Source organism: Cannabis sativa, chromosome 9 (genome assembly GCF_029168945.1).
Source record: "Cannabis sativa cultivar Pink pepper isolate KNU-18-1 chromosome 9, ASM2916894v1, whole genome shotgun sequence".
Classification (NCBI taxonomy): domain Eukaryota; kingdom Viridiplantae; phylum Streptophyta; class Magnoliopsida; order Rosales; family Cannabaceae; genus Cannabis; species Cannabis sativa.
The window spans coordinates 23,356,529-23,428,617 of NC_083609.1; the positions used below are offsets into that span (position 1 = coordinate 23,356,529).

Here is a 72,089-nt window from a genome sequence, read left to right on the forward strand (position 1 = left end):
TATTGTAAAAAAAATTTTGGAATCTAAAATTTAAAGTCAAAGACTCAAATTTATACCAAATATAATGAGTAATTCTTTCTTGGACCACCACTACTAATTTTAACTCTAAGTCAGATTTGCCCATACAAGTAGGAGATTTCTAAGAATGAGGATTTATATCATTTTGGGATAGAATTTCGGGAATATAATCATATGCGTCATTAAATTTCTTAAGAGAAAATAGAATGACATGAAACGATTTATAAACCATTCATCCAATGATATGTTATTAAGCTAATTCGAAATGAATAAGCTAAGAGGAATTAGGATAATTTCGTATTTAAATAAGAATCCAACGATGCTCCGATTAGTGAGAGTCAAAGTAATCTTATTTATACAATCTTCTTGTTTCATATTGTAAATACTAGTCTAAGGTGTCATCAATTGATGAACAACTAGATGCTGCATTTACAATGTTTATCTATCGAGATCTAACATTATTATGTTTGTTTAATGGATGACAATCCATTAGGGATTTTTCCCATTAAAACAACAAGGCTAGTTAGACCAACAATGAAGATTCGAAATTAAACTAATAACAGAAAATAACATGGTTCAATATAAATTCATACACAATTCAGAAATTATTAAGCATTTAGCAAATAACAAAGACATGTGAAAATACAAAACAAGCATATCTTAAATAATTTTTAAGGTTTCCAACAAACTGATACAGTGTCCCGGTAGGCGAGAGTCAAAGTATCATTCATTGAATAGAGTTGTCAACTCATCTAAAATGCAAACCATTCTAGCAACCTTTTATTCGATCAAAATAAGAATCCAACGTTGTCCCGGTAGGCGAGAGTCAAGGTTATTCTCATTTTATGAGCTTCCACCATTGTTTCATGTTTTATAAGTTTATCTCTAAGTAGTCACCGTAGGGGAGAGTCTAATAGAGACGAAAACTTACAAAACACTTATAAAATGAGATCTTACGGTGTTAAATGCGTTCAACGAATAACCATCCATAAGGGGGATGAAGTCTAGCGTCTCGAGGTTATATTCAAAACATTTAACTATTGTAAGACCAACAATGGAGATCGAATATCCTAAAAATAATAAAGCTCATTATTTTAAAAAAAATGTATTTTTTTCTAATATTTATTTTAATCAATTTATTTTAAATATATATATTTATTTAATTAAAATTACAAATTTAGAATGAAAAATTCTAAATATAAATTTTAATTTAATATTTATAAATTATACTTAGATGGATATGAAAATAAAATGAATTATTTCCATCTTAATAATAATTTCCAATAAATGTTAAGAAAATTATTCAATTTAAGTTGTTTCAAAATTAATGTAAATTAACTTACAACTCAAATTTAATTTTCTATAAATATATATTGCATTTCGAAAAATTGAAGTATTTAAGAATACAATTTTCGAAATTGCTTGTTAAAATAAAATAAAAATAAATCCTGGGAAAAAATTATTCTAATTTTATGTTGGCTTAAAATTAATTAATAAAATTAATTTATAACAAAAAATATAATTTTCCTATTTAATTAAATATATAAGAAAAATTTCAAATATTTAAGTATCATGATGAAAATCAACTTAAATATTAATTTTTTATTTAATTAAATACACTAGAAAAATACTTCAAGCAAAACAGATAATATCTATCTAGACTTTCATTGACTAATTAATTCATTTTCTAATTAAATATATTTTACTTCATTTATTTTAATTAATCATTAAATGAAAAAATCATTGATTTATGTTGGTCCAAAATTAAAATAAATAATTTACAACTTTAATCTATTCTTCAAATAAAATTCGAAATTTCTGCATTTAAGAAATGCAATTTCGAAATTGTGGAAAAAAGATTAATAAAATAAAATAAAATATATTTTGAAAATTATTCAAATTTAAGTTATATGAAATAAGATTTCAAACTTAAAATAATTTTCAATTTTAATTAAATAACATGAAAATAATAATATTTAAGTATCATGAAGAAAATCAACTTAAATATTTAAATTTTCAATTTAGTTAAATGTATTAAATTCAAGAAATAAATAATTAAGTATAGAGGAGACTTAATTATTAATTCTAGTTTAATACTAGGAAAAATATACTTAACTTAGATTGTACCAAAATTAATTATTAAACCATTAATTACACAATCTATGATATTTTCCTAATTAAATATTAGAAAAAATAACTAGTTTTAGAAATAACTATCTAGAATAATTTCATTTACTAAGTGTTTTTCTAAAATTAATTTTAAAATAGTAAATGAAAAAATAAATTTCATATATTTTAAAAGTTAATTATGTTGCTAATTCAATTTTAATTAGGTTAGACTAATATCATTAACCTAATACAATTATTTAAATAAGGCAAATGAGCCTTTACAATTGGGGTAGTTCATGTGAGGGGGAGCTGGGTTCAGTATGTCGTACCCACTTCTATTGGCCCCTAACTCTCACACAAGGCCCAAAAGAGAGGAATTTAACCTTTAAATAAACAATTGTTATTCATTGAATAAGCCCAAATCTAATTGGGCCTAAATAAATTTACTTATGTCAAAATTTATTTTAGTAACCTAGTCCATTTACTTAGTAAAACTTAAATGGGCTTCCTATATGCATCTAAGCCCAATAGCAAATATATAGGCTCACACAGGTCAAATGATTTGGATGGGCCCTATCATGTTACTAGGTTTACACAGATGAAAGAAATTACAAAATTTACCTGTTACAAATTATTTATAAGATCTATTGACAATTGGACTATGATTAAAATCAGATCATTGGATCTGTCAACAAGTTAATCATAGCAATTTAGATCAAATAAATAATAGGTTTGTAAAGTTTTTTTGAATACATAATAATATAATCAAACAATACAAACAATAATAACTGATCTGGAATATCTGGAAAGTAAGCTAAAATATCTCAATTTAATTTTTTTTTAAAAAAATTAAATTTTAAAATAAATATCTTAACTAGAATTCAAATTTAGGTTGTTAGAGAATATTTAAAAAAATTCAAAATTCAACAAACTCCTAAATTTCTTAAATTCTAACAAAAATATCTAACTAATTTTTCAAATATCAAGTTTATTCAAAATTTAAATTTATTTAAAATTTCTAATAAGATAATATAATATAATATCTTGAATTTTAAATTTAGATATTTTATTATATTCTGAGTCTTATAATTTAATAAATTTAAATATTACATAAATAAACTAATTGAAAAAAAAAAGATATTTTATATGGTTAGAATATTTAAAAAATAATAATAAAATAATAAGTTTGAAAAATTTATGGTTTGAAACCCTAAAATATCTATTCAAACTAAACTAACCAATTTTTCAAATCTTCATGTTATTTTTGCCAATATATAATTTTAATAAAAAAAATGTCTAATAAGATAAAATATTAAACCTAACATATTCCTAATCTTATAATTTTAATTAATAAAATATATTTTGATAATAACAAATTTTAAAAAAATATAATATGGTCACCAAATTTTAAAATTAGTACAAGATTATTTTTAAAAGATAATATTTTAATATCAAAGTAAGATCATTTAAAAAAAATATTTGATCTTATAATTAAAATAAATAAAATAATCTAAAATTTCAAAAATAACCATAAGGCTCCTTTGTGAGAAATCAAATTTTCAAAATTCAAAGGCTACTAATATCAGAAACTAATTTTAATTAATTAAAAATTAATAAAAATTAATTTTATTCTGACAATTAGATTTTTAATTGAAAATTCAGATTCTACACAAAATTCTACCAAAAATTGGCTTTTGTTTCAATGAAAAACAATTTTTGAATCAAAAGTTATGACGAAAATAAGTTTGAGGCACGGGGGTATGCAATATGCATTGCATACCCCTGCAAGCAGCCTCATTTCACCGAGGGACGTGGGCGCGAGCTGCCCTTAAGACAGGGTGCGCGTGTGTGCATTCTAATCCTGATATTTTCGTTCAACTTCAAAAAATCATAACTAATTTATAAAAAATCCAAATTAGATTCTGTAAAAGCCTAAATTTATTAATTTTTTGTCTACTTTCCAGAAAAAATAATTCCAGATCGAAATAAAAAATATTTCAGTAACATATTTTGCGATTTCTAAACTATCATCAAATAAGCACATAAACCACATGAAACCATCCAAATCAACATATAACATCGTTTTAATTCATATTTCATGAAAGTAAATCATTACCATGGCTCTGAGGCCAGTAGTTGGATATATTTTACCAGGATCTAGATTTACTAACAAGTATGTTTCATTAACATCCTAATATGAATTCTAAAACAATGAAATAAACACATATAAAGTTTAGGAAACCTTACATTGGGTGCAGCAGAATATAATGACTCCTTCTGTTCAGATCTCTAGCCCTTGATTCCTTTCTGTAGCAGAGCATCACCAAGATCTGAACCTGGATCTCTTTCTCTCCTTCCTTTGATGCTGATTCTCCTTCTTGTTGGTTAATTTTCCATAGTCTTACACATTATGATTGAGATACCACTTGATGTGTGTGGGCACTCACTCATTCACTCAAGGATTTCGAAATTTAGAGAAGAAAAGAAGAGAGAAGGTGGCAGCTAGAAATTTTTCTCTGAAGGAATGAAATGTATCATCTTTTCCTGAAGCCATCACTACCTATTTATAGGTAACCACCTAGGTTTAAGTTAGAATTATTTGGCATTAAAATAATGAAAAATTAAATGATAAAAGCCTACAATAGTGGCCGGCCTGGGCTTTGGATAATGGGCCTCACTTATGTATTTTTGCTGTTTTATCATTTCTGCATCTCATTTTCTCAAAAATGCCAATTTTCAAATTCAACGATTTAAATGCCAATTCTAATTATTTAACAACTAAAATTAATTATTAAATAATATTGTCATTTAATATATTTATTAATTAGACATATAAAGTCTCTTAATTAATAAATAAACCTAGAATCTCTTTTCTTTACAATTTCGCCCTTGCTTAGTGAAAATTCATAAACTAGACATAGTCTAACTTTAGAATTACAATTGATTAATCAAAATCAATTAACTGAGTCTTACAAGCAGTATGGTCTCAACTAGTATGGGGACCATGGGTCTATATATCCGAGCTTCCAATAAGCAGATCAAGAATTTATATCTTAAATTCACTAACTTATTAATTCTTCGTTGAATCCACGCATAGAACTTAGAATTGCACTCTCAGCATATAGAACGCTCTATATGTTCCACGATATAGATACGTCATTAGTTATCCATTATTATAATCCTAATTTGATCAATGATCCTCTAATAGATGATCTACATTGAATAGGCACTAAGTTACCGTTACACCTTCAATGTATTTTATCCTTAAAACACTTAGCTCCGTATAAATGATATTTCAGCGAAGTGAAATGAGATCTCCACAATTTATCTCTGTTTAGCCAAGCTCGAAGGATATCATCGTTTCACTTCTAAATTCCTATAGAAGTTATAGATTCCATATTTATGTTAGCGCTCCCACTCAATTATACTATCATGTTCCCAAAATGTACGCATCACCCTGACCCAAAAGTAGGCTTAACTAACAAATCAAAGAACATGTATAATACTCTTGAGATTGAACCTAAACATATCAGGATTAAGATCATTTAATCCAGGATCAACGGGTGATATTGAATTGAATAGATATTACGGTAAATTTTAATATATCTAATCAAAGTTCAATATCGGTCTCTTCCGATGTATACTCCATACATCCGATGCTGGTAAACTTTGCTAATATCCTGGAAAGGACATAACACTTATCCAAGGTGTAAGAATACCTATCGTTGATTATCATGTCAGTCTAAATCCAGTGAACTGACAAATCAGGGAATAAACTTTCGAACATATAATTAAGATTATATTCCATTGTTCTGACAACAATATAATCATTAACAAATTCATATGTTCTGGACTTAAATAGAATTCATGCATTATATGTATATAATCATGAAATAAATGATGTGAACCATGCAACATAAAATATTATTTCTGATCTTTATTAATAAGTAAATCTGATTATATTGAAATGAGTTTTATTTAGGGCACAAAACCCAACAGTGGAGATCTTCTAATCGACGAATTTCAATCTAGTCTGCCGTCTTCTCAAATATTGATGTTGGTGATAACTTTGTGAATAAATTTGCAAGATTGACACTTGATTGAATTTTTTGAACACCAATATGCATTTTCTTGAAATGTATAAAGAAGAATATGGTGAAATGTGTTCTAATTCTATCTCCTTCAATGTACCCTCCTTTTAGTTGAGCGATGCAAGTAGTATTATCTTCATAGAGAACTGCTTGTGTTGATACTTCTTTATTGAGTGCAATCCATATGTTTCCCGAATATGTTATGTCAATTATCTCACTCCCACACATTCTCTACTTGCTTCATAAAATGCAAGTATGTTAACATGATTTAGAGTTGCCTCTTTAAAAACCTTGTCAGATAAACCCAGTGGGATAAAATGTGAGCTAAAGAAAAAGAGTGCAATATATATTTCATATTCATAATTGTTTGCAAGTTGCCTCATTAAAAACCTTGCCAAGAAAACCCAGCGAGACAAAACCTGGGCTAAGGGAAAAAGAATGCAACACGAATATGTCTCCCCCTCATGTACATATGATCCACAATCATTTTGGTAATAATATATCTCATAAGATTATTGTTTAAACTTTTAAAATAATCTTTGATCATATGTTTTCTATAACTCTTCCAGAGTATATGTTGACTTCTGAATTATAGATGAGGGGTTCCTACAACATCAATATTTATCCAACTAATTGTATCATTCATGTGTGTACACAACTTTGTTCATACTAAAATTTAAAATTTCAAGTAGATATAAATATAACACATTATTGATAATATAAATTTTCATTTGTGAAAATGATGGTACTCCAAGACCATATATTTGTTCCATCTTGTTGTATGATCTTAATTTCCATATCAAATGATCATATATCTATAATTCTTAATGCATATGAAGTACTTCAGGATTTCTCTACTAATGAACAAACTTTATACATTTAATATTTCTTGATATACAAAAGAAATAAAAGTTTGTTCTTCAATCATTTATAATATATTCAAAAACTCTTCAAGAGTATATCACAACGTATAATTTACAAATTTATGTTGCATAGATAATTATACGTATTTTTCAAATAATAATTTACTTACATGTCTTTATTTCATACAAAGATTTTTGTCATATAGTGCGCGCGACTTTGAATTTATATACTTAAGACATGTATTAAATTCTTCTAGAATTTTTAGATAAGACATATTTCAAATTCTCACTATATTAGGAGCTCCAAATAAATAACCTTTTGTTGCAACATTTATGTGACGCTTATAAATCCTCATAAAATATATTTCAGGCTATAAGCAAATTATGATTATATTTTCTCAATATTTAAGCTTTACTTCAATCAATCTCTTATCTATGCAAACTTTGTACAACAATTCATTATGTACAAATACATATATGCAATTTTCTCATTAGAAATATTTATTTGCACACCCTACAAGTCTTACTTCACTTTATGCGTATAAACTTGTCTGGAGTGCGTCATAAAATTTTGGCCAAAAACAAAATGTATGTCGATGATTCTTGACAAATCTAATACCATGAGTCTTGTTATCTCAAATTAGTTTATTGCATATGCAAACATTCAACATCTATTGTTGACAAAAATTTCATTATATGATAATTTCTTCCCAGATTGACATAGCTTATAGAGATCTTTTTAAATTACAAATTTTTCATATATGTTTATCATTTATAGGTACCTATATAGAACCACTTCAAGGATTCAATTATGATTAAATATGTTATGTCTAACTTCTATTGTGAGTCTCTTCTAGAGTACCGTTTTCATTACAATTATCATTTTTAAATCATCAATACTTTATAACATTAAGGTATCTCTAGATTTAACAACTTCAGGACAAATCAAATGAACATTTATTAATAATTTCTACATTGTTCATTTACGCTTCAGGCATTTTCAACTCAATCTAACTCAACTTTGAATAATATTGATTTGCAGTCGGTATATATCATTTTGAACTATATCTTTTTTATATACTTTGTGCAAGGATCATTTTTTAAAAATTATCATCGATCCCAACTGCTTCTCTCTTCCTGATCAAGAGAATTTTTAAAAATTATGATTTCTAATAATATTAATACACCTGTAGGGATTTTAATATATCACAATGAATCAATATTTGTTTAAACCCATATATACTATATGACATTGAACTTTAAGTTCAATAAACTTCAGGTTCAAGTTCAATACTTATGAACTTAATTTATTTCTAAGAATGAGTCATACGTGTATAATTAGAAATACATAAATTTACAAATTTTGTAAATCCATGATCATATGATCCTATCACATTGATAAGAAATTATGCAATAAAAATCTAACAGTGGCTCAAGAAATATGATTTAAATATTCTCTTCAAAAGTAATTTAATATATATGTTTATTTTCTAGATAAATAAATAAAATCATATATATTAAAATAAATTTTATTAGCAAAATAATTATCAATAAAAATATAACTTTATCTTATAAACAAGTATAAAAGAGAAACTAAATAAGATACTACATATATATTTTTTAAAATGAAAAATATGAAAATATTCTTTCACTTTTTCTATGTGCAAAATATATGCACATTCTTCGTTTGAGCCTTATAAATTAACATTGAGAAGAATCTTCTGGTTCTTTAATAAAATTTAGTCAAATCCCTTGACAATTTATTGCATATGATTAATCATGTCAATATAACTCAATTCATGAACTTTAGGTTCACTATAATTTGTATTTCAATGAAACTTTCAAAAAGTAATGTAAAATCACTACAACATAATCATTACAAGTTTTATTTTTATATACACGAATAAAATAATTATATTATTTTCCATAACATATACTCTTCAGGAGTTACTAATATGTTTATCAAACTTTATATTTTTTCATCATCAATTCAATGATGTGTACATTTGAAAGGTACAAGACGTACTTCATCATACTGTTGTAATGGTCAAATAGATATAACCATAATATAGCATTCATTTTTTCTCGTATCTTTCTAACAAGTCGTCTAATTTATTAATAGACTATTCATCAGTCTAATTATCATGACTTAACATATTATATATTTAAATATACAACCAGTACATATAATAATTTATTTCTTATTATTTTCATAACTAGATAAAAGTTACACATCTAGGTACATACAAATATATTTTACTACTCCAAGTAGCGATTGTATGTAAGACTTCTTCATGAAGCTTTTCAAATCATTTTGTGATTCTTTATCACTTTGATTATATTGGATCACTAACACATATTAGTAAATTATATATTCACTTCTGGGAATATGCAAACTGAATTAAATACTAAACATATATATACATATCTTGTACTAACAATAGTTTGAAACTATTGATTTCAAGAAATAATAAAATATGTATATATTAATTTTCTTCTGGCATTACCAATATATGTAAAATCTATATTCTTTGAAATAAAATTTCATGTCTATTCATTCTCTTCAGGAAATAATATTTAAATATTCTAAATGTACAATAAATTTGTACAATTCATATTCTATTCAATAATCAAATATAGTTTTATATTAATTATAAGTGTGTCCGTACTACAGGTACGTGACTACTATTATTTAATTTCACACATGATATATAGATTTTATGCACTTTGATTGTGTGTGGTATTTCATCTTTTAGTTATTTCCAATTTTTTTTGGAAATATTTGAATAGTAAACAATGACATTCACTTCAGGGAAATTATTATAAATTTTTTTAAAAAAATTATTAATTGTTCATCCATAAAAATATAAGAAATTATTCAGCAATTTCTTTTACAATATTTCAAAGAATATATGAATGCAGTTTTTGAATAATCTTCAAGACGTACGCAAAATTCGATCTTTAATATATGTCACATGCAATAATTTCCAATATAAATATTGCAAGTAATAACAATATAAAATAACATGACTAATATGAACAATCTTTAAAAGTAATTGAATTCATTTCGTATCATTCTCTACAGTGAATGATGAACAATAAATATATGTTTCATGTATTTAAATAATATTAGTCATGTTCATTGTTATTCTTATGATGTTTCAGTGCAATTTTCTTAACATTCTTTTTGAGTTCAAAACCAATATAAAATTGCATCAATAATGATCATTTTTAATGATTCTTTAGTTGTATTCACATAAATACAATCTTTTTTTATAAATATAAAATATTTACTTCAGGAAATATTTGTCAAAATTTATATCGATATTAGATTACTTTTCACTGTCCTCAAAGAATACAAGAACATATACATGAATATATATTCATCTATTTTATTATATTTCAGTCAATTATATGATGAATATTATATTTGCATAATCTTCAGGATATATGCAAGATTTTATTAAGGACGCATAATCTTCAAAATATATGCAATATTTTATCGAGGATACATAATCTTCAGGATATATGTATAATTTTTATATATATTCTCTGTCATATCATAGATAAATAATAAAAGCATACAATATATGTATATATGAATTCAATAATAAACATATAAGAATAAGAACATATAAATATAAATATATAATATATAAATAAAAAAAGTAAAAGCAAAAAAAGGGTTCTTGAAATTATTTCAGTTAGATAAGTATATATATACATATTTAGTGTATCGTGACTTTGAAACAACTCAAGAACTTTAACAAAATATTTACCTTAAAGCTTGGGTAGAGACTCGTGCTGATAACGTGTTATAAAATAATATAAAATAGATGAGAAGAAAGAAGAAGATGATGAAGAGAGAAAGAGAAAGTGAATGAGAATTTCTAAGTTGTTTATTCTAATAGGGTGAATCCTTATTTATACAAAAGTATTGACTAAAGGAATGAGAAACTAAATTAATATGTAATAAAAGAAAATACAATCAAGCATTAATGGTGATAATTAATTTGGTAATTTGAACATCCATAAATAATATTTCATAATAATTTACACCTTTAAATTTTTTAAAGATATCTTATTTTAATAATTTTTATATTATATAAAATTTATATTTTTTGTTGTACTAATTTTTTTAACTTTTTTCTTCTAATTCATATTCTTAAAAAATATACATATCAAACAAAATTAAATTATATTTTAAATATTATGATAAAAAAATTAAAATAAAAAATTATATGAAATTTTCTTAGAAAATATATATATACATGAGTTAGAAAAAATTATAAAAAAAATCAAAATAAGTATTGAAATTAACATAAAATAATGTGAGGAAAAAATTTTAAAAAAAATATTAAGAGTAATTTTTAAAAATTATTAAGTTTATATTTTTTTTTAATAATAGAGATGTATTTATCATTGTATGGGATGCAAAATGAACTCCCCTTTATGCAAGTATTCACCTAGTTCCCCAAATTACCCAAATATCCTCCTATTCTCTCTAAATCTCTCCTCCTTTTTCACTCTCTTTCTTTTTTACACGCACCCTCCCAGCCTCGTCGAGACTCAGTCTGTCGTCGCCCTCCTTCTTGTTGTCAGACCCAACCCCGTTGTCACCCTCTATCCCTCTTTCTCGTGTCAAAACCCAACCCTGTTGTTACCCTCTCTCTCCGTCTCTCCTGTTGAGACCCAGCCCTACTGTCGCCCCCACACTTTGTTTTTTGCATGAATCCACCCCGTTGAGACCCACATCCCAACAGATCGTACCCCCTCTCTCACTCATATGTTTTTAATCTTTTTGTTTCTATATTGCCAATCATTCTCGATGACATTTCGATAGGTTTGCGATTGGATTTCCATAATCTCTATCTTTTTTTGTCTTTATATACAAGTTGATTATTTTTTTTTTCAATGATTTGCGACTATTTTTGTATATGCACTTGTAAAAATTTGACCATTTCTGAAAAATAATCTGTTATTCGTGTTTCTGGTAATGGATATGTGGATTCTAAATATTAGTTTAAAACAAATGACATAAACTGGGCCAAGCCCATGATTCATTGTGCCTTCTAAGAAAATAATAACATAACTCGCCTAGGAAAGGTCCTGTCAAGCCTAGTCAGCATCTAGAAGATCCATCTCCGTATATCTGGAAGAGGTCCTCAACGTGTATCTAGAAGACTATCATAGTTACATGTTTTCTACCAATTCGCACAAGATCAAGAATTACTTTTCTAAGCTTTTGGACAGAGAATAATATCTTGTTAAAAAAGGAAAGTAGATGATTGGAAATCAGGTAATTAATATATCATTAATTACCCATGAATATAGTGTTAGATTTTATGCCCTAAATAAAATACATTTCAATATAATCTTATTTGTTATCAATAGAAGATTAAAAGTAATTTATGTTTACATGTATTATCCATGTTTATAGTTTAATATACAAATTCTGTTAAATTCAGAACATATTGTAATTCACAATTACAGTGATGTCAACCCAGTGGAAGGTAATTGTGATTATAAGCTTCAAAAGTTTATGTCCCATGACTCATTAGGGCACTGGATTTACATTGATGTGATAGTCAACGATAAAATTTACCTACACCTTGGATAAGTATTATGTTTTTTCCAAGACATTGGTAAAGAATGCTAGTATCGGATGTATGGAGTATACATTGGACTGTGACCAATATTGATCTTGGTAAAAATATTATAAGCTTACTGTTCTATCTTTCTAAGTCAATATCACTTAGTTGATCTTAGATCAAAAGATCTTAATCCTGATATGGTTAGGTTCGATCTCAAGAGTTTTATTTATGTTCTTAGAGTTATTCGTTAAAGCTTACCAATTGGTTCAGGCCAAAACATACATCTTGGAAACATGATAGTACAATTGAGTGGGAGCGTAATCATAGATACATAAGTTATAGCTTCTATGTAGACATAGAAGTGAAATAATAATTTCCTTCGAGCTTGGCTTAATAGAGATAAATGGAAGAGCTATTATTTCAGTAATTATATTAGTTTATTGAAATATCATTTATAGGAAGCTAAGTATTTTAAGGATAAAATACATTGATGGGTGGAACGGTTAATTTTTCCCTACGTGATGTAAATCATCTATAAAGGATCTTTGATTATTTGAATTAGAATGATGGATAATTCATAACGTATCTATATCTTGGAACATATAGAGTGTTCTATATAATTAAGAGTGCAATTCTGAATCTATAGTGGCACAAGAAGGAGTTAAGTCAGCTTCTATAAGCCTTATTGCCTGGAATGCAAACTTGAAGAGGATGTTTACTGAGCTTCCGTTGTCCACCAAGACTCTGGAAACTCATTTGTTTGTGATCTGTGCTTTGATTACTAAGGGATAGTTGTGGGGGAGACACACAATTCTGGCATCATCCTCGGTGAAGGTGATAGGCAGATTCATCATCTTGGGGCGTTATGCTGGAGACTGCACCAACACGCATACTTCCCTCTCTTCCACTTATCTTAAGTATCTTTTCTACAAGTTTCTTATGCTTCCTGCAAGATACAGCCCACTGGAGATCGTGGCAACATGTCTGTCCATTGGAGGTGGGGTGAGTCTGGGAGGATATGGGATTCCAGGTCCTGGTTCGAGTAATGCTACCACAACTTGCACTGGTAGAACAGGGAGTGTAGGCAGTGATGTTATAGGAGCTTGAGAACGACTTACCCCCTGCAGAGGATTTATGGCATTTTTCTATCCTAAAATGATCATATGCTCATGGCTGACCCCCTCTCTGAGATAAATCATTGAAATCTAGACCCATTATCCCAAATGTCCCGTTCAAACCAAAGTCTTGGTCTCATCTTTCAAATAAACACACATGTTAGTGGTGTGGCCCTTTTGTCCGTGATACTTGCATTCCTTGTTTAGGTAACGCCTATTCCTTCCTCCGTGCAACATCCGTAGAGGCTTTCTATAGTGGACTATATTGCAGGTCGCTCTGTAAACATTTTCCCATGTGTCGATCAAACTGGTATACTTAGTGTATTTAGGGTCGTACTCCTTCCTTGAATTCTTTAAAGAGTCATTACTGTTATTGCCTTTACCCCCTCTTTTGTTCTGAGTATGGCTCACATTTAATTCTGGAGCCTCTGTCTTCTCCTGCCCGAGAGCTATACTTCACCGATATGTGCTACCATGTACCCAAAAAAATGGGTCTGTGTAGGTGCGAGACCGGATGTAGTGGGTCTGTAAATAGTTGGAGAAAACTAAGTCCCAGGAAGAGTTAAAGTTGGAGCCGGAACTTGAGGTGTAAAGCTAGGTGTAGCTACGGAAGGGTCTAGAGCCAGAGGGACTTCGGAGGCTTGTACGTAAGCGTCCTCAAGGTTGATAATGCCTTAAGTCGTTTTTGCTCTCTTTCTTTGCATTTCTCCCCATAGCAAAGAACCAACATCTAGTCTGGATTGAAGGGCCATCAACTTCATGTTATAACTAACTTTAGTTTTGGCAGTAGCCTCCATCATCCTTTGGATAAAAGCCTACAGGCTTTCGTTGTGTTACTACTTTACATTGGTGAGAGAGCTGACTCCCATGTCCTTATCACGCACACCAATGAACTGTTTGTGGAAGGTTGACTATAAGTCTTCCAAGCTATCAATCGATCCTAGAGCTAGTTGCTTCCACGAGTCTTTTGCGGACTTGGTCAATGTTAGGGAAAAGCACAAACACTTGGCATCATCGCTAACACGTGCCACTTGCATCATTTTATTGTATTTTGGTAAGTGTGCTCGCGGATCTGTCATTCCTTCATACAACTCAATGTGCGACATCTTAAAGTTCTTTGAAAGCAGAGTCTAAAAGGGCCCCGCTCTAATTATTGACTAGCGCTGCTATTTGCTCCTCTAACCTTTTTGTGTCGCTTTTGGGAAGATCATGTCCCCTTATTTTTTCACTTAGTTGGTTTCTGAGATCACCTCCACGTGGCCTCGCTTTTTCACTTTTATACCTTTTTTTCTTGCGTCCAATCGTCGACAAAGGTCTACAGTGGACCAGCTGCCCTCAGAATGCCCATCATTTGTCCTTCCATCCTGGTTAACAGAATCATTAGGGTGGTTCTTCCACCCCTTGGACTTAGGTACCATTGTACTGTGCCCTTTTGGCACGACTTTGCCTCTAGGAGCAAAATGGTGTCTAGGCTCGAAAGCACTAGTGGCCTTCTGCGTCCTCGAAGGCTGGCTGATCAGACTTATGTCTTTCCAAGGAGGTTTAGGAGCAGACTCCTGTGGAGGCTCACTTACCTTGCATTTACCTTTATCCTTGCGAGCATTCAAGGTTTTAGTCTCAGTTTGCCTAAGAGCATGTTCTTTAGCCAATACTTCCACCGAAGGGTCATCGTCAGACTCCGCCAAGTCCTTGAACTTATTTTGGAGACGTTCCATCATTTTCTTCATTTTTTTTCAGTGAGTTATGTTTGTTTTGCTAACTCCATCTGAGTAGCTTCTAGTTCTTTAGTCACTCGAAGCAAGTTTAGATCATGGTCATAGTAGTAACCATCTTTGTAATACATGTCCTTCACATAGCCTTTGCCGTCATCCTTCTCTTCCTTGTCTTTAGGGTTTTAGTCATCATCAATGCCATCATAAAGTTTTTAGCGTCCTCTTTTTGGTTCTCATCATTGACAACAATCTCTTCTCTTACCCCACATGGTTGGAGACTAGAGGCGGGGGAGTCCACCTCCTCCATAACAGTGTCCAGATGAGTTTTCTTGCCTATGTTCTTCCGAATTGCACCATGGTTGAGGTAGTGTGGCGGCTAGCAAACTTCCTTCAGTCCTCAATGAAAGTACCAAAATATTTACCGGGATTTTTAAAAACTAGTAAAATAGAGCTTAGGAAAGAATAAAATAATATAATGGAAAGATAATTTTTATGTGGTTCGGGCGTTAATAATCCCTAGTCCACGAGTCAGTTGTATTGGCCTTACTGCGAGTGTTTGAATAATAAAAATGTTTACAGTATAAACCCTAGCTCTGCACTCCTTTTATTTCTCATGAAGAAGAAGAAAGGTTATAGGAATTTTAGTAGAGGTTTGACTAGTATAAAATTGTTCACCCTTTGTACATAAAAAAATAATGGTATTTATAGGCATACATGTGGGTAAAAGCATACCCTTTACCCACCTAGGCTTTTGTACTCAACACGCTGCAAGGGCTAGTACTACAACATGACGATTGGACCGTTGGTTGGTAGGAACCTTTTCCATTGTGTGGTGTACGACTGTAATGAAGGATTTCATGTAAACGAGGACACGCATCATTCAAAGGTTTCACATTGAAAAGTTGTTGCCTAGACAAGCTGTTGGCAAAAGGAGATTTCATAGGCACGTACGTGCACTACCATGGTCTGACGCAAGATACAAGATCTAATTTGGTGTTAGAAGATAAGTAACCGTCGCTTCAAGCTTTGAATAGGATACTATCAAATATCCTTCGAGATCATTGAGCCAAGTCCTTCCCAGATCATTTTGACTTGTTACTTTTCTGGAATACTTGTAGCTCCGGGTGACTTTGATCCTCCCCAATGGCAGATGGATGGTTATGTTGGGTTTTATGCCCTAAATAAAACTCTATTTCAATGTAATCCAGATTATTCAATATCAATAAAGTAACAGAAGTATTTTTCATTCATTTGTGTATGTTTTGGTTCACTTAATCAATTGTTTGTCTATTTGATTTATAAATTCATCCAAACCCCTTTCACATACTTGATCATGTTTATTGTGTTGTCAACGCAGTGGAAAGTAAACATGACTATGTGAATAAAGGATTCCTAGATTTATCAGAACACTAGGTTTTACTGATATGATAATCTACAAAAGAGTTTACTTGCATTTGGAGAAATGCTATGTTCTTTCCAGAACATTGGTTAAAGTAAAGCTCAGGTTGGATGCATGGAGTATGCATTGGAATGGACCGATATTGAACTTTGAAATAGATTTATAAAACTTACCGTAAATATCTATTCAATTCAATATCACTAAGTTGATCCTAGATCACATGATCGAAATCCTCATATGGTTAGGCTCAATCTCAAGAGTGTTATTCGTGTTCTTTGATTTGTTAGTTAAGCCTACTTTTGGGTCAGGGTGATACGTACATTTTGAAAACACGGCAGTGCGATTGAGTGGGAGCGCTAACATAAATATGGAATCTATAGCTTCTATCTGGCGAATAGTAAGCAAAGGGTGATTTCCTTCGAGCTTAACCAAACGAGATAAATGATGGAGTACTCATTTCACGTAGTTGAAATATCATTTATACAGGGTTAAGTGTTTTAAGGATAAAATACATTGTAGGGTGTTACGGTAATTAAGTCCCTTTACAGTGTAAATCATCCATATAGAGGATCATTGATCACATTAGGATTATAACAATGGATAACTAATGATGTGTCTATATGGTGGAACATATAGAGCATTCTATATACTGAGAGTGCAATTCTAAGTTCTATGCGTGGATTCAACGAAGAATTAATAAGTCAGTGAATTTAAGCAGTAAATTCTAGATCTGCTTATTGGAAGCTCGGATATATAGACCCATGGTCCCCCTACTAGTTGAGATAATATTACTTGTAAGACTCATTTAATTGATTTTAATTAATCAATTATAATTCTCAAGATAGACTGTGTCTATTTGAGAATTTATCACTTATTAAGGGCAAAACAGTAAATAGAGATTTTGAAGGGCATATTTATTAATTAGGAAACTTTAATTAGTTTTATTATTAATAAAATAAATGACAATAAATTATTTGATAATTAATTTTAATTATTAAATAATTAGATTTGACATTTATGTGGTTGAACAATGGAATTGGCAGTTTTTGACAAAACAGGAAACTATCAATGTAGGAAAAGGAAAGTTGGAAAAGTGGCAAGCCTTGTTTCCACAATGCCTAGGCCGGCCACTTAAGCTTCCCTTTTCTCATTGATTTTTCAATTTTAAATGTCAATTAATTCAACCATAGTCCTGGGTGGTCTTCTATAAATAGAAGACAAAGGCTTCAGTTTTGAATACACATTATTCTGACAGAATTTTCTCACTCAAAACTCTCTCTGAGCCGCCACCCTCTCTCTCTCTCTATTTCTTCACTGTTTCGAAATCTATAAGTGTTAGAGTAGTGCCCACACACATCAAGTAATACCTCAATCATACTGAGGAAGGCTGTGTAGAATTCAGAAACAACAAAGAAGGACTATCGGGCTCAGATCTTGATTATACTCTGCGACAGAAAAGAATCAAGGGTTAGAGATCTGAGTGGGAGGAGATATATATTCTGCTGCACCCAATGTAAGATTTCTGATACTTTTATGTGTTTAATTTTCCATCGTTTTAGAAGTTCATATTTAGGTTGTTAAATCTACATACTTGTGAGTAGATCTAAGTTCCTGGTAAAATAACTTCCAACAGATTAGCCCTATATGTACTCATTAACATTGGGGATCCTTGACTGGCTTTTAGGATATAATGGTCTCCTCAGTGTCATTAAGTGGTAAGTATATATTGATCACAGATAGTCCAAGGTGGCACCCTTCTGTGATTGCCACATGGCAAGCATCTGGGAATACAGATAATAAGAAATTAAGAGTTTCTTACCATCGCCAACAACTAGAGTTTCATGACCTTGATAAGGAACAAAAGTTTCTAGATTGTAATTGTCAAAGGTAATGTGATTGGTTGCACTAGTATCAACATACCAAGAGTGATCATCACCAAAATCTTGAATAGTAGTAGAGGAGTAAGCTTGTGGATCATACTCAAATTCCATATCTATAAGATAAGCACAGTTTTGAGAAGCACCAGGTTTAGGGCTACCCAATTTTTATCAAACCTATAATGATACACTGGAGCAGTATGACTCGTGAGCTTACAGACTTGACAAACAACTCTAGGATGTGAGTATCGACCATAGCCTCTACCGTGACTAGTAGTGTAATATCTCAATAAGTCTAATGGTAAATAATTTGGGTTTATATTTATATTATGGGTTAATTAGATAATAGGTGGGATTATGATCCTACTAATTTATTTCAGGATAAAATTTAAATTTTGCTATAGGTGAGTAAATAATCGTAATCTGTTAATTACGGAGATTTATATAGCATGTGTGAATGTAATATGAGCTATATGTGGAATAAAAATATTTTCAGGTTCGGTGACCCTGAAGACTCAATAAGTGGATATATAAGCGTAATTTGTTAATTACAGAGATTTATTTGAAATACATGAACATAATATGAGTTATTTGTGAAATAAAAATATTTTCAAGTTCGGCGACCTTGGAGATCCGATTGGAGGCCAAAAATGTCACAACAGTTTTAGTTAGAATTATTGATGGGATTATTATGATAAATTAATTTTAGAAATACCAAAGTATTTTGGGGTACTCGGAGTTGACCAGATACCCAAAAAATATAAATTTCTTAACAGCTAAGAAATAATAAGATAACTATTAATAATAAAGCTTTTATTATTATTATTATTATTATAATATTATTTTATATATATAAAGTTATCGTATAAAAGTTAATATATATTATATAAGTTACAGTAAACAGAAACGAACGACGACGAACAAAACTCTCGTTCTCTCTCCTTCAATAAAACTTTCTCCCTCTATATCTATTTTCTTTGACTTTCAACCCGAAACCTAGTGATATAAGCTCCGGTAGTTGCAGGATAGCAAATCTTTGAAAAGAGAAAGCTTAAGGTATGGTTTAATTTCGTTTTAAGTTTAAAAACAATTAGTTTCATATAGGGGTTTTGTGAATTAGAATAGTTATTAAGGTTCTGACCTTATAGGATTATTCTCGGGTAGTCATGGGACTAGTTCTGATGTTTACTTGTTGAATTTGAGGTGATTTTGAGTTAGAAATCGAGTTTGGAACTTTTTAAAGCTTAGTCCGAATGTTAATGGCGTTTTTCATTTAAGGCTCAATTTTTATTTCTGTTACACAAGGATGGTAATATTTATGGTATATATGCGCCTTGTAAAGTTTGGAGTGATTTGGATAAGTTTTGGTAGTGTTTCGGTGAGTGCAAAAATTGGGATTTTCGAGTTTTATAGTTTTTAGAAATTCCTAAGAGATCAGAAATCGTATTTTTGTCATAACTTTTGACTCGGATGTCCGTTTTGGACATTCTATATACTATTTCGAAGCTTGAGATGAGCTCTAAAATATGGTGTATGTCTTAGAGCTAAAATATAAGTTTTATTTTAGTGTATTTGCACCGCGGGGTTTGGTAGAAAACCGTAGATTGTCTTATGTGAATATGAAGCAGTGTTTTAGGATAAACACTTATTGGTTTATCGTTGTTGTGACATAGGGCTGAGATCATCGGGGATAGTTCTTCACTTGGGTTGGCCAAAATTGTATGAACCTTGATTAAAGGTAAGAAAAGTATATTGTACTGCATAGTACGTTGTATGTAATACAATTAGTATTATTACGAATTGATTAATATTGAGATATAGTTAATATTGTTATATAATGAAAAGATTGATTGGTTCAGTATTGATAATGTGATATATGAGCCTACCTAATTAGGTGATGCAATTACTCCTGGCGACGTGTAGATACGGCGTCAGTGATATGAAAAATTGCCAGGTAATGGCATAAAATAAAACTGTTGTAGGGTTTTCTCTTGGCGACGTGTAGATACGGGCGTCAATGACATATGATAAGTACCGGGCATAGGTATGAGTTCGTCTGATTAGGCGACTACTCCTTCCTGGCAACGTGTAGATATGACATCAGTGATATGAAAATTGCCAGGTTATGGCATAAAATGAAACCGTTGTAGGGTTTCCTCCTGGCGACGTGTAAATACGGGCATCAATGACATATGATAAGTACTGGGTGTAGGTACGAATTCGTCTGATTAGGTGATTACTCCTAGCGACGTGTAGATACGGCGTCAATGATATGAAAATTGCCAGGTTATGGCATAAAATAAAATCGTTGTAGGGTTTCCTCCTGGCGACGTGTAGATATGGGTGTCAGTGACATATAATAAGTACTGGACGTAGGTACGAGTTTGTTTGATTAGGCGATGCAATATATTGGTGCCAAGTTATGGCACGTGTTCACCTGATTAGGTGATGTAATTGTATGATATATGGGTGTCAGGCTATGGCACGGGCTTGCCTGATTAGGCAATGCAATATAGGATTATCCTATTTAAGCATCGACTTGCCTGATTAGGCAACATGATGTTATGAAGATGGTTACTTTATGAGGTAACATATATTTATATATAATTTATATGATTAAATGAATATGAATTCTATTATTAGCATAATGGTTTCATACTACCAAATATCTGTATACTGATGTTTATTCATGGCAGATGCCAGTAGTAATTTGAATTTCATCTTATAAACAATGTGTGATGGTTTGATTCTTATTGTGTATAAATGACAATATTCGAATAATAAACTATATGATTATTATTATTACTTTTCTTGCTGAGTCCTTGTGACTCACGGGTGCTATGTGGTGCAAGTAAAGGAAAATAAAAACTAGATCAACCATGAGGTAACAGTCTTCTCCAGCAATGTACATATTGACCTCACCGACCTGCGCGTCGAGTTGCCAAGAGTTGTTTTGGGCTGGCTGTATCTACTGTGTACTTTTATTTTGTATTTAAATTGTTGTCATATATATTTTTTTAGCAAAATTTTTTATAACAGGGATCCCCAAAACACACTTTTTATGTCGTTATAATGTTTGTTTTTAGTGTTTTACTTTGGTCAAATTTTTAATATTATCACAGTTTTTAATAATAAATTAATCTATTAAACTAGTTTATAAAATCACACACGTGATATCCTTATAGATTAGGGAGTTACAAGTAGTGTATTGGGCATTGTCATTTGTCCCCATTTTAGAGTTGGTAAAAGGTCTCAAACCACCAGATCAACCATTGCCAAGGGCAAGATTTTCCTGCATTTTGATCGAGAGATCGGCCATGGCATGGTGATGTTCAAGACAACTTTCATGGGATAAAAGTAATGCCTATACTTCCTCAATGGACAGAGCATCACTTCTTGAGGTTATCCCTAGCACAATTGAATCGAATTTTGGACCCAAACCATTAAGAAGCTATAAGATAATGTCTTGATTACTTATTGGGGAACCAGTAAGCATAAGTGATGGCCTGAACTTTGTCAACATATTCGGAGATTGTTAAACCACCTTTCTGAATGTGGGAGAATCGACTTTTGAGTTAAAGACATCGAGCTTTAGTCTGAGAAGCAAAATTTTGTTCAAGAGCCCTCCACATAGTGGATGAAGAGATGAAATTAGCCACTAATGCAAGAATGATGTCAAACATTGAAGATCGTGACCAAGAAAGAAGTAGCTAATCTTCACGACACCACTGAGTATACTTGGGATTAGGTGCGCCATTGACCAAAACCTGAGGAGGAGGTACACCAGTAAACAAAATATCATCAAGATCATGGCCAATCACAGTTGGCATGACTTGAGATTTCTAGAAGAGATAGTTGAGACAATCAAGCTTCGTCATGAGAGAGGAATTAGGCGAGTTGGAGAAAGGATTCCAAGGAGTAACAGCGGTGACAGGGGAAGTCGCCATTGGAGCAGAAGCGGCAGTGGCCATTGGAGTAGGATCAGAGGTCAAAGAAGACATTAAGACGAGTCAATAAACTCCTGATACCATGTAGAATGTGAAAAGGCAGAGCACAACTCAAAAAGACAGGGAAGAAAGAAAAAAGAGTTGCAAAGCTTAACTTTCTATTACATGAATCACTTTATATAGAGTGTTGATATAAAATGAATCAAGAAACTGTTGCAATAAAACTAATAGTAATCACTAACTAACAGTTGACATAATTAACTTTTACAACTAACAGGAAGTACTAGCAGTATGACACTTTAATTTTACAAAAAAATTATTTAATAAAATAATTATTTTTTATTTTATTATTTTAGTTATTTGAAAAACATATTTAATTAAAACTGAATACTTAGTCGTATTTTTTACGGGACACGTTCAACAACACCTCCACAATTGAAAAAAGATTCTTCTTCCCATTATATTCCATTGGTCTATATAATGCCATTGAATTAACGAGAGAAACATATGTTTTCATACAAAAAAAAAAAAACAACAATTTTCATAATAAAAATTCCATCTGCAATATCAATTTTTTGAGGGTGTGTTCGACGGGTTTTTACAGTGCAGTGGGGATCCAATACAATGTACGACTTGACTGTTTTATCTTGAGAATGACTGACAATTTCCGACTGCTTGCACATTTCTAGGCAGTGCTGCAAACGTCTTAAAAAGAGCAACTTAATCCACAACTCAACCCAAAAATTTCATTCAGTAATATCGTTCCTAATTTTTCGTAGAAGTCTGTATAACAAATACTCACTAGCAAGATTTGATCAGTATGCAGCAACTTCAGTTCTCGTTAGATTTTTTATTTTCAATAAATGATTACAGCAACTTTACTAGGAATACTGCTGGTTATCCGAAGTTGGAGCCAACAGTATTGGTCGTAGGAAGAAAAAAGACTTCGATGTAATATAAAATTTTGAGGAAATATAAAATTTTCTCCGAATTCCAACCAAGTCCACTCTCAAAATATTTTCACTTCCAAATAATTCTCAGTATGCTGGGTCCAGTTCTAATAAATATGATGCAGTTCATCTCGTTCAACTGCACATGTATCGTAAGGATTGGTGCTCAATGACTAGAGATGCCTTTGGTTTGATCATCAAATTGAGGCAACTTGTCAAATTTATGACAGTCCACTGATGTAAGTATTCACCAGATAGCAATAGCACTCAATCTTGGATGATCAAGAGAACTGCAGCAACAATTATTTACAAAGATCGATAAGATGACTTCAATCCATCCATTGATGTCTATGTTTGTGATTATGGCACCAGGAGAAATCCCTAGTCTGGAACTAGTTTCTCACCAGTAGTCATTACAAGAGCATATTCCATCTTTGAAATGGTGAAAGCGGTTTGAATCTCTCACCATTATTTCCCTTTGAAGATGATTTGCTGCTAGTTTCATGAAATTATGGCAATCCACGCAAATCCTGATGTTCTTTACAATTCTTATGACACTCCCACGAGCATTTAAATGACCTTCATTTATTACAGAAAACATCAATGCAAGTTTCTCACTATGATGATACAAATGCTCTTCCTTTTGTTCCTCCTCTAAATCATACAAGGCCAAGTTCGTCTCTGGAACATAACCCATTTCCTTTAATTTCCCTATTAGTCTTTCAAGCTTGCTGCATATAATCTCCCTCTCTGGATGACGTTGACCTCCTGAGGCAAACTCATGAACCCGATTCCCGACTTCAACCCAACTTAATCCAGGTTCTTTTCTCACTCGATAGTCCTTCATTTCGTTCCAAACAGCACCTGCTTCATCAAAGTTACCACTGTAGCACTGTATGTTTGACATTTGTACATAGCCTAACGAATTTCTAGGCTCCAATTGCTTTAGCTTAACCGCCGCAAACTTGGCCAACTGAGTATTCCCATACTTCCTACATGATGCAATAAGTGCACTCCAAATCACAGAATCTGGCTCCATTGGCATCTCATCAATAAGTTTCTCAGCCTCATGAATTCGCCCTGCACGCCCGTAAAGGTCAACCATGCAGGCGTAGTGATCAACTTGAGGAACAATGCTATAACTTCTTTGCATACAATCAAACATCTTAATTCCTTCTTCTACCAATCCAGCATGGCTACAAGCAGAAAGAAGAGCAACAAAGGTAGTGGGATCAGGTTTAATGTTTATTTGACAAAAGAGCTGTATGGCCTCTCTAGCTTGTCCATGTAAGGCATAAGCCTTGATCATGGAATTCCAAGAAATTATATCACGGTCTTCAATTTCATCAAACACTTGCTTAGACATGGAAATGGAACCACACCTAGCATAGGCATGGATCAAGGAATTTGCGAGAACTGTGTCACCTTCAAAACTCAGTTTAATAACTTGAGAATGAACTGCTGAGGCATGACGCTCTGTCACAAGACCTGCACAAGCCTTTAAGACAATAGAGTATGTATACCAGTCTGGAACTAGACCTTCTTGAAACAATTGAGAAAACAGAAGTAATGCTTTCTCTGGTTCCCGTTCTGCAAATATTGTTATAATGCTAGTCCATGAAACAATATCCCATACACAACTTGTCTCGAGGAAGAGCTTATAACAGTCTGCAGCCTTCCCTCCGAGATCTGAATAAGCCTTTATTAGAGCAGTAGCCACCTTGACTTCTGATACAAAGCCAGTTTTGACAGTAAGACAGTGCATTTGAAAACAAAATCTGAAAAACATATCGGTGTTGTTGTCGTTGCTTAAAAAAGAAGAAAAAATGCTGAGAAGTGTGGTCCGGTCAAAACTAATTCCCTTGCTATGCATTTGAGTGAAAAGATCCATAGCTCGAGCTCGAAGCCCATGAAACAGAAACACGGAAATCATTGAATTCCACGATATGGTATTTCGATGCTCCATGAACTTAAACACAGTCCAAGCATCGGTTGTTCCATCACATATGCCACTCCTTTTATACATGGTAATAAGAGCATTCCCAACATAAGTACATGCGTCCAAACACATTTTCAAAGCAAGAGCATGGACCTGCAGCCCAAATTGACCATAACCTTCAACACATGAAGTTAGGACACTTGCAAATGCAAACTCATTGGGACGAAATTCTGACAGCATTCTCGTAAAATGCCTACAGCAATTGTCTGTCAGTCCACATTGTGCATACCCAGAGATGAGAGCAGTCCAAGAAATAAGATTTCTCTCAGGCATTTTATCAAACAACTGATGCGCATAATCCAAGTAGCCACATTTACAGTACATGTTAAGAAGGTGGTTTGTAACATAGAGGTTATGCTGGGTGGTGGGGCTGTGGCCAACCATGTAGTGATGCAGTGATACACCTTCTCTGAGGGAACCATGGCGGGCGCATTCATGGAATAAAGAAGCGTAAATTTGATCGCAATGAGTTTCTCCGTTGGCGTAGAAGAGGGAAAGAGCTTGATCAAGACGGCCACAAGTTGCGAGCAGACGGACTCTGTTGAGAAGGCTGTGAGATTCAGGTGTAGTGAGAGATTCAGGTGGAGGAGGAAGATTGGTTGAGCCGAATCTTCTTAAGGAAATAAACCATGAGCAAGTAGCAGGACGTAACATCATACATTCGTAAGTTATGCTGGCTAATAATAAACAAGCAAGCTTCAACAACAGTTCTTTTCAAAATTATTTAAGTTTATTATATCTCTCTAATTAAAATGTTTTTCTTTTCCATCAAAACAAAAATAACAAAAAAAAAATGCAATAAATTGCCCATCTATTTATCTATATCTATATATATAAATAAAGGAAAGCACAAACACGGTGATACGACCGTCTTTATGAACATCTTCACTATTTCTAAGCATTCTAATTTTTTTTTTTTAATGAAAAAATATTATTTTTTATGTATTATATTTATCATCATTTATTGCTAATTTATTATTTAAAAATGAAACTCCCAACATTTTTTTTCCTTTTCATCTTTCTACCTATTGGTCTTTCCCTCTCATAACAACATGGTATTTATTCAATCATAAGAATGTCTTCAATAAGACCCCCATTTTTCATTATTTTCTACAACTATCTCTCTCAATTAAACTCTCATTCTTCTTCTTTATATAGATAAATATATCAATAAGGGAATATGCAACCAAAAATTGAAGAACTATATGAAGAAATACTATTATTTTGTCGCTTGGAAAGCTGAAGTTATAGAGAGGAATTTCCATTGTCCTCTCTGTCCCTCAAAATTGAGTCAACATGTGTCATTCATTTTTAAGGTGATTTCTTTCTATTTTCTCTATTTTAAGTCATTTATTCCCTTTTTAATTTTGTAATTTTGACAGAAGGTTTTTCTGTTTTTTTTTTTGCCTTTAGTTTCCATGATGATTTTCTTGATAATGTGTTGTGGTGAGTGAATTGCTTTACTAATCTTTGTACGTAACATTATATTATTATCATATGTAGTTTGTGGTATGTTCTCTCTTATTTAAACAGTTTGAATAGATATTTTTGTGTATGTTCATTAACTCTGTTATCATTTGTAAGTCTTTGTAAATTTGGATCTTTCTTTCTATAACCTAAAAAAATTAGAAAGCTCCATAGAATATTGTTTAGAGTTTTTGTTTTATGTCCACAATTAAAAGAAGTGGGATGGCAAGGGAAGAACCCATCAATAGATTTTAGAGATTTTCTACAAATACTCTTTTAAGAATACTGTCAAATCGTATTTGGAAATCAAATATTTTTGTATATATAAAATGAGTTTAATAAGGTGTTCACTAATTTATTTAGAATTAGTTTAATAAGGTGTTTTAAGATTTATAGTAATAGCCATAATTTTTTATATTGATAATATTCTATTTATATTATCATTTTAATTAGTAATTTTATACTTTTTACCAACTCATCTAAAACATATCAACTATACAATAACAACAATAGAACACTCATTTACTAAAAAAAAAAAAAGAACAAATAACTTCAAGAAAAAAAAGGCATTTCTCATACAAAAAGATAATATGACAACTTATATGAATTATTCTTCATTTTTTTTCCTCAATTTTTAAAGTTCTATTAATTATTTTGTTATTTCATAATAATGTAGTATTTAATTAAAGTTAGTGTCTTTTCATTCTCATAACTCACAAATAAATAAATAGTGTTACATAAATACATAATGTTATCAATTATCAGAGCGTCTGCCCTCCTGTTGTGCTCTGTGGCAGTTAAGGTCCATTATCTAGTTTTTTTCAGTTTTTTACTCTTCAATATTCAGTTACTCTGTTCTTATCTTTTCTTTTTCCTCTGAATTTCTTTTGCATTCTCTTTCGGTTAACTATGGATCCTTTCATTCACAAAATGAAATCCACCATGACTTTTTCTGACAATGAGAAATCAGTTTTTGCCATTGCTGATGATGGCTCCTGTGAGGGACAACCCCCTGAAGAATTTTCATTATTTGCCAGAGTAATCACGCACAAGAAAGTTTGGCTTACAACTTTCCAACGTCAAATGGCAGAACATTGGGATGGCTAGTTTAAAGTAAACATTAAGGAACACTTCTCAGGTCTCTTTATTCTTTGTTTTGGATGTGAAGGTGATCGATTAAGGGCTCTTGATAAAGAACCTTGGCATTTTCAAAATCATCATATTGTTCTTTATCCTCCTACTGCACTTCAGAATGTCACCCCCGAATCTATGGTTTTTTCTCCTTTTTGGGTACAACCTTATAGGCTTCCTTTTCTAAGTAAGTCAAGATTGTTAGCTAAATCTTTAGGGAATCTTTTGGGTGAATTTTTGACTGTTCATGAGGACTCATTGAATGAAGGTTGGGGTCCGTTTTTACAATTCAAAGTTCGTTTAAATATAACGAAACCTTTGCTCCGTGGTAAGATGATTACATTACCCAAAGTCTGGGATGAATTCTGGGTTCAATTCTGCTATGAACGTCTCCCTGATTATTGTATGGAATGTGGCATTATTGGTCACTTATATCAGAAATGTCCAAAGTTCTTGGAAAATCTTGACGATGGTATTGAACCAGAGTTGGCCTATGGACCTATGATGAATGGATCTGCACTACCATCTTCATCTTATGACCGTTATCGATCTGATTTTTCCAAAGGAAATGCGTGGCCCTTACTCACTCGTCTGGCTAGGAACTCTCTTACTGCTACAATCCCACAGATCCATTCTCGTCCTCCTCCACATCCAATACAGTTACTGACTGGAGAGTCTTCTACTTCTCAAGCAATTCCCTCTGCTACTGCTACTGCTACTGATCATGTCTCCACCACAGCACCATCCTCAAGGGTTCAATCTTTTTTCTCACCGGCTTTACTTGGACAATCTTCTTTGATCTCCTCTGGTTTGGTTCAAACTTCAGCAACACAATCACCTTTCACATCTGGTTTGAAATCTCCGATTATCAATGCTTCTACAACTAATAATTCGGTTGCACATCTCTCGAATGTATACACACCTGATGTTGGCTATTTATTTGCTCCTAATTCAGTGTCCACATTTAATAATCCCATTGCCACTTACCCCTGATGACATCTCCCACTTATCAATCTTATTACCCTGCTCTGACTATGCCATTTTCCACTCCCTTATATTCAACATCCCAACCTATTGTTAATTCCACCACAGGTCTCAACTCTACTTCTCAGTTATGTTTAGATCAGGAAAATATCCACCCAAACTGCCAGTTTAAACGACAACATGACTCTAAATCTTTGAGACAATTTCTTAAGCGATGTCGGGGTAATCATGTTTCTCAAGCTTCTCCTTTGTCAGTTGAAGTGGACTCTCTCCATTCAGTTTCGGATGCTTCTTCAGATTCTGATGAGATCATTGACAATGCAGCGATGATTGCTATGCAATCCCGCTCTTCATCATGAAACTCTTAAGCTGGAATGCACGGGGGTTGGGGAGCCCGAGTGCGTTTCTTCTGTTGGAATTTATTTTACCAGGATCTTAGATCTACTCACAAGTATGTTGATTAACACCCTAAATATGAACTTTCTAAAACGATGAAATAAACACGTATAAAGTTTAGGAAACCTTACATTGGGTGCAGCAAAATATAATGACTCCTTCCGTTCAGATATCTAGCCCTTGATTCCTTTCTGTAGCAGAGCATTATCAATATCTGAACCTGGATCTCTTTCTCTGAATCTTTGATGCTGAAACTCCTTCTTCCTGAAAGTCTTTCTTCACGATCTTCCTCACTATGGTTGAGGTATCACTTGCTGTGTGTGGGCACTACTCTTACACTAAGAATTTCGAAATTCAAGAGGGAAGAAAGAGAGAGGGAGTGGTCAGCCAGATAGGGAGAGAGAAGGCTCAGGTTTTTCTGAATCAGAAGTGTAATTTTCCTGAAGCCTTCACTATCTATTTATAGCATTCCACTAGGGTTAGGTTTGAATTATTTGGCATTAAAATAATGAAAATATCAGTTTAAATTCCCTACAAAAGTGGCCGGCCATGCTTAGTGGATTTGGGCCTCACTTTTTGCAATTTTGCAGTTTTACCTTTTCTGCATCTGATTTTCTCAAAAACGCCAATTTTCAAATTCAATCATTTAAATGTCAATTCTAACTATTTAATAACTATATATAATTATTAAATAATATTGTCATTTATCATATTTATTAATTGAACCATACAAAGTATCATAATTAATAAATATGCCCCTATAAACTCTTTCTTTACAATTTCGCCCTTACTTAGTGAAAAATTCACAAATAGACACAGTCTAACTTGAGAATTATAATTGATTAATCAGAACCAATTATATGAGTCTTACAAGCAATATTATCTCAACTAGTGCGGGGACCATGAGTCTATATAACCGAGCTTCCAATAAGTAGATCAAGAATTTAGCACTAAAATTCACTAACTTATTAATTCTTCGTTGAATCCACGCATAGAACTTAGAATTGCACTCTCAGTATATAGAATGCTCTATATGTTCAACCATATAGATGCATCATTAGTTATCCATTGCTATAATCCTAATGTGATCAATGATCCTCTATATGAATGATCTACACTGTAAAAGGATTAGACTACCGTTACACCCTACAACACATTTTATCCTTAAAACACTTGACCCCGTATAAACGATATTTCAACTTATGTGAAATGAGTACTCCACCATTTATGTTCGTTTGGTCAAGCTCGAAGGAGATCATCCTTTACTTACTATTCGCCACATAAAAGCTATAGATTCCATGTTTTACACACTTTAAAATGATGACACTTAAAAATAATATTGTAGTTAGAAAAAATGATAAAAATAAATATTAAAAAAGGAAAAAATAAACAATTTGGTGTTAAAAAAATGAAAAGGAAAACAAAAGAGAAAAGGAAAAAAAAAAGAAAAAAAGAAAAAAAAAAAGAGGTTAGCAAAAGTGACGCTGACAATGAATTAATAATGCAATACTAAGTGCATTATTTCTTATTCGGTATTACTAACGTTATTTTTAATAATTAAAATTACTTTTGTTATTTTTATAAATAATTATCTAATCATGTATAAATATAAAAAATTCCCTTTAAAATTTTACATCCTTTGTTTGTTTGTATACTCTTTTCATAGAAAGGGAAAGTAAAATTATTCATTTGAGTGATCGACGATTAACAAGGCAACCACACTGTGGTCTTCAGTGACAGGTGAGTGCGATCATTGTGGTCCTCCTCTTCTTCATTCTCTCTTCTTCTGTTATTCTTTTTTCCAAGCCTTACTTCTTTTTTCAATCAGATTCATAAAAGAGGTTAACATCATTTCTGTGCTTTATGTATGCATGTTGACTTCTCCATGATCATTCTTTTCTTTTCAATATCTGTTTTTGAAAGAGTAAAAAGAAAAAAAAAAACTCTGCTTGGTTGGTGATAAACTGATAGGAAAAGGAAAGTAAAAAAAAGAAAACAAAAGTATTTACTGAAATTTGTTTTTAAAAATTATCTTGGGGTCTTAATTAAATTCACTCTTACTATACAATCAATTTCAAATCTGCGAAAACCTATCCAGAGGGCTGAAAAAATTGTTCATCTATATTTAGGAACTGATTAGAGTAGGTTCTCTGGGATTAATCTTTTTACCGTGGTCCGTTTTCATTTTTCACTTTGTGAAATGATTTCGAGGAGAGATAATAAATTTTCGTTTTCATTTTCTTCGCTAAGAAACAGACCTGCAATGTGTCTAATATGTATTGATTTTTTTTTTCTTCTTCTTCTTCCTGATTTGCAGCAAGAAACTATATATGGAGTTTTGGGGTAATGCCTTGAGTTGTTTTCTGTGTTGCCAAGATGAGATTGATGATACTTTCTACATAGATATCAATATTATAAGTAGCATTAAAAATACCTTCAAAAGGGGCTCTCCATCTGATCATGATGGTTCTGTTAGGACTAGCAGTTCTTCTAGTAACAATTACCAAGTAATACATAATTGGGATTATCCTAATGTAGTTCAACAAGAATCTAATCATAATAGATCTTCTTATGCTCAAAATCAAGCTCATGTGGACTTAGAAAGGAGTCAGTTGCAAGCGCTATTGAATAGACATCTATTATCATCATCAACAACATATACTTTTTCTGCTAATCGATCTTCCAGTTCTTCATCTAAACTCCCTCATTCTTCTAGTTATAATCCACCTTCAAGGCCTGCAGCTTCGTCGTCTAAGGTACCATCTTCCTCTGAATCGAATTCTTCATCTACATTTCCTCAATCTTCCACTAAAAATTCATCTTCAAAGCCTACAACTTCTTCCTCTAAGGTTCCATCTTCCTCTGAATCTAATTCATCCCCCCATAAGATCCCTCCAACCTTCAAGCCTTTTCTGTCCCCTACTTCTCCAAGTGTTTCAACAAAACAACTAGGAAAAACAAATTACGTGTTGGAAGAGAACGATTCATTACCGTTGTACATAATTCCTGAGGATATTAAGGATTTGATAAAGAAGGGCATTGTGCCAGAAATCCTTAAGAAGATCCTGTCGCCCACAAGATACAAGGATTACTTTTCTGCTCTTTTATATGCTGAAGACTATTACTATGAGGTAAGAGCAGATAATTTTATCATTAGTTATTCAAGAATCAAGACATACAATGTAATGAGTTATGCTCATAGAAATTTGAAGGTGAATTACTATATGATATTACTTTCGATCTGGCTTCAGAATAGCCTATCACTTTAGTTTGTTTTATTGTTAATTTCAATGAATTTTTTTCTATGAAGTAACATAAAAATAGTATGTTAGCCTCTAGTGTTAATCTGAAGAATATTCAATTTCATGAAAGAGATAATTGGGAAAGAATTTTTTAGAATTTATGTGCTCTAGGAACCATATCAATATGACACCAAAATGAAACTTCGAGCATCACTTAGGCTTAGGCATAGACTGTCCCTATTTGTCATTAATATCAAGTTTTTCAGCGTTAGAATTTTTAACTTTTGCTTTCCTATGACCAGGTGATCCAATAAGTTTATCAATAATGGTGTGATGTGTTCTTGTTTTGTTTGATTCAGAAATGGAACGATTATAAACTGTTGGATGTCACATTAGAGTTGCGTAAAGAAACAATTTCTAAGAACAAGAATATCAATGAAAAAGAGGATAAACAGTTTGTGGCATTCAAGATGGATGCTATCCCTGAGAGACGGCCATTTCTTTTGTCAAGGGATTTGGTTTTTGCACGACCTTCAGGAACCAAAGTCGAGCCCTTTCAAGTATGTTTCTAGACCTTATTATGCCATTTTAACAGAAAATTAACACACTGCTATATATATAAACTAAGCTTAGCTTTGCCTACGCAGTACTTTGATTGATTTGAATTGTTAATACAATTTAACTATTTTGCACAGAAAATGTTAATCTTTATACAAAATGTTTTAGCAAGATTTTGATGATGTTGAAGAATAAATAAGCATGTGAGCAACTGAAGAATAAATGTGTTTGTGTTTGTAACTATTTCATATTACTTTTTATAGAAGTGTGGCTCTATACATATATGTATAGGCTTTCTCCATCAATGACATGAACTTTACAACGTTGTCCAGGGAACAATTTATCGAGTGAAGCATAGCAATACAGTGCTCGTCGAATTCAACGACAACTTCAACAGGCAGTATCACCCAAACAAAAGGTACGACATCAGTTTCTCATTCAACAGAGTCAATCTCAAAAGAGCTCACCAAGCTCTCAATTCCATCTCTGATTCCCTCCTCGAAAACTTTCTCTTCCCCACTTCTCCAACTCGCAAGACCATCACCACTCCACCAAAACCACCTCCCAACCTCGATCAACAAACCGCCACTGCAGTTACCAAAATCTTAGCCGTGCATTGCTCACCGCCTTATCTGATCTCCGGTCCTAGATGCGCCTCTGAAACGAAAGCCGCCTCTCACCTGCGAGAACCATCACGTACGGGAGCCATCATCCGAGAATCCGTGGTCCAAATATACAAAACCTCACCGAATTGCCGGATATTGATCTGTGCGCCTACAAATAGCGCCTGCGATGTTCTAATGAGAAGTCTGAAGAAGTCAATCCCTGTTTCAGCCATGTCTAGAGTGAACGCAGCTTTTCGAGAGAGAGAGGACGTGCCTGAAGATATCCTGTCCTCGTGTTTGATCGAAGAAGAGTGCTTCGGTTGTCCTCCGATAGCAAAGCTTCGAGAATTCAAAGTGATATTTTCGACATTCATGAGTAGCTTTCGTCTCCATAAGGAAGGACTGCCTGTGGAGCACTTCAGTCACATTTTTATGGTGGACGCTTCTTACGGCATCGAGCCGGAGGCGATGGTGGTATTGGCCAACTTCGCTGGAGAAAACACGGCCGTAATTGTGGCAGGCGAAGTGGGTGGTTCACCGAGTTGGGTGAGATCGGAGATTGGAAGAAGGCATGGATTGAAGGTTTCTTATTTCGAGAGACTCAGAAAGTTCAAGCCATATTTTGGACTAAATCCCGAGTTCACTATGGACTTGGATATGAATCAAGATGCCGTTTATATGTGATTTTTTTCTTTAAAAAAAATATTTAACTGAATCCAACTTTCGTGTCCGTTTAACTGTGTTACATGTAATGAAGGAAAGAAAAAAATACACTACCGTCTCCATTTGGTTTTTAAAAAGCAATAAGGGGGTATGGGCTTTAGATCTTTAGTACACTTTAACCAAACACTCTTGGCTATAGCCAAGGAGAATTTTTGATAGAGGAAATTATGTAGTATATGGCATTTTTTTTTTAAATTTCATAAATATGGAAAAATTAGAGATTTTATGGTTTTTTTTACAATTTAAGTTAGTTGTATGGAAAAATATTTCCATATTTTTAAGTTTTTATTAAATAAAGCCACATTTTCATTTTATTAACCTATTTTTAGAGATTTCTAATATTTTTTAAAGCAAATCATTAATATATATATTTATATTATTTTTATATTATAATTATTTTATTTATTTTAACTCTACATAATCATTCTTTTTTAGCTTAAATTTCTATTTTATTTTTTCTTTAAAGAAATCTATTTATTAATATATGTAGAAGGTTTATTTTATTTTTGACTTAATTACAAAGTATTTTTTTTTTATTTATTTGAATATAAATTAACATTTTGATATTATATTTTATAAAGGAATGCAATGATATTTTATTTGAATTCTCAGGTACTAAGTTACTTTAGAAAGCATGATAAAGGACAAAAAGACAAAAACAAAAAAACATATTACTTTTGCATTAAAACCAGTCAAAATATAACACACTAAACCTAATTTAATATTTAAGGTTCCAGGTTACTTTAGCAAACATCAGGTTACTTTTGATTTGTCAATAGGTTACATGTGTAAGAAATATAACACATCAACCAAATTTAATATTTCAGGTATCGAATTATTTTAAAAAATATTGGGTTGCTTTTTGATGTTGCGAATAGGTTACATATGTGTAAAAAAATGTAGCACATCAACAAAATTTCATATTTTAGGTACCAAATTACTCTAGAAAGCAAAATAAAAGACAAAAGATGGAAAATTATGTTACTAACAAAATTCAATATTCCAGGTACTAAGTTATTTTAGAAAATATCAGGTTACTTTTTGATGTTATTAATAGGTTACATGTGTAAAAAAAAATATAGAATAACAAGAAAATTTAATATTTCAAGTACCAAGTTACTTTCAAAAATATAATAAAAGACAAAAAGGAAAAAAAAAATGTTATGTTTGCATTAAAATCAGTCAAAATGTAGCACACAACTAAATTCAATATTCTAGGTACCAGGTTACTTTAGAATCATCGAGTTACTTTTTGATGTTGCCAATAAATTGCATGTGTAATGGTAATGGAGTTTAAAAAATATTATGTTACTTTTTGATATTGCCAATAGACTACATGTGTAATGGTAGTGGTATTAAAAATATATCGGGTTACTTTGTGATGTTGTCTCTAGCATATGTTAATTTTTATGGCATTTGAAAAGGGAAATTTCAATTTTTGACCCTAATAATACAACCTATATCAAAATTTATACCCCTTTATAATTTGTACAAATTTAGTCCATTAATTACATGAACTTCCCATTTTACCCTTTTTTTTTTTAAAAAAAAAAAAAAAAGCTAAAATCTGAAAGTGTATTTCTTTCTCTCTCTCTTCCCTCTTCCCTCTCTCTCTCGTGCACCACTCTCTCTCTCTAGGAAAAAATTTGAAAAATTTATGAAAAACCGAAGCTGAAATCTGTCCCACACGATATTATTTGCTGTTGCATGGTTGTTTTCTCGGTGGGTGTTGGTGGAAAACCGAAGCACAATACAACATCACTCAAGAATCTTACACCATTATAATGGGTAAGTTGCATTTTAAGCATTTTGTTTGACTTTATGTAGTTTAAAATTGTTATACGTGTGTTTATTGTTGGAACTGCTGTTTTTTGGTCTGAAATTGTTGAGATCTGGCAGATCTGGTTTTCAGTTGATTTCTGGGTTTTCCAGTGTTATCGATGATATGTCGATGATATGTCGATGGTTTGTCGATGATTATAAAGGAAAGGTCAGTGACGACCATTATCGACGTTATGTCGACTTTATGTCGACATGTTGTCGACATCATGCAACCAACTTTGGGATTAACTATTTGTCGACATTTTGTCGACATGTTTGTCGACAGAATGTCGACAACAAGCATTTTTTGTTGTTTTTGAGAAGTTGTCGATATTTTGTCGACATGATGTCGACAAAATATCGATGCAATGGAAAAATACCGTAGATAAAACATAAACATAAACATAACATTGACAGAAAATAAACTTCATTAAAAATAACAAAAAAAAAACATAAAAAAAAAAACAGAAAATAAAAGTTCATAAAAATTAAAAAAAAAAACATTAAATAAAACCCACAAACCATAACATAAGAAATTATTTTTTTTTAAATTCTTTGGCTTGTGGGTGAGCCTTGCAATACTTGCATAATGTTCCAGGCTTCACCGGTTTACCGTTGAAGATGCCCAGTTTGCAACGACGGCATCCTTCGGGGAACCCAGGTGGTGGAGCCGGCCATTCACCAGTTTTTGTAAATTCTCTTTCAAGTTGCATGAACCTGAACTCGTTACCGTTTCGCTCTCTTTCGAAAGCTCGAGCGGCGTCCAAAACTTTCTGCATTGCAGGAGTAACTATGCCAACATCCTCCTCCTGCTTCAGCTCCTCAGGAGTTAGGATGGGGAATTTGCCGTTCTTTCTTGGGGCCATATTTCAAACTTAAGAGAATAAGAGAAAATTTTTAAGAGTAAGAGATAGGTAGAATACAAGAGCACTTATGAATAAGATTTCCCTTTGCTTTTATAGAGCAGTAAAAATGTTGGGAATGTATGAAAATTTAATGGTCATTAAATGCGTAACTGTACAGGGAAAAACGCATGAAATGGCGTATTTATCGACAGAATGTCGATACTATGTCGACATCTTATCGACAACATGCCAATTTAGTGTCACTGCTAACACATTTGTCGACGACATGTCGACTTCATGTCGATATGTTGTCGATAGGACACGTGTCTGACATGCAACGTTTCAGTTGGGAAGGGTTGTTGGGAACGTATGTAAAATTTATTAACATTTAATGTGCAACCGTTTCTATTGTCGATATAATGTCGATTGTTTGTCGATATTATGTCGACACAATGTCGACAATCAGTGCCCTAATTTCTGGTATTGTGCTTCTCGACATTATGTCTATTGATATCGATGGGATGTCGATGTTTATTTTTTTTTGGTGTTTTTTCCTTTACTCACCTTGTTTTTTTGGTTTGCAATTGCAGGAGACAAAGTGTTCCTTGTTGTATCGTACGATGGTGTTTGGTTATGTGAGAATTATAATTGGATCTACAAAGCAAATAGCAGCTTGACGTTGACAGTTACAACCGAGACAACCCTACAAGAACTGCGACAAATTTTATATGAAGAGTTGGAAGTTGATCCGGTAGCGTATGATTTAAAGTTGGAGATTTGTTCCTTGTACATGAAGGGAAAAATTGTTGCGCCAAGGTTATTAAGAGAGAACGCCAGGCGAGAACGTTTTAAGAGATGAGGGCAACAATGTCAAATACAGAGTTTATGCCATTATTCGTGACCAAGGTGAGAAAAGTTGGGAATTCGGAGCCTACGCCGCCTACTAATCCTCTCCCTCGGAGTGTGGTAGGGTCTTGCGTTCCCGAAACAGATGTTGGGATTGGTGTGAATGAGGAGGTTCCGGCCAATTTAGAGGTTCCGACCAATTTTGATGTTCCGACCAATGTAGGGCAAGAACAAGAAGCGACAGGATTTCATCAGTTTGAAGAGTTCGATACACCCTTCTACAATAATGATCCTATTGTAGATTTGAATATGGACGATGACCATGATTTAGCAGTCGATGAACCCGTAGCGGGACCATTGTTGAGGTTAGAGTGTGTACCGAGTAACCAAGGTACACAGCGAGAACGACAACCTCGTAGTGAAAATCGCACTACACCTGGAACTAGCAGTAGTCGACCAGGCAGAACTGAAGAACATGCTCGTCATGCAACGTTCTCAACGTTCTCCTCTTTCGAAGTTTGTACCAAGTTCAAAGCTCCCATGTGGACAAAGGAAGATATAATGGAAAATCATGAGCTAACTACTTGTTTACAAAGTAAGGAAGCAGGGGTGATAGAGCTTGGTAATTTTTATGAAAACAAGGAAGAACTGAGACAAGTTGTGGGTAGGTTTGCCCTTAATAACAATTTCGAGTGGATGGTGAAGAAGTCATCCCCTGATGTGTTGTACGTTACATGCAAGGCTCCAGATTGTAAATGGAGATTGAGGGGGAGGAAGAAGATGCATTCTGACAACTTTGAGGTCACTGTATTTCACAATGAACACACATGTAACTTGAATGCGAGACGTTCAGATCACCGTCAAGCAGCACCATGGGTAGTTGGCCACCTTATTAAGGGGAAGTACACCCAAGACGGAACTAAGTACAAGGCTAAAGACATACAGAGGGACATGTTTGACAACTACGGTATCAGTATGAGTTATGTGAAGGCGTGGAGGTGCAGGGAGATGGGACTTACGTATGCTAGGGGTACGCCTGAGTTTTCATACATGAAGCTTCCTGGGTACTTGTACATGCTGGAACAGAAGAATCCAGGTACCATTACTGACTTGTACTTAGAGGATGAGCGGTTCAAGTACTGTTTTATATCACTCGGTGCATGTAGAAGGGGCTTTTCTTTTTGTCGTCCTGTTTTGAGTATCGATGGCACCTTCTTGAAGACGAAGTACGGCGGTATAATGTTAGTTGCTGTGGCATACGATGCGAACAACCAATTGTTGCCGGTTGCTTATGGTATCGTTGACAGTGAGAATAACGACTCCTGGACGTATTTCTTACAGAAGTTGAGGGTAGCAATTGGCGTGGTTGAGAACTTAGTGTTTGTGTCAGATAGGCATCAAAGCATTGATCATGCTGTTGAACTCGTTTTTCCCGAAGCAGTCCACTGTGCATGCTATCACCACATTGTTATGAACGTGAACGCCAAATTCAAGACCGATGCTTTTCACAACCAAATATATAATGTTGCTTACGCATGGTCGAAGACTGAATGCGATAGAGAGTTCGAGAAGCTTAGAAAGATGAATCCGGCCATCGCTGCATATGTGGAGAGTATAGGGTTTGAGAAGTGGGCTCACCCTTATTGTTTGGGCGATAGATACAACATCATGACGAGCAACGCTGCTGAAAGCTTCAATAGTGTCACAGAAGAGTTCAGGAAATATCCAATAACTACTTTGGTTGAATTTATCAGGTTCACACTCCAATCGTGGTTCGCTGATCGCCTCGAAAATGCTGACAAATGTGCCACCCCTTTGGCCACGCTCTTCGAAAAAAACTTGGCAAAAATTCATGAAAATGCAAGGTACAGGCGCGTCCAACGAAATGGAGCCAATTTGTATAACGTTGGTAGGGGACCTAACGGTGAAAGAGGTGGTGATGTGAATCTAGTTGAAAAAACATGCACCTGCGGCGTGTTCACGTTATTGAAACTCCCTTGCCTTCATGCATGTGCCGCGGCATTGAAAACGAACACAAGTGTGTACACGCTTTGCTCACCTTATTATTCAAAAGAAACGTGAAGGAAGATTTACGATGATACCATCAATCTCGCTGTTGACGAGGATGATTGGGTTCTCCCAGAACACATCAAGAATATGAAAGTTGGGGTACCTGTGGAAAAGAAGCCCGTAGGTCGTCCAAGAAAAAGCAACGCCGGAAGAAGACGGGAGAACCGTTTCCGTCCGGTGATAAAAAGGTTCCGTACCACGAAACCGCAGCTCGCCGTGGTGCTTCAGGCCACAACAGAGCAACATGCAAAGCCCGCATCTGAGGCGTCTTGTACGTATTCGTTGGGAAATTTGATATATTGTAATGACGCATATTTTGTCATAGTTATTTTTGTTGAGGTTGAATATTTTTCAAATATTTTAATTATTTTTAGGTTTAATAGTTATTTTTGTTGAATAATGTTGATATTTTATATTTGAAACCACGTATAATTATCAAAATTTGAACGAAAAGAAAATCTATATATACATAACTGTAATGTTAATTACACAAAATATACAATGTCCCAATAATTAAAAATATAATCAGCCGACATTTTGGTAAAATAAATCGACACACCACCGTTGACGAAACATGGCTATCCGGTACGGCGTCACATCGGTCAATCCACGCTGCATCATGAGATGCTCCACATACTCAATGCAATACACGCCACAATCACCACTAAATGCAAAATAAAATGTAAAGTCAGTCTAACGTAAAACATATTTTAATACTATAGTACTTTTTTATCGCTATGTACCTGGTTGCTGACTTCGGAACTAAGTCGTGAGTGGCTCGACTCGCGTGCATTTTTGGAAGCACCGTGATGTCACCGTTAGCTAACGCCATGATCTGGTTGTTATGTGGAAATTCCCCGGTTGCAAGGATTAGCGAGGGCAGCAGTTCTGACCAAACCTTCAAGATGGGTTCCATGGCGGTCCAATGACAGACGCTGGAATCACAGTCGTAGACATTAATTTTCCACAGCTCTATGTCCACTTCAACTGTGACCCAGTGTCTTGCCGTGGGAAGGTGCAGAACGAAGTAAATAAACTCGTTACCCCTCCATCTCTCAAAGACTTGGGACTGTAATTACAGAGAACAACGAAACAATTAACAAACCATAATAATCTTCCCAAACAATTAACATTTAAAATCTTACTAAAACAATACCTTATGAAACCCTGTGCAGTAGTCCAGGATATATTCCTCCCATTTAAAGTTTTTCCTCGGACCCTTGTGGCTCGTCCATGCACTGCTGATCATGGCGGTCACGAATGTGGAGAGAATGATACCCTTCTGAGGAAATGTCAGTGGATAGTCGGTGCGTCGCCTCCTCAACATATGCATTGCTGCATCTATATGCTGCATATAAACGGAAATGTCGCTTACACAAAAAAATATATTAATTGCACATAAAGTTGAAAAGTGAAGTAATATTATAAAATACTTTACTTACGTCATCCGTAAGCCATTCCTTTGGTGTGAGCATTATCCAAAAGAATCCTGGACCGTAATCACCACTTCTCAAATCCCGAAGTCGGTGGTTCGGAATGAGTCCAACACACCACTTTCGGAAAGTGGTTAACAATTTCTCGTCCGGTGGCTCCAGGGGATCAAAAGTCGAAGATGGCCTATGTCTCCTCTTCATCTCCGTATAGTCACCGAACCATACAGGAGGCTTTCTCTTCCTCTTCCGACTCTTAACCACTGCAGGTTGTGCCTCTATGGACAGAATCTCACCCCCGCGACTCGGTGTCATGTACATGGATAAGAGGTTGTGCCTCGATCGGAGTCGCTGGAGCTCCCTCATAAGGATCGTAATCGTCGGGGAAGACCTCATCCTCTTCTACCGGGGGTGAAGCGGTGGTGGTGGGGTAGATGGATCCGCCTGGGGCCTCCGGTGCTGAAGCTGTCGTTGGCGGACGATTCAACATGGCCAATATGTCTCTGAGCTGCTCCATAATTACGTTCTGACCACCCTTCAGCTCTACATGGCTGGTCTCGTATGCCTTCTTCAGCTCGACATGAGCAGCATACAGACCCTGAGTGTCACCCTCGATCCTATCCAACCGAGCCACTAAATCAGTGTACTCGGCACCCCGAACGCCTGATGAAGATGGTGCACTGGGCTGAGGTTCTGAACCAGTGGCCTGAAAAAATATATATCAAAAAAATACGGTAAGCATACGATAATTCCACAATGTAACAAATATCACAAAACAAAAATAATAAAAAATGAAGACATAAAAAAAAAGTTCCAAAAATTGGTACCTGAGTGTCTCTTTCCTGAGTGTCTGGGACCTGAGTCTCTGGTACCTGACTACCTGCCTCAGCCTCTGTGTCATCCACAGCATCATCAACCAGGTTCTCCACACCATCGTAAGAAATTGTCCTCACAAATGCCTCCTCCTCTGTCCGTGGAAGGAGCCCCTTCACCACTTCCAGATTCTGTTTATGGTTTAACAAATATCAAAATAAAACCATTTAGCATTTATTACAAGCATTTATGTTAAATAATTATTCAGAACATAAGTGAAAATCATACCCGTCTAGAAAATAATGCGCTGACGTCTTTCTTCCCAATATCGCCTTTGCTCGTCCAGCTAAGCATCCTGGGGAACCGAATCCCGTGGTTCGTGCCATACCTCTTGCCAACCTCCAAAATGGCCTCGTACGCCCAATATTGGAATCGGGTGCGAAGCCATATGCTGTGTATTTGCACTCGTGCTGAACATCCGAACTCAGCTTCTTCTCGTAGTTGGCCTTCTGTTTCAACATGTCTTTCTGAAGCGAGTGCATGAGTCTGGCGAATGAGTGCTTCCCCCAAGGAATCCGAAAGAAGAACTCGAGGTCTTCCACATATCTAATGATGTGAGGCGTGATCAGCGCGTTGGCCTCGCGGCCCAGAAGCACTGACTCCACAAACAAGCACAAGCCGAGCTTGTACAAGTCTTCCGGGTTCTGGCAGTTTGTGAACTGAAGTTGGAGTGCTTCTGTCTTCACACTATCAGACCGGTTGAAATATTTGTTGATCAGTCGGTCTGACCCCGAGCGCGCGACCTGCGCAGCCTTCTCCTCTTCTGTTGGCCCCGAGGAGAAGTCCAAACCCGTAATGAGTGCAAACTCCAGCACCCCGAATCGGACCTCCTTCCGACCAACATAAAACCTCATCCTCAACTCCTCCTGAGCATCCACTTTCATTTTGTGGAGCATCAGCTGGTGAAATAACACCGAGGAGAATGTCAGTGGTACGGCATTCCAGAAGCTCCCGAAACGGCTTTCCTTCGCCGTGTTGTTAAGGTTGAACTCCTCAAACCGAGCTTTAATTTTGGCAAAAATTCCAGTGCCCCTATATGTGACGCGGCCAGTGAAATGCTCGGGTGCTGGAATAATGAGTCTGGGAGCCATCTGAAAAAACAAAAAAACAAATAAATAAAGCTGCTAAAAAAATTTAAAATTGTCGACATAACATCGACATCATGTCGATATTCAGTCGACATTATCTAACAGTAAGCACACAAAAATTTCAAAACAAACATGTCGACATTATGTCGACATACCCTCGACATTATGTCGACATTATCAAAAGCAGAGAAAACACTTTCATGTCGACAAAATGTCGACATCCTGTCGACATTCAGTCGATAATTCAAACAAATAACAATTACACAATATATCGACATACTGTCGACATACAGTCAACATTAAGTCGACAATACAACCTAACAATCAACATGTTCATTTAATCGACATACCATCGACATACTGTCGATAAGTAGTCGACAATATAGGGCAGAAATACTCTTAAAATGCCAGTCGACATCCTATCAACATACAAGCGACATCCTATCGACATACAAATTACAGTAACATTCAAACAGACACTCAATCTATCGACATCCTATCGATAACCTATTGACATGTCATCGATAACCCTGTAATTTACACAGATTTCATTCAAACACTACACCTAAAGATCACAAATGCTACACAAAATCCACCAATCTCAACAACATGCAATAATTGGCATCCAAATCTATGAAAAATGTATTTTTTTCTCAAAACATAAACATTACCTTTTAATGATCACGGGTGGTGGTGGCGACGGGTACTGCTCGTGCTGCTCGTGGTGGCGAAGGCCTCTGTTCGGTGTCGACGATCACGGGTGGTGGTGGTGGCGACGTTTTGTGGTCCGTGGTGGTTCGTGGTGGTTCGTGGTGGTCACTGGGTCGTGGTGGTGGTCCGTGGTGGTTCGTGGTTGGGTCGGGGTCGTGGGTGGATGGCCGGAGTGGGTCGGGGACGTGGGTGGATGGCCGGAGTGGGTCGTGATGTTGGGTCGATGTCGAAGAGTCAATCGAGAACGACAGAGAGAGAGATGGAACGACAGAGAGAGAGAGAGAGAGAGAGTGAAAGAGAGGGAAAGACGGAAAGAGAGTGTGAATAGGAAAATTAAATTTGAGGGGTATTTTGGGTACAAATGAGTAATAGTGGAATTAATTTGTATAAATTAGTGGAGGGTATATATTTTGAAATGGGGTATTTTATTAGGGTCAAAAATTGAAATTTCCCTTTGAAAATACTAGGTTACTATTTGTTATGCATGTAATTATTTAAGTTACTTTAATAATGTTAAAATAAGTAGGTTCCTTTTATCATTATCTTTATTAATTGTTCTAGGTTACTTTTATAGTTACTTCTATAGTGTCCAAAAAGTATCAGGATATTTTTTTTTTACTTTTTTTTACTATGTTTTTTTTTTGTTATTGCTTTTTTTAAGGTTCCAAATTAATTATATGGTGTTAAAAAGTATCACTTATATGACTACTATGTTACCTTTTTTTTTTTTTATATATATATATTGAAAATTAACATTCTATTTTTTTCTTCATATTAATTTGGGTAAATAGCTAAATATATATGTTATTTCATTATGTGTGGTACTAGCAAACTTAAAATCGAAATTTAAAAAAAAAAAAAAAGTTAAGATCAATGACAAAACTTCATAAATATTTGTGTAGAATATTAAAAGTTATAAAAAAAACTTTAGAAATTTGTTATTGGGTGTCAAACAAAAAATTAGACTATTACTAATTTTTTCAATAAAAAAGAATTTGATTGTTGCTAAAAAAAAAAAAACAAAGGAGAAAATCTTGGCTTAAGCAAAACACTGGAAAAAATGGGGGTTCCCTACTTTCCAAATCATTAGTTGAGAGAGATTATATATATTAATTGGTTATTTCCATATTTTAAATTTTTTATTCATTTTTCCAGTTTTTATAAAATTTCTTTATTTCTCCATATATTTCTAAACCACTTACAAAAAAGCCATATTTAAAAAAAAAAAAAAAAAAAAAAAAAAACCTTTTTGATATGTCGAACTCATTGTTGAGCCGTTTACTCAAGCATAGATACTTCTCAAACACCTCCTTCTTGGATGCTAACATTGGTCACTCTCCATCTTATACATGACAGAGTATTTGTTGGGGTAGGAACTTACTGCTTAAAGGTATGAGATATAAGATTAATAATGGTCTCTACATTGCTTGTGATATTGACTCTTGGACAAGGCCGGCCCTAGGCATAGGCGGGCTAGGCCCGTGCCTAGGGCCCACACTTTTCGGGGGCCTAAAATAAAAAAATAATAAAAATTTATTAGGCTTTTATTTAAGTATATTATAAGCAACAAATATTCATAGCTTAGTTGGTTGAGGTGGATGACATAATATTTAAGCTCATGGGATTAAATCCCTTTTTCTAATATTTTTTTATATATATTTTTGAGGGCCCTAAAATTTAATTCGTCTTGGGCCCAAATATCTTAAGGGCCGACCCTGCTCTTGGATTCCCAGCCACAATAACTTCAAACCAGAAAGCTATACTGGTCCATCTCTCATGTCAGTTTTCAATCTTATTACATAAAATATGGAATGGAATATCAACTTGTTAAACACCTTTTTCCAGCCAATAGATGTTGAATAAATTTTGAGAATCCCCTTAAGTTTTTTTGCTGCTCATGATAGACTTATATGGCATCACTCATCACCTAGCATAAATGGTTTCAAGTTGAATGTTGATGCAGCGACGAATTTAGAGCAAAAAAAACTGGGAGTAGGTGCTATTCTTCGTGACTACGATGGCATGGTTGTTGCTGCCCTTTCTAAAATTATTCAAGGAAACTTTAGATCAGATGAAATGGAAGCAAAATCTCTTTTTCACGCTCTCAATTGGGTATTACAATTACAACTTTCTATAACGCATATTGAAACTGACGCATTGAGAGTCTTTGCAGCACTAAATTCTACTTCAACTGATTTATCTTACTTTTCAAATCTTATATTTGATGTTCGTTGTCTCTTATACTTCTCCCATGGTGTTTTAGTATCCCATATTAAAAGAATTGCTAATCAAGCAGCTCATGGATTAGCTAAATTTGCTTTAGGGTTGGATGAAGACATGTGTTGGTTAGGAGAAATTCCCTATTCTATTTTATCTGTTGGTGCAAATGATCTTAATTTATAATAACAATGATTATTTCTCAAAAAAAAAAGTATTTACACGATGCACTTTGTAACTGTCTATAATTTTTATAACCACCATTTTGATTGGGAATATTATCATATTACTTTACTAGATATTATCTTTTGAAATAAATATAAGGAAATTTTATATGTTAGGGAATATAGAATGTAGTGTGGTGCGATGCGGTTTAAGCGGTTTACACTATTATTATTATCAAACGTTATAATAAAAATTTAAAAATATCAAACTAATAAAACTTTAACAATACAAAACAAAAAAAAATCTTATTAAAATTTTAACACTATGACATGTATAATAATTATTAAGTCATTATATTGAATTGTCTCTAAAGGATAAAATAATATACACATATATTATATATATTTGTTCTTATATGAAAAAAAGAATAAAAATTATATTGTAAAAATTGATAACTTTGTAATATATAGTGCGGTGCATTTTAAACCGTAATTATTAAATTTAAAACTACAAATCGCACTGCACCGTGCAATTTGACAAAAATGCAAACCACAATTGCACCGTAAAAGAATTTAAATCGTATATTTTATGCGGTGCGGTGCGGGCAGTTTGAGCAGTTTGATGAACACCCCTATTTGTAATCACAATATAAATTTCTGTTTTGTAATATATCTTGCATTATATTTATTTATTATTATCTTAATTTTAATTTGGGCCTTTTTTATTTTTACATTTCTAAACATTTTTTTTTTTGCATTTTTACGAAATTCTATATAGAAACCCCTATTGCAACTAGCGCTGCAACCTAAATCGCAACAAAAAATCGTATAGAAACTCCTATTGCAACTAGCGCTGCAACCACTTTAAAAACCCAAACCATAAATTTGAAAAAAAAAAGTTAAAAAAATAGTATATGGGGTAATTCCCCTTTTAATTTTCATATTATAAATATAAATATTTAGAAAAAAAAATTACTTTTGTCGGCGCACAATAAGTCGCCGGTAAAACTAAATTAATATTTTATTATCTATGTTTTGCCGGCGCAGCAAAACTTTCACAGTAAAATGAAAATTAGGCGCCAATTTGGCGTTAAAGTTTTGCCGGTGCCCTACCTCGCCGACAACAAATTGTCGGTGATGAACTTATGCCGGCAACTGAATTCTTCGGTGTAAATACTTTTGCCGGCACAAAATGTCACTGAAAAACTACGCCGACGAGATACTTTTACTTTTGGCGGTGACAAAAGTACTTTTTCTTGTAGTGAGTACTTCTGGCTGCCAATCTAGTTCTGCATGCTCGAACTAAACACAATGAAATTGACTTATATTTTATTCGGGACAAAGTGTTGTAACAACAAATACAAGTCAAACGTGTTTTAGCTCAAGCACAAATTATTGATTGTCTTACTAAATCCATATCCAATTTGAGGTTCAATAATATTCGATTCAAATTCAGTGTTGCTTCAAAATCTACACTACGTTTGAGGGAGGCTATCGAAGGTGATCTTGAGTTAGTCAATCAGTTAGTTAGTTAGTTGTTGTAACTAATTCTTTTTATTTTGTCATCCTTCTAAGTGAAATTAGTAGTTTGTTAGAGCTTATTTTGCTCTGATATAAAAACTCTGTATTGTAACTTGACACAAGTAATAACTTAGTCTTCTTTGTTATCATCTTCTCTCTTCAGATTGAATCCTCACACTTATAAAGTATCATTTTGGTACATTTATTATTAATAAATGATGTAAAATTTGAATTAAATTTGGCTCAAAAATTTTAATGTTATATTTAATTCAAATTTTACAACATCACGTTCACCTCAATACATTAAAAGTAAAATTAACCGTTCTTTTAATAGAAATGTGTAAATAGATGAATGCATTAAATTTTATTGGAAGCATATAAAAACCTTATTAAATATATAAATAAAATATAAAAAGATATCGATTAATTATTTAGCGGTAAAAGAGTAAATAAAAAAGTAATATTTATTATAATTTATATTTTATGCTAAATTTAACACAAATTTTAGCATGTATTAAATTTAGACCAATTTATACATCATCATTGGTGCTCACTAATTTAACCACTTGGGGCTAGCTCAAGTGACCATAGGTGGGTGTGTGAGTGTTGGAGGTCCTGGGTTCGAGTCCCAAGTAAAATATGTTGTAATATATAAACGCTTATATCAAAAAAAAAAAAATTGGTGTTCACTAATTTTATGAATATCTACTAAAATATGTATATACATATACACTATACTTTTAGTACTCTATTGGAGATACACATATTATGTTACTTTGTACTTTACAATTCTATATATTTGATATCTTAAATCCTAAAATTTAATAAATATCACTAAACTGTCATCAACTAATGTAGTTGATAGCATTTTTTTTAGTAAGGATATAACAGAGAGCAATTTTTTTTTTTCAGCAATATAACTGAGAGCAATTTGAATATGAATATCTTAGTTAAATGTTATTTTAGGGCACTAATTATATACAACTCCAAGATACAATTTCAAAATATTGGATTGAGAATTATTTAAAACGCAGAATAGCAAAATGTTTAGCAGGGAACAAAAATGAAAGGGAAATTAAGAAAGAAATACTAATGCTTCTACTTACTTACGTGGACCTGATAATGCATCAAAAATATATATATTTTTTGAGGTATCAAATATATATCTTTAATTTACTTATTTTGAAAAATTAATAATAGACATCAATAGGAAACATTAATACTCGGTGCGAAAATTTGATAAAACATGAGGTGTAATACTGAAAAAAAAAAGTCGACAAAAAAGTATTTTTTGTTTTGAATGAAAGTAATCTTTATTAGATAAAAACATCTACTAACATAATGGACTAAAGAGCAATGGGAACATCACCCTCTGTAAAATGATGGCCTGACCAATAACAAGCACCACGTGCCATACAGTGCGCGGCTTTATTAGCAGACCGTTTAACTTGACCAATAAAAACATTACTTAAAGAAAATAAAATAAATTGACAATTATGAACAAATAGACCAAAAATAGAAGGCATAGATACCGACTAAGAATAGGTTGAACAACTAAAAGGCAATCCGTCTCTAAAATGACATTTGACTTGTTATTCTTCTTTATCCAACTAAGTGCCTCTTTAACACTTAGAATTTTTACAATTTCGGGCCGGCAACTGACAGAAAAAATAGTTGAAAACGCCTCAATTAATTGGCCATCACAGCCACGTGCGACAAAACCAGTCCCAACCTCATTTGTGTCTTCAAAAACCGCCCCATTCACATTAACTTTTAACTGTCCAGCAGCCGGTTTAGACCAATGATCTCTTGTGTCAGATCGATTAGAAGCCAGTGAACTAAGTCCAGCCTGTTAGCCTGAGCACACATCTATTGTCGAAGAGTGGTACGCGCCAACCAAACAACATCAGCAGTACTACAACTTTTACTTTTCCAAAACATATCATTCCGAGCCTTCCAAATTACTTAGAAAAGGAAAAAAAATACTAGGGAGAAATAAGCCTTATTCGCCCTTTTGTTTTTTTTTTTAACAATCAAAAAGCCAAATTTTAAACTTCTTACGCCGATTTTGTCAAATACAGGTATTCTTAAAGTTATTGCTAAAATCTTTTTAATATGATTTTAATTTTAATTTTAACTTTTTGTTAAATAATCTAAAAATTACTAATTATTTAACATATTTTTTTAGTTTTATTTCTGATCATGTTTTTAAGAAAAAAAATATTCTATTGTATTTAGGTGATTGTTATTATTAATAATTTTACATCATTTATTAAAAAAAAAAAGGAAAAATTTTGTTTCTTGAAGAAAAAAAAAACCTCAAAATTTCTTTCTTAAAGTTTAATTATTATTAGTTTTCTGTTACATGTTTCAATACCAGAATAGAATGAATTGTCGAGGCACAATTACTTTAAAATCTAGAAAGATAGAAACTGATTAAAATGAAGGATTCAGATCCGTAACAATTGGAGTATGCACGAGCTTTTACAGTTTTAGCATATATGTTCAAATCTGCAAAGATTTAGGAGAACATAATGAATCAATGTACTGTCTTCTAACATTTCGTAACTCAATTATTGAATCACATGTACAATTATCAATAGCCCATTTTCAGGATATAAAAGAGAAGAAAAAAGAGTTATTAGACGACTGGTTCTGGAATAGTGAAGGACAGTAGTCTTTGTTTGTGGTTATATGCAAGCTTGAAGTCTCTGAAGCCTTTGAATTCGATCTGGAATGGTGGAGTCAAATTCCATGTTTTCAGGATTTTCTGCGTAAGCAACATAGTAAGCTGCAATGCATGCTTGTTGCCATGCCATTGCTATCCGACTCTGCAACATTGAAAACGATATTCAAATAGTTAACTTCAAGAAAATAGAACAGAGGAAGCAAGCAATGAATAGTAATTGAACTCGTACTTTACTTACTATCAAGTAACCAATAATGAAAGCATAAAGAGAAAGTTCTGTTGCGTAGCTCTTATGCACTACAAGTGCCCATATTCCGCTCACTAGGCTACTGATTGCTCCCACTGTCACAGCAGAGATAAAGCAGAAAGAGCTAGTCAGATCAGAATCGATCACTGATTCCAACCCATTCTTCTTGAACATGTCCCAAGCATACTTTGAGGCCTGAACAAAGCTCTTGTTGTGGAGTCCAACATGAACAAAGCCCCATCGGTTCCCATACATCACTAGCGTGGAAGCACAACATGTATAGCACTTGGCGCATGAACAACAGAGTTCATTTGGGCCTTCTTGTAACAAGTCAATACATCTGGCTGAACCCCACATGGTTCCTAGAATCGGCACTAGGAATGAACCTATGCAGATGCTTCCCATCAAGTGCTTAAGTGTGTCGCACAAAGCCAAGCTTGTTTTGAGGTCCACCATATAAGCCACGAACATGTACTTCACACGTGACATTGAAGCCAGCATTGTGTTTCTGATAACAAGCATCGTCCATGCAAGGCTTAGCAGGATTATTGAGATGTATACGGAGTTTAACTTTGTTCTGCTAGCTAAAGCTGATCCAATGCCAATTACCATGAAACCAGAATAAAGAGTACCAAGAAGAATGGATAGTAAGATCAAGAAAGTTGGCTTGGTCGGAGGAGGAGAAGAAGAAAGTATTAAAACCCGAATAGCATAGACCAATCGAGAATTGACCCAACAGCCGTATAGGGACATAGTGAGAGAGAAGATTAGAGTGGCTACTCCTATTGTGAAGTTGACAGAAGTACCAATCAGTAGATGAAGCAGGGCAACTGCGCCTGTCAATATTGGGCCGAGCCAAAAGACTGCCTTGAAAGCTTTGGAAGGGTAACAACCCGTGATTCCTTGCCAGGCAACTGAGAGAATTGCAGCACATACTGTTGAACTGAGGAGCGGATGATACCACTTGGTGGGGTGAAAGTGGCGTTGGTGGTGAGCTTTGTAATGGATGATGCCTTGCACTATTAAGTACACTGTTAGGGCTGTGATCAAGAATAGGTGAAAGCAAAAAAGAAATGTGAAAAGCCCGATTACGAATCGTTTCGTCGTTAATGTTGTTTCAATTTGAATTCTTGCTTCTGGTTGTACCTGAAAATTAACACCGTATATAAGGTGGCATAGTATGGGCCAAGTTGATAGAGTACACTACGAGAGATAAAACAGAGTTTACTTGATATACATATTTCAGATATACAAAGAAGAAAAAAAGAGTTTCTAAATTAGAAAGAAAAGTCTTAAGAAATTAATATCATAAGGCGGTTAATGAGATGGAGAAGAGTACATGTGAGTACATGTGTATGTGTGTGTATGTATATATATATTTATTTATATCCAAGGCAATAACATGTTTTGGTTAGGGAAAGCAAACAAGAAATGCGTTATATCTCAGACAATCAAGATTGAATCGAAAGCAGCTTCGAGTACTACAGAGGATGCAAAACTATAGGTTGAGGAACAAAATTCAAACACAAGAAACTGTTGAGGAGAACTGAACTAGTGAGAAGGATAGAAAATAATGGATTGAGAAAAAAAATTCAAACACAAGAAAGTGTCGAGGAGAACTGATCACTAGTGAGAACGATAGAAAATAATGGATTGAGAAACAAAATTCAAACACAAGAAAGTGTTGAAGAGAATTGAATCAGTACGAAGGATCAAGAATTATTGAGAAAAAAAATCAAAGACAAGATCGATCAGAAACAAGAAAAAATAAAATCAGAGAAGAAAGTAAGGAAGAGAAATGAACTGCGTACATTTGTAGTTGGAGGAATTCTATGTTGTTGAGATTCAATCTGCATGTTGATAATGTATGTTAGTACCAGCGTTAATCGTGTTTGAGTGTTCTTCCGAACTGATCAGCATGCATACGAGGATTCATTGTTTGGTTTCTCCTTGGAAAATGTCGTAATTTTCTTCAAACATTCTACTTGGCGCGTAAAAACTTTCCAAGAAAGTTGTTAGATGATATCGTTTTATACTAAAATCTCAAAACAACGGTTCATGAATTATCCCTATGAGCAGTTTGGTTCGTTGTCGGTGACGAGTCGAGTGAGGCTTTGGTCTTCCCTTGTTTACCCTTTCTCATCACCTTTATTTTATTTTTCAAATTATTCTGTGAAATGTGAAACAATATAAAGAAATGAACAAAGTGAAGAGACCATAATTTTGTGTAGATGTATGTGTCCTTAATATATTAGTGTCATTTTGTGTATATTTATATGTATATGTATATATATATATCCTCATGCTGAGCGACCTTGAGCTCGATATGGCATTATTCCTCTTAAACCAGCTCCACACTCTCAATTTGAAACACAAATGTGATATCGCCGCCAATCTAATTTTATATTTCTTATTACTTGGGATTGGGACCCGCTTCGATTGAGGACGAGTTTTTAGAAAATGTAAATCGACTTAGGTAGGTTCAATCAAAAGAGATTAAGGTATCTACTTACACTTATCAATAACGACAAGAATCAACTTTTTTGGTTTTTTGCTTACTCTGTTTTGAAAAAAATAATATCAGTTAAATTCCCATCTTTTCTGGTTTAACTTTTCTTCAATTATTATTGTTCAATGGCTTTTTCGCATTTTAGTTCAATATGTTACCTTAATTACAGAATATAGCAAACTTACAGAATAAATATGGCACTTGTATTTAAGTACTTATGCATTCTTCACAATTTAAAGGGACATGGGTTTTCACCTGTATTTAGTGTAGGAATTGATTATGTGAACTAGTATATACAGTTAAACAATTATATTTAGTTAGATGTATTATTGGAGATCATAATAGGATATAGGATGATTTTTTCTAAGTAAATAGATCTCCTTGGACATGGGACTAGGTATTCGGTCACGCACACTCAATTTGACCTGAAATCAAGGCCACCCATGTATACACAAGAAATATTAAGGAAATTTACAAACTAATATTTTGTAAATTTTTTATAGGGTAAATTGCGGCATAAATATAGACACGTGGAGGGTTCAGATGCATTACATTTATTTTTATTTTATTATAAAACTTAATATTCATAATATCATAAACTAAATGCTTCTTGTTTCCAAAAAAAATTAGTTCTCATAATAATTTTCCCATGATATTGGTATTTCAATTCGATAATCATGTTCCATATATTGCACTAGTTCACTCAGCTATAGTAATTTATCTCTCTCTCTCTCTTTTTTTTTTTAACAAGTAGTATTTAGTTTTTGATATTAAGAATATTAAATTTTAAAATAAAATAAATAAATGTAATGCATTTGAGCCTTCCACGTGTCTATATTTATGATAAGTTAACGGATAGTAACGGTGTAAGAAAAATGTAACATTAGGTATTTTTGTCTTCAAAAATAAACATTAGGTATTTAAGTGTATAAAATCTAAAACATTAGGTATTTATGCCGCAATTTACCCTTTTTTATACTTTTACGATTACAGTGTTTTATAAAAATAACACAAAAATAATAATAATAATAAAAAACTATATGAAAATTACAACAAATGATGTAGAATTGAAACAACTAAATTTTAAATAATCAAACAATTAGTAATGACAAGAATAACAAATCACTATCAATAATCGATGAAAAATAGGGATTTTTTGCACTATTTCAGAACTCAGCTCAATACCCACCTACGTTTTATTACAAAATAAATGGAAATTCTGTATAGAGTAATGATATTCGACTCCGGAGATTTTCCAATATGTTTTAATCAATGGCTAGGCCAACGAAGCTTGTGTTCATTTTTTCCATAATTTAGTCCATTTCAGATGTTTTAATCGTTGACGATCTGAACACTTTCTAAACCTTTTTATCTATTAGGATCAAAGTATAATTTGGTGTGTGCACTGTTATAGATATCTTTTGAGCCATTTCTTCAAAGTGGAACTGGAAAACAAAATAATCATATAAATAACAATCTGCCTTTCAAGCTTCTAGAAACTTGTTCACCTATTGTGGAGCTCCATTTTGTTTAGCAGCATTTTTATCTAAATAATTTTCCCAAACTCAATTAACAGCAAAGTCAAATACAAATAGAGACCCAACATTTCGACCAAAAAAAAAGTATTAGATGATGTGTTTATAGATTTTGGGATGACAGGGACAAATGTCACATGTCCATGAGAGCTCTTACATAGGGCGGGCGGCAGAGGAGATCGAGAGCTATTAATGGTTAAGTTGGTGGACTCAATGAAGCAAAATAATTTTCTCAAAAAGAACAAAGATGTATTGTATATTCACCCTGTTTTAAAACATCACAATGGCTTAGATCTTGGAAATTGAGAATTTTACAGCACTACAAATGATCAAGAATTCACTGTGCACTAGGAGACAACTGCTTTAATTTAGCTTGCAAAATTGCCCCTGCTTCATCTCCAATGCTTTTCTTTTTAGAAGCAACCTGCATTCCAAATCTCAATCAATGTTAATAACACATTACAGTAAAGAAAAGGCTGATATAATAGAGAGATATTCAATACAAGTAGCCAGAACTAAAACATTTCTCCTTACCAATCTGATCAACAACTCTTTCTTTCAATCTCTTAATTATCAGGCAAATATGTATATGAAATATTCATCATAGTACACATAAAAAATGGGTAACAAAAATTTCCAACCAGAAGTAGAGCTGAGCTGCTTAGATCCCTAATTAATTTTTATGAGTTTTGCAAGAACATCTGATCTCAACATTCAGTATACTACAGAATTTTAGTTCAATAAACTGCTAATAATCTGACAATTTCTATAAGAACACGAAATTAACATCACATCAAAGCAATTCGTGAAATAAAGGGATGTAGTTGTAATCGGCCAAATATGATAATCAATTTATCATAATGAAAAACTCCAGCTATAAGTTCTAAGGATTCCACTCTCTACATATATTTTTTATTTTTTTCATACTAGGATCCTGTCTAACCCTACAATATTTGGGGACCAACAAACTAAAGCCGTTGTTATGTATGACCCAAGAGGGACTTGAACCTAACACTTTGTGAGAGCAACCCACATGCCTGACCATTTAAGCTACCCCTCTTGGATAGAATTCCACTCTATATACATTTTGTATGTTCTTAAAGAACGGTATTTCTGTCCATAAAACTTATGTGTTATATATAGACAATGAAAACATATAGAAGAGAGAGGAAGAATGGTAGAAAAATTCTGGGATGAAAACCAAGATTAATGCTATGCATCTGCCCAAACAAAATCACGTCCATTGAAATTTAAGTCGGTTCACTTAAAGCAATTATAATAGCTTAAGGATTAAAACTCTACTGAACCTTTGTGTTTGCCAAACACTAATAAATAAAGAGACCAAACCAAGAAAACATTAGAAATAGTTTAAGAGGATGAAAAACAATAAAATCGACTTATCACTGCAAAATCTAATGTGTCTGATAAAACAATAAAAACATTGAACTTAATGTAGTATATAAAAAGAAGAAAGAACTATTTATCTAACACAATAACAAAACAAAACAAAAATGTACCTCAAGAAGTTGATCGAAATTTGATTTCAGCAAGTTGATCTTCCGCTCACAATAATCTTTTCCCTCAGCCATTGTTTTCTGTTACAGAGACACCAATCAACACTATCAAAACTCTCAACGAGAGAAAGCACTATACTAGAATACTAAACTCAGTTGGTTAAATTTTCCGTATCCATTCATATCGATCGTTCCATATACATATAATTGTAAGAAACTGCATTTCTTCAACACCAATTGAGAAACTACTAAAAGCTTAGCGATATTATAAGCAAGAACAGTGATTAGTTAACTTATATGATATTAGTCAGAATCCCTAGCTATTACCGGATTACATAAACCTAAAATTTAATAACATAAAACAGATTTTAAGTTCTAGAAAGATCGACCATGAAAATGAACAAGAGAAAAAGAAGAAGGAACAGACCTCGATGAAGTAACCGGTGCCGACATCGACCAAGACGTTATCGGCGTCGTCTAGGGTTCCAGCGACGTAGAGAGAGGCGGTGAGAGGGACGAGCATCTTCTTGCCTTGGGGACGGAGAGAAAGGTCGTTGAGAGCGATGGAGGCGAGGTCAAGACGAGTGGTGGCGGTTCGGATGTTGTTGAGACTGTCTTGCAGCAGATTCACCTCCATATCGGTCTGCTCTTTCACCGCCTTCAGCTGCTCGACGCTCAACTTCTCAATTCCTAATCCTCCTCCTCCGCCGCTACTACTACCGATCCCCCCTTTCAACGATGCCATTTTCTTCTTCTTCTTCTTCTTCTTCTTCTTCTTCTTACTCTTCGTCTGTTGCTCCCTTCAATTCAAGTTTACACCTTTACTATTTTCATCCTTCCAAACATGTCTTTCTTTTCTCTTAGTCAGGAAAAAAGAAAAGGATAATTTTATTTACACCAAAAATTCCTATTTTAATAATTTTTATTTTATATAAAATTTATATATATATTTTTTTAAGATGAAATATCAATTTCATTGAATAAATTAGCATTCTGAATACAAAAGATGTAAGAGTTCACCAGAAATAGAAATATCAGAAATACTACGATCAGATTGATACTGAGAATGTCTAGCAACATAATGTGCTACTCGGTTTGCTGATCGTCTAATGAAAAATAAATTAACATTTGGGAGGGTAGATAACAAAAATTAGCAGTCTTTGATTAAAAGGCAGAAAGTATTGCTTGGTTGCTTCGAATAACTTGTACTGAAACAAGATTGTCTGTCTTGATCTGAACATGTTGCCAACCATTGGTCTTTACCAACTGAGAGCTTCTTTAATCCCCATGGCTTCAATGACTTCAGCTACATATCTTCCACCATGGCAACCGGCCCGTGCTGCAACAAGGTGACCAAGATGGTTTCGGACAACAATTCTGAAACCATACTTATTGTCGCTATCAAAGAGTGATGCATCTACATTAATCTTGATAGTGTTTTCTGCGGGTTTAGTCCATGACTCAGCGCCATCACCGATATTTTTCAGACAGATTGATGGCAACGAATTTATATCCTGAGCTTTATTCCAGTGATCAAGAGCTACTTGTGCAGAAGTAAGCACGTCATTAACAGAAGATTGTTTCTTTTTCCAAACAACCTTGTTCCTAGCCTTCCAGATTGCCCAGCTATACATGGCTGTAAGACAAATCATATCAGCTTCAGCTTGCTTAAAGATGGTCTCCAACCAATTGCCAAAAGATCTGCCAGGATCAAAAGCTACTGGAGTTGCACATTGGCTCCAGCAATCAAATGCAAACGGGCAAGAGATGAGGACATGGCTGATGGTTTCATGTTGTAGATTACAAACAGGGCAAGTGACTGAAAGATCGACATGCTTAATCACTAGTTGGACACAAGTTGGTAATGCACCTGTAACGGCTCTCTACAAAAGTTTTTGACTTTTGGGGGAACCTTCAATTGCCATAGTTACCGCCAGAAGTCTAAGTTTTCAACCATCTCTTCAGTACGCTTTTGTTGTTGGAGCATGTTATAAGCACTTTTGACCAAGAACTCGCCCGTTCTTTTCCCCTCCCAATACTATGTATCAATGGAGACATTTGAGCTTAATGGGATGCCCAAAATAATATCAGAATCTCGATTATTGAACATATCTCGTATAAGGTCATAGTCCCAAGAGCGGTTGTGCACATGAAAAAGGGAGCTAACATGTTGGTTCATTAAACCAGGGTGTATTGTTGAAACTGTTGGGTTTTATGCCCTAAATAAAACTCATTTCAATATAACAGATTTACTTATTAATATAGATCAGAAATAACATTTAATGTTGCATGGTTCACATGATTTATTTCATGATTATATGTACATAATGTATGAATTCATCTGAAATCCTTTTCACATACTTCATCCTGTTTATTGTGCCGTCAACACATTGGAAAGTAAACATGACTATGTGAATAAAGTTTCCTAGATTTATCAAACAAAGGGTTTTACTGATATGATAATCTACAACAGAGTTTACTTCCATTTGGAGAAGTGCTATGTTCTTTCCAAAGCATTGGTTAAAGTAAAGCTCAGGTTGGATGCATGGAGTATGCATCGGAAGGGACCGATATTGAACTTTGACTTAGATTTATTAAACTTACCATAATATCTATTCAAGTCAATATCGCCTAGTTGATCCTAGATAAAATGTTCTTAATCCTGTTATGATTAGGCTCAATCTTGAAAGGCTATTCGTGTTCTTTGATTTGTTAGTTAAGCCTACTTTTAGGTCAGGGTGATACGTACATTTTGGGAACACGGTAGTGCAATTGAGTGGGAGCGCTAGCATAAACATGGAATCTATAGCTTCTATCTGGCGAATAGTAAGCAAAGGATGATCTCCTTCGAGCTTGACCAAACGAACATAAATGGTGGAGTACTCATTTCACATAAGCTGAAATATCATTTATACGGGGTTAAGTGTTTTAAGGATTAAATACATTGTAGGGTGTAACGGTAATCTAATCCCTTTACAGTGTAGATCATTCATATAGAGGGTCATTGATCACATTAGGATTATAACAATGGATAACTAATGATGCTTCTATATGGTGGAACATATAGAGCATTCTATATACTTAGAGTGCAATTCTAAGTTCTATGCGTGGATTCAACGAAGAATTAATAAGTTAGTGAATTTTAGTGCTAAATTCTTGATCTACTTATTGGAAGCTCGGTTATATAGACCCATGGTCCCCGCACTAGTTGAGATAATATTGCTTGTAAGACTCATATAATTGGTTTTGATTAATCAATTATACTATGTCTATTTGTGAATTTTTCACTAAGTAAGGGCGAAATTGTAAAGAAAGAGTTTTAGGGCCATATTTATTAATTATGATACTTTGTATGGTTCAATTAATAAATATGATAAATGACAATATTATTTAATAATTATTTATAGTTATTAAATAGTTAGAATTGGCATTTAAATGGTTGAATTAGAAAATTGGCGTTTTTGAGAAAATCAGATGCAGAAAAGATAAAACTGCGAAATTGCAAAAAGTGAGGCCCAAATCCACTTGTATAGGGCCGACCACTTTTGTAGGAAATTTAAACTGATATTTTTATTATTTTAATGCCAAATAATTCAAACCTAACCCTAGTGGAATGCTATAAATAGATAGTGAAGGCTTCAGGAAAATTACACTTTTCTTCTGACACTTCTGATTCAGAAAAACCTGAGCCTTTCTCTCTCCCTATCTGGCCGACCACTCCCTCTCTCTTTCTTCCCTCTCAAATTTCGAAATTCTTAGTGTATGAGTAGTGCCCACACACAACAAGTGATACCTCAACCATAGTGAGGAAGATCGTGAAGAAAGACTTTCAGCAAGAAGGAGTTTCAGCATCAAAGATTCAGAGAAAGAGATCCAGGTTCAGATATTGATAATGCTCTGCTACAGAAAGGAATCAAGGGCTAGATATCTGAACGGAAGGAGTCATATTATTCCGCTGCACCCAATGTAAGGTTTCCTAGACTTTATATGTGTTTATTTCATCGTTTTAGAAAGTTCATATTTAGGGTGTTAATCAACATACTTGTGAGTAGATCTAAGATCCTGGTAAAATAATTTCCAACAACTGGCCTCAGAGCCATGGTAATTGATTTACTTGCAAGAAATTTGGACTTTAAAACGATTGTTTGATGTTTTGGATGGTATCATGTTGTATTGAGTGTTATTTGATGATTGATTGTTGTTTGTGAATTTTTGTGAAAAATAATTTAATATCTGTTTCTGGAATTATTTTTATTGGATAGTATGGAAAAAATTAAGCAAGTTACTTTTTTACAGAACTCAATTTCGATTTAATTTGAATTAGTTATGATTTTTTGAAGTTTCGAAAAAATCGGGTTGTGTTGCTGCACCACGTGCGCGCGCGGAGGGGCTGCAAGCAGCCCCCTGCGCCTACGTTTCACGCCCACGCATTCCCAAGTGCGCCCATGGACAGTATGCCAATGTCCGTACAACTCACAATTTTTCCGTTTTTCTTCGTTTTTTCATGCTTTTTCATGGAATTAACTTCCGATTTTTTGTGTAGTTCTGTATTTATACTATTACTATTCCTAATTCAATTCTAATTATCATAATGAATTAATTTAATATTTTTTAAATTTAATTCAAGATATTAGTGTAATTTGAATTTAAAAATAGTTAGTATCTATCTTTTTTGCTTAATAATCTATCTTATTTTTAAATTTAATTATATCTTATCTTATTTTTAAATTTAAGGTCAAATTTTAAATTTTTAAATTAAATCTTTTTTTAAATAATTTGACCTTATTTAAATTTAAAATAAGATAACTATAATCATGTAATTTTAAATAGATGTAAGATATTTTGCTAACTTTTAAATTTTGTTATTTTATTTATTTAAATTACATTTAAAATCTGAAAAAGATATTCATTTATCTTTTCTAATTTTTTATTTAATTTTTATTTATAAAATAACATTTAAATTTTAAAAATAGTTAGCAAATTTTAAAATGATATTTAGGTTAGTTGAAATCTAATTTTTCAAAATTGTAGGTTTAACTTTAAATTTATTTTTTTTTTAAATTTTTCGAATTTTTTTTTATTTAATTAATTATTTTTCGAAATTAATTATTTAATTTAAAATTAAATAAATCCTACATCTAACTATCCAGCTAACCTTGTTGCACGAGTATGTGTTTTAGCTTGTGTGTAAGTTTTCAAAACCTATTATTACTTGATTGCAAATAGCCATGGTTACTTTTTTGCCAGATCTAATGATCTGATGGCTCCCTTGGTCAAGTTAATAATTTGTAACAGGTATATTTACAATCTTCTTTCATCTGTGTATGACCTAGCAACATGATAGGACCCATCCAAAGTGTGCCTGTGTGAGCCTATGTGTTTAATTTCATTATAGATGCATATAGGTTAATGTTGCTAAATAAAATGTCATAGTTCTTGATAGATTTTATTTAGGCCCATTTAGTTTTTGGGCTTATTCAATTAATAACAGTTGTTCATTTTAAGGTTAAATTCTTCTCTTTTGGGCCTTGTGTGAGAGTTGGGAGCCATAGAAGTGGGTACGACATACTGAACCCAGCACCCCCTCACATGAACTACCCCAATTGTGAAGGCCCATTTACCTGATTTGAATAACTGTACTAGGTTAATTAAACTAGTTTAACCTAATAAAATTGATTAGCAACATAATTAATTTCATTTATTTTGAAATTAATTTAAGAAAATTATAGTTTAAAGGATTTTTTATTCTAAGCTAAACTATATGTATTTTCTTGTATTTAATTAAATATAGAATTATAACCATCTAGATTCTTTCTGAAGCTTAATTTAAATTTTTCATTAAATATTCCTATTTAAGTTGATATTTAGTTATCTACAACTAACCAACTTAAATCTGAATATCTTTTGGATTTAAAATTTCAAAATTAAGTTGAGAAATTTTAGGCATTGGTTATTAAGATTCTTTAGATATTTTTTAAGTTAATATCTTTTTGAATATTAACTTAAAATGGAATATTTTAGATATTTTTTAAGTTAATATCTTTTCGAATATTAACTTAAAATGGAATACTTACAAATTAAGTGGTTACAACTTAATTTTTGATATTTAATTAAATTTTAATTTGAAAATATTTAAGTTCTAGATTTTTTCTAATACAACTTGTTGCCCCTAATTTTGCCCAATATACGTGGACCAGTCAGACAGGGACACGTGGATCAAGCAATTCGCAATATTTGCTAAGTTTTTATGCCATAAGGTAACGTCCCGGGCGTAGGTCCCGGAGAAGGCACATAGAACTCGATATGCTCCCGGAAGCTCATATAACGCTAAGGCATCTCCGCGAGGTGTCAGGTTTCTCCTGAGCAATCAAGTCGCATTAAATACTGCATGGGAGGAAGCGTGTTGGGACTGCTACACGCAATAAAGTCTGACGACACAACCTCCAACCAGCAGCGCCACAGTAATGATCATTTAAGTCTAGCGACGGCTACACTGTGAAGAGTCACGTCAATCAAAAGGCAATAAGGACATTCCACATAAAAACCCTACAACACCTAGGGATTTGACCATGCATTACCCATGGTATATTCATTGGGAATACCCAACTTTATGGATACTTACAGATACACTTGTAAGGATAATTCTAGGGATTACCCCACCAAAAACACTATAAATACCCCCTCAAAGCTCATTAAATGGGATCGAGAATCTTGGGTTGCATATGAGCAAGTAGAGTAAATACCCACCAAGAACATTCTCTGTATTTATAAGGGTGAAATTCTCCCAAGTATATTCTCTGTATTAAATACATCCATAAATAACAAAGACTCGTGGACTAAGGCTCATTAACGCTCCAACCACGTAAAAATCCTTCTCTCACTTTCTTACAGCTCGGTAATTTTATAATATTTTATTAGTTGCCAAAAATCTCGGTCAACATTTTGGTGCTTTCATTGAGAGCTGAAGAAAGCCATTGTAGATAAACACTTGACTTCACAAACATGGTGGAGACTAGAAGTACTCGTCAGCCTCGCCCTCTTGAAGACGCTCAAGACCCGAATGAGGAAGATGTAGCCTCAAGGGCAGCAGAGGAGTCCGAGGAAGAGGAAATAATCCCCGATGATGACTACGAGGGAAACCTCGACGAGTATGCCTATGACGAAGGTAGTTACTCAGAACTGGTGCTTCTTAGACAAAAAGCTATCGATCACGAAGCCGAGATCGAAGCTCAGAAAGAGCAAAACCAAAAAATGCAAGAAGTGATGCTGGCCATGCAAAAAGCCATGGAGGCAGCTGGCATTCACGTGCACCCCAAGGCAATGACCGCTAGACTTGACAAGGAGCCAGCGACGTCTTCGCCTAGTTCCCAACAGCAGAAATCTAGGGAGCCTAGCCCTATAAGATACCCTGCTGAAGGGAACCAAACAAAAAACCCTACTTCTACCCCAGGGCAAAAGAAAAAGGCGCAGGATCCGCGAAAGGTCCGCTCAGATTTCCCTAAAGGGAAAGGTCCGCAGAGGGGCAAGCCCCAAAAGGGAGCTTTGGCCCTCAGGATCGAGGGGACCGAAAAATCGTTTCCGTGCACCAGGAACCCGGGTGTAGAGGAAGAAGAGGACAGAGGTGTCCTCCCGTTGATCTGAGAAATCAAATCAACGGGAACCAAGGTGATCTCCGAGATCACCTTGACCAAAAAAAGATACGGACCTGCGGTCTCCACAGGTACGTTAAATGAAGGAATTATGGCGGAACTCGCCATACTTCGAAAAGACATCGCCCGAGTCTCCCGGCGACAGAAAGGAGATGACTCCAACTCAGACAGCGAGGATCGGGAGCCCTGTGCTAAGCACATCTTAGAGGCGGAGCTCCCTAAGAACTTCAAGATGCCCGAAATGGCAGCTTACACCGGGAACTCCGATCCGAGCGATCACTTGTCACGGTTCAATCGTGTCATGACGGTCATGAGGGTCAGCAATGACGCCAAATGTCTGTGCTTTCCACTTACCCTAAGTGGGTCCGCGGAGGAATGGTTCAAAAAACTGGAACCGGGATCCGTGGGCTGTTGGAACAAACTTCAGACCAACTTCCGGAGACAGTTTGTCGCCGCAAGAAAGGTCAATCTGGAGGTCAGTGCCTTGACTAATATCAAGCAACTGCCCACCGAGACCTTGAAGAATTATATAAAGAGGTTCCGAGAGGAAGCCTCGAAAACCAAGAAAGTTGACGACGGACAACAGCTTGCACTTCTCCAAGCAGGAATCCGTACTGGGACTCCTTTCTGGAATGAACTGCAGCAAGAAGGAGCTGCCAGCCTTCAGGACTTCCAGAAGAGAGTCCAAAAATATATCAACCTCGAAGAAGCCCAAATTGTGGCTTACGGAGGACACTATCCCACCGGGATAGCAGGGTACATGCCCGGAGTATCGCCCTCGGGTACTGCCCCGACCGCCACTCCACAAGCAAGTGGCATACAATTCTCAGCTACTCCCGGGTATAGCCAGGGCCAAGCCTTGGCACCAGCATCATCCCATTTTGGCAACCCGTCCGGAGTGAATGGACAAGCTCCTTCACACTCTACTCCGGCTGCTAGTCTGGCAGGCCCTTCCCAGGGTTCGAGGAGTAAAAGATCCTCCAAGGGCAGCACCCGGACGGGAGAGAAGCGCCAGAAAAGGGGGTACACCCCCCAGTATACTCAATACACGGAGTTGTCGGACTCCCAAGAGCGTGTGTACTTTGCTACTAGGCAAAATACACACTACCGGAGACCACAACCGTTGTACAGAGATAGCTCCCGGAGAGATCCGAGCAAAAGATGCGAGTACCACAACGACATTGGTCACAGCACCAATGAATGTAAAAATCTCAAGGACGAGATTGAAAATCTAATCCGACTAGGCCACCTCTACGAGTGGATCAAAAATAGGTTGCCCCACCTCAATCCGGGCCAGGCGACTGCGGGTATGCCTCAGGGAACACCGGGGGGTACAGCAGGGGCATTGGCTCCAGCTGCTCCCGCGGGCGACGCCCAGCATATCCCCGGTCTGCCGCCCCGGCCTAATGGGAGGGTAGCCATGATCTCCGGAGGTCCCCATATCGGAGGAACTACTCGCAAGGAGCTTAAGCGATACGCAGGGGCCGCGAAACACAATGAGGTGTGGGAAGTTACTCAACTCCCAGCTCAAAGGCCCCGGTTGATGGACCAACCCATCACGTTCACGGAAGAAGACGCCAAGACGGTGCGCTTCCCTCATCATGACCCATTGGTCATAGAGACCCCCATCGCGAATAAAGTGGTGGCCAGAGTCTTAATTGACAGTGGGAGTTCCGTGAACCTACTCTTCAAAGAAGCCTTCACCGCGATAGGCTTGACGGACCGGGACCTCTCACCCAGTGGGTCCCAGCTCACACGGTTTAATGGGACGACACTTATCCCAATGGGAAAAGTAAGGCTCCCAGTCACCTTGTGCCCGGACACCCCCCAGAGCACATTCAAATACTGCACTTTCGTAGTGGTGGACTGTCCAACAGCCTACAACGCGATCCTCGGCCGACCGGCCTTGGTAGACTTTGGCGCAGTCACATCGATTCGGCACCTGTGCCTGAAGTTCCCTACTCGGGAGGCCGGAATCAGAACTGTGAGGGGAAACCAGGGGGAAGCGAGACAATGTTACAATGTCGCAACCCACCTGCCCGTGCTAATGGTCCGGGAGTCAGCTAAGCCAGAAGTGGCTGAAGAGGATGAGTTGGACCCCCGTGTGGGGTCCGAAAGAATTGTGGAACCAATGGAGGACGTCGAGGAAGTATCAGTGTGCGACCTCGACTCCACCAAAGTACTCCGGCTAGGGAAGAACTTAGATCCGGAGGAAAAAGAAAAAAATAATAAAAACACTGCAGGGCGCCATCGACATCTTTGCATGGCGCCAAGAAGACATGACTGGCATAAGCCCTCATGTCATCACCCACGTACTCAACGTCAATCCGGACATGCCCCCAGTCCAGCAAAACCGACGCCCGCTCGACTCGGTGAAAGCCGAAGCTCTAGAGAAAGAGGTGGACAAATTTTTGACCAACGGCATGATCCGCGACGTATACTATCCGGAGTGGCTGGCCAATCCGGTCCTGGTGCCCAAGCCGAACGGAACTTGGCGAGTTTGTATAGATTTCACTGATCTAAACAAAGCTTATCCAAAGGACTGCTTCCCGCTGCCCAGGATCGACCAGATGGTAGATGCCACTTCTGGATTCAAACTGCTATCCTTCATGGACGCCTATGCTGGGTACAATCAAATAAAAATGCATACGGCAGACCAGGAGTGCACTAGCTTCAGGACCGATAAGGGGGTATACTGCTACTTAGTCATGCCCTTTGGACTGAAAAACGCCGGAGAAACCTATCAAAGAATGGTTAAGCGGATGTTTACAGGCCTCCTGGGGCAAAACATGGAGGTTTACGTAGACGACATGCTCGTCAAATCCAAAGCATGCAACAACCATGCAAGCGACTTAGAAGAATGCTTCGAAGTGGTCCGGAGATACGACATGAAGCTCAACCCAAAGAAATGCACCTTTGGGGTCAAATCAGGAAAGTTCCTGGGCTTCATCGTCAGTCAAAGGGGGATTGAGGCAAATCCGGAAAAAATCCAGGCTCTGTTGAGCATGCCATCCCCCAAAAAGCATAAAGATGTGCAGAGCCTGACTGGAAAGGTAGCTGCTTTAAGCCGCTTCATCTCACGGTCCACGAACAAGTGCATACCCTTCTTTAACGTTCTAAAGAAGTGCCAAAAGTTCGAATGGTCGGACGAGTGCGAGGAGGCATTCAAAAAGCTAAAAGAGCACATGGCGAAGCCTCCCATCTTATCAAAGCCCGTCCTCGGAGAAGACCTATTTCTTTATTTGGCTGTCTCCGAACACGCGGTCAGCGCTGCCCTAGTCCGGGAAGAAGAGAAAACTCAGCATCCCGTGTACTATGTCAGCAAGCGCACGATAGGGGCCGAAACAAGATACCCAGTCATTGAAAAACTGGTTTTTTGCCTCTTGATGGCGTCAAGGAAGTTGAGGCCATACTTCCAAGCACATCCGATCAAAATTCTGACCAACCACCCGCTCCGGCAAGTCCTCCAAAAACCTGAAGCGTCCGGAAGGCTCCTCAAATGGGCAATGGAGCTAAGTCAATTCGACTTGCACTACATGCCCCGAATTTCTATAAAAGGCCAAGCCTTGGCGGACTTCATTACCGAATGCAACGAAGCTGAGGCAACCGCGAATACGCCGGTACCGCCAATCCCCACATAGAGAGTATTTGTAGATGGAGCCTCCAATGAAAACGGTTCCGGAGCCGGAGTGGCTATGATATCACCGACCGGACTACGACTCCAGGCGGCCCTACGGTTTGACTTCGCAGCTTCAAACAATGAGGCCGAATATGAAGCCCTAATAGCAGGGCTGAAATTAGCAAAAGCTGTAGGAGCCAAAAGAGTGGAAGTCTATAGTGATTCCCAACTGGTCGTAAACAAGGTATCCGGAGAATACCAAACACGCGGCGAGCGAATGGCCGTATACGTAACAATAGTCCGGGAGCTTCTCCACGAGTTCACGGACTACAAAATAGAAAGAATCCCCCGGGAAAAGAACGCTCACGCGGACTGTCTGGTTAAGTTAGCCTCAGATAGCGAAATCGAAGAGCTGGGGGTAGTACCAGTGGAACGCTTGGCAGAGCCAAGCATCAAAATAAAAGAGACCACGCTAACGGTTGGGCAAGAACCTAGCTGGATGGTCCCCATCATAAAATACATAACAAAAGGTGAGTTGCCCCAAGAAAGGGCACTATCTCGGAAGATTCAGTATCAAGCTCATCGTTATGTAATGATGGAACAAATTCTCTACCGAAGAGGACTCAGCATGCCTTATTTAAGGTGTGTATCGGACCCTGAAGCTAGACAAATCATGCTAGAGGTCCACGAAGGGTTCTGTGGAGATCATACGGGAGGACCCAGTCTCTCAAAGAAAATATTGAGACAAGGGTACTTCTGGCCAACAATGAAAAAAGATTGCATAGACTACGTCCAAAAGTGTGATTCGTGTCAAAGGTTTGCGAATATACCGAGAGCTCCTCCAAATGAAATTACCCTGATGACTAGTCTCTGGCCCTTCGCGGTATGGGGAATAGATCTTATTGGTTCCCTGCCAACAGGAAAAGGAGGAGTAAAGTATGCAATAGTAGCAGTAGACTACTTCACCAAATGGACGGAGGCTGAGCCCATGAAGACAATAAATGCTAAAAAAGCACTGGACTTTGTTATCAAAAACATAGTGTGTCGATATGGCTTGCCTCACAAAATAGTCTCTGACAATGGAAAGCAATTCGATTGTGAGGAATTTACTGACTTCTGCAACCAAAACGGAGTAGTGAAAAGCTTCTCCGCGGTGGCCAGACCTCAAACAAACGGTCAAGCGGAAGCAGTCAATAAAATCCTAAAGGTCACCTTGAAGAAAAAGCTGCTGGCCTGCGAAAACAACTGGCCTGCGAAAACAACTGGCCTGAAGAGTTGCCAAGAGTGTTATGGGCCTACCGGACGACCCCCAGAACCACGACCGGTCACTCGCCTTTTTCAATGGCGTACGGTTGTGAAGCGATGGTCCCGGTAGAAACGTTATTCCCATCCCACAGGAGGACGACTTACGATCCAGCCACGAATCAAGCTTTGCTTCAAGAGGCTTTGGATCAGGTCGAAGAACTCCGGGATGAGTCTCAAATACGGATGGCAGCTTATCAAAAGAAGGTGACCAAGTATTTTAACTCTAAGGTTAAAAACAGAAAATTTCCTATTGGGGATATGGTCCTAAGAAGAGTCTTCCCAGCCACCCAGGAACCCGGAGTGGGGGTACTTGGGCCAAATTGGGAAGGACCATATGAAATCGAGGACGAAATCGGCTCCGGCACTTACAAGCTAAAAAGAATGGATGGAACCATTGTGCCAAGGGCCTGGAATACCGATCACCTCAGAAAATATTACCAATAGCCAAAAATGTAACTTAGACTTTGTTTAAAGAGTTTGTACCGTCCAAATGTATGCCTCCTCCACATGTTGAATAAAATTCAGTGCCTTAAAAACAAAGTTTCTATGCCACTCAGGGGGGTACTAGGGTATACCGCACGGACAGACAGAAAACAAACTAAGTAAAATATCCTGACCCAAAGGGCAGGTCAAAAAAAAGTATGCACAAAAATAAAAAAGCATAAGTATAAAAATCTTGATCCAAAGGACAGGTTAAAAAAGAGAAATATGTGCGTCAAAAGAGATCACATATAAACATCCTAGCCCAAAGGGCAGGTCAAAATATATACAAATGGCCCGGGGACAGGCCTTAAAAAATTGTCTCCCCTTTAAATAAAAAACAGCTACATAAATGTATTGTCTCAAAGTAGCTGTATGTAAATAAATATATATAAAAAAAAAATATAAAAGAAGTGGGTGGAATCCTGGTTGTACTGGGTTAATCTCGAGCGGCTCAGTCAATGCGCGGAGGAAGGCGAGGTCCGATGCGCGCCTCTACCATGGCATCAAGCTTCTTCTTCTTCTCCCGGAATTTGGCGATCATCTCCTCAGGTTTGGGGTAGAAAGTAAGCTTGATATTTTGGCCGTTGGTAGACCAAGCCATGAAGACTCCATCATCGAAGCGCTTAGGGCACCGGCCGCAGGAAACGGGAGAAAGAAGCTCGGCTCTTTTTGCCTTCTTGGAGGCTTGTTCCTTGAAGTCCCTGAGCTCCTTCAGCTCCGCGGCTAGAGCAACCCTGGACTCTAAGTTTGCTTGGTGAGTTTCCTCTAAGGATCTCACCTTGGCAACCATCTCGTCCAAGGCTTCCCTGGCCTCCCGGAGCTCCCGCTTGGCCTTTGCAGCGGCCTCACCTTCCGCCCTCAGCTCCTCTTGATGCTTGGCCTCTAGCCTGTCTCTCCGCAGGGCCTCATCCCGGATCATGGCCTCCGCCTGGGCTTCCCTCCGCTTGGCCTCCTCCTCATTGGCCTTGGCAGTAGCCTCCCGGCGCTCAGCAACCTCCTGGTAAAGCTGCCTCTCCGCAGTAAGATCCTGAAGGACCTTCCTGACTTCGTTCATGTCCCCAAAGTTAGACAGAACGAAGCCATGGTTGATTATGTTCTTGGAGAGGCAGCCAGCTTCAGCAGCAAGCTAAAAAACAACGCAAGTGTAAGAAAGAATCTCCAAAAAGAATAAGGGGAAAAGAAAAATCACGAAACACTTACCACAGTGAGGGAGTGGCTGAGATCCTGGACGTGGAAGATGGAGTTCAGGGAGGCACAAGTAGCGAACCGCTTAGGCGCGCACCGGGTAAGCTGAGAAGCGAACTCGCCAGTCATCTCCGCGGCGAAGGGAGCCAAGGTAGGCCCAAGGAAGCGACGGAACCAGTCCGATAAGGGGTCCAAATTTAGGTCCCACGGATCCTGGTACTCCGGGTTGTTGATTGTGTCTTACACCTCAACCCGAAGAACCCTCCTAAGGGCTTCCACCTCAGCAAACCCCCGGGAGTATTCATCCATGGCATAGTTATGCTTGGCTATCCGGAGCTCCTGCCTCGCCTCGTCTCCAGGAACCGGAGTCAGCACAATGTTGGGAGGGGCAGTATGCTCTTCCATGGGAGAGACCCCACCATCAAGACCGTGGGTCGGAGTATCAGCTCTCCCAGGCCGCTTGGGCTCCTCCTGGGCAATCATTTTGCCCTTACGCTTGCGAATCAGAGCAACCTCTTGCTCTTCTTCACCTTCTTTAACTTCCTCAGAAAAGCCCCATTGCTTTTCTTGACTTTCTCCCGGCAGCACCTCCTCGTCATCCACTAAATCAATAGTGTCGGGGGGAGCGCTGGAAGAAATCTTTAGAGCAGGGGCCATCGGGGAAGAAGTAAAGGCAGGAGGAGCCTCAGGAGTGTGAACCCCAGCAAGCTGATCCAAGATGGCGTCCATGGAGATACCTGCTACAATAAAAGAAAGCAAGTGTTAGAACATCCGTGGGAAACCACCAACACAAGATATGGCAAATAAGCTAGTCCTACCCTGACTCTCTAATTTGGCCCTAGCAAAGTTCCGAATTTTTATGCTGGCAGCATCATCTCCGAGATAGCTGTTCGAAGGCCGGAACCAGCTGGATGTAATGTAAGCCGAGGGACCTAAGGGAACGGGCTCCGGAAGACCAGAACCCATCCGAGATCGACCTAGGAAATCT

At 35.4% G+C, this 72,089-nt stretch overlaps 6 protein-coding genes across 6 annotated transcripts; 1 reads left to right on the forward strand and 5 right to left on the reverse strand.

Moving 5' to 3' along the window:
* Nucleotides 1-23,535: 23,535 nt before the first annotated feature.
* Nucleotides 23,536-26,450, reverse strand: LOC115721767 (pentatricopeptide repeat-containing protein At1g71420). Its single transcript, XM_030650845.2, has one exon. It carries the CDS (start codon nt 26,329-26,331, stop codon nt 24,076-24,078), a length of 2,256 nt encoding a protein of 751 aa, XP_030506705.2. The 5' UTR covers nt 26,332-26,450; the 3' UTR covers nt 23,536-24,075.
* A 4,815-nt stretch (nt 26,451-31,265) lies between these two features.
* Nucleotides 31,266-35,001, forward strand: LOC115723143 (probable RNA helicase SDE3). Its single transcript, XM_030652577.2, has 4 exons — nt 31,266-31,392; nt 31,970-32,783; nt 33,254-33,454; nt 33,785-35,001. The coding sequence occupies exons 2-4, from the start codon at nt 31,983-31,985 to the stop codon at nt 34,739-34,741; spliced, it is 1,959 nt and encodes a 652-aa protein (XP_030508437.2). The 5' UTR covers nt 31,266-31,392; nt 31,970-31,982; the 3' UTR covers nt 34,742-35,001.
* A 5,802-nt stretch (nt 35,002-40,803) lies between these two features.
* On the reverse strand, nt 40,804-41,725 carry LOC115721794 (uncharacterized). Its single transcript, XM_061103942.1, has 3 exons — nt 41,519-41,725; nt 41,106-41,431; nt 40,804-41,026 (listed from the first exon to the last, which is right to left on the reverse strand). Exons 1-3 carry the CDS (start codon nt 41,714-41,716, stop codon nt 40,888-40,890), a joined length of 663 nt encoding a protein of 220 aa, XP_060959925.1. The 5' UTR covers nt 41,717-41,725; the 3' UTR covers nt 40,804-40,887.
* A 359-nt stretch (nt 41,726-42,084) lies between these two features.
* On the reverse strand, nt 42,085-43,030 carry LOC115723565 (uncharacterized). The gene is made up of 3 exons (XM_030653055.2): nt 42,894-43,030; nt 42,620-42,796; nt 42,085-42,498 (listed from the first exon to the last, which is right to left on the reverse strand). The coding sequence occupies exons 1-3, from the start codon at nt 42,957-42,959 to the stop codon at nt 42,085-42,087; spliced, it is 657 nt and encodes a 218-aa protein (XP_030508915.2). The 5' UTR covers nt 42,960-43,030.
* Nucleotides 43,031-50,802: 7,772 nt separating this feature from the next.
* Nucleotides 50,803-53,850, reverse strand: LOC115723742 (uncharacterized). The gene is made up of 3 exons (XM_030653219.2): nt 53,114-53,850; nt 51,294-52,448; nt 50,803-51,197 (listed from the first exon to the last, which is right to left on the reverse strand). The coding sequence occupies exons 1-3, from the start codon at nt 53,156-53,158 to the stop codon at nt 51,057-51,059; spliced, it is 1,341 nt and encodes a 446-aa protein (XP_030509079.2). The 5' UTR covers nt 53,159-53,850; the 3' UTR covers nt 50,803-51,056.
* Nucleotides 53,851-55,416: 1,566 nt separating this feature from the next.
* On the reverse strand, nt 55,417-57,764 carry LOC115723150 (prefoldin subunit 5). The gene is made up of 3 exons (XM_030652585.2): nt 57,288-57,764; nt 56,864-56,941; nt 55,417-55,770 (listed from the first exon to the last, which is right to left on the reverse strand). Exons 1-3 carry the CDS (start codon nt 57,603-57,605, stop codon nt 55,684-55,686), a joined length of 483 nt encoding a protein of 160 aa, XP_030508445.1. The 5' UTR covers nt 57,606-57,764; the 3' UTR covers nt 55,417-55,683.
* Between the last annotated feature and the right edge of the window lie 14,325 nt (nt 57,765-72,089).

Bases quoted from the DNA above. Each gene is read 5' to 3' on its own strand.
- LOC115723565 (XM_030653055.2), bottom strand. From the start codon at position 42,959: ATGCTTAGCTGGACGAGCAAAGGCGATATTGGGAAGAAAGACGTCAGC. The intron at 42,797-42,893 runs GTATGATTTTCA...AACCATAAACAG, and splicing joins GCGCATTATTTTCTAGACGG to AATCTGGAAGTGGTGAAGGG. The intron at 42,499-42,619 runs GTACCAATTTTT...ATATTTTTTCAG, and splicing joins CTCAGGAAAGAGACACTCAG to GCCACTGGTTCAGAACCTCA.
- LOC115721794 (XM_061103942.1), bottom strand. From the start codon at position 41,716: ATGCAGCATATAGATGCAGCAATGCATATGTTGAGGAGGCGACGCACC. The intron at 41,432-41,518 runs GTATTGTTTTAG...CTGTAATTACAG, and splicing joins ACTGCACAGGGTTTCATAAG to TCCCAAGTCTTTGAGAGATG. The intron at 41,027-41,105 runs GTACATAGCGAT...TTTTGCATTTAG, and splicing joins GTTCCGAAGTCAGCAACCAG to TGGTGATTGTGGCGTGTATT.
- LOC115723143 (XM_030652577.2), top strand. From the start codon at position 31,983: ATGGAGTTTTGGGGTAATGCCTTGAGTTGTTTTCTGTGTTGCCAAGAT. The intron at 32,784-33,253 runs GTAAGAGCAGAT...TGTTTGATTCAG, and splicing joins CTGAAGACTATTACTATGAG to AAATGGAACGATTATAAACT. The intron at 33,455-33,784 runs GTATGTTTCTAG...AACGTTGTCCAG, and splicing joins CCAAAGTCGAGCCCTTTCAA to GGAACAATTTATCGAGTGAA.
- LOC115723742 (XM_030653219.2), bottom strand. From the start codon at position 53,158: ATGCAGATTGAATCTCAACAACATAGAATTCCTCCAACTACAAAT. The intron at 52,449-53,113 runs GTACGCAGTTCA...GTTAATTTTCAG, and splicing joins GAATTCCTCCAACTACAAAT to GTACAACCAGAAGCAAGAAT. The intron at 51,198-51,293 runs GTAAGTAAAGTA...TCAATGTTGCAG, and splicing joins TCATTATTGGTTACTTGATA to AGTCGGATAGCAATGGCATG.
- LOC115723150 (XM_030652585.2), bottom strand. From the start codon at position 57,605: ATGGCATCGTTGAAAGGGGGGATCGGTAGTAGTAGCGGCGGAGGAGGA. The intron at 56,942-57,287 runs GTCTGTTCCTTC...TCTCTGTAACAG, and splicing joins GCACCGGTTACTTCATCGAG to AAAACAATGGCTGAGGGAAA. The intron at 55,771-56,863 runs GTACATTTTTGT...TTTGGAATGCAG, and splicing joins ATTTCGATCAACTTCTTGAG to GTTGCTTCTAAAAAGAAAAG.
- LOC115721767 (XM_030650845.2), bottom strand. From the start codon at position 26,331: ATGATGTTACGTCCTGCTACTTGCTCATGGTTTATTTCCTTAAGAAGA.